The sequence below is a fragment of the Bufo gargarizans genome, chromosome 5 (assembly GCF_014858855.1).
Source record: "Bufo gargarizans isolate SCDJY-AF-19 chromosome 5, ASM1485885v1, whole genome shotgun sequence".
In the NCBI taxonomy this organism is placed as follows: domain Eukaryota; kingdom Metazoa; phylum Chordata; class Amphibia; order Anura; family Bufonidae; genus Bufo; species Bufo gargarizans.
The window spans coordinates 70,941,685-71,013,773 of NC_058084.1; positions in this window are offsets into that span (position 1 = coordinate 70,941,685).

A 72,089-nucleotide genomic window follows, 5' to 3' on the forward strand; every position below is an offset into this window, starting at 1 on the left:
GTCTGCCCCCTTCAACTTCTGGGTCTCCAAATTGGGCACATGGCTCGAGCTTGCCCTTTACGCCTTGGAGGTGCTGGCCTGCCCCGCAGCCAGTGTATTGTCTGAACGTTTGTTTAGCACGGCTGGAGGGGGTTATCACAGGTTATATTTCCCAATGTTTTGGGGTGTACCTTAATTAAAATTAAAAATTAAAAAATTAAAACCAAAAGCCAGTGTTGGCTACCTCCTCTTCTTCCACCGCCGCTTCAACCTATACTGCCACATCCACCGCCTCCTCAACCTCCTACTCCATATGGACCTAGATCAAGATTATAATTTTTTATTTTTGCATATTTTATGTTATTTTAAGTCATATCCCTATCCACATTTGTTTGCAAAGCACTTGCCATGCTCTTAACCACATTCTGATGCCATTTGCAGCCCTCTAGCCCTTTCCATTACTTTTTTAGAGCCATTTTAGTGCTCCAAAGTTCGGGTCCCCATTGACTTCAATAGGGTTCGGGGTCAAGTTCGGGTCCCAAACTCAAACTTTTTTGTGAAGTTCGGCCGAAACCGTCAAACCTGAACATCCAGGTGTCCGCTCAACTCTAGTTAGGAGGCCTCCCATTTCTCTTGACCATCTTTAAATTTATTCTGTCACCAGTTTTCTGCTGCCCTCACTTTTAAATCTCCAGCACCTACCAATGTGTTCAGATATTCATGAGCTCATGGCTCTCCCCGCCCCCTGCCTCTAAATGACAGATGCTTCGATTCTTTCAACACGAGTCACCTCTTTTATCACGGCCCTTTTCCCTGATTACTTGGTTTGGTGGGGTAGCCAGCTCTAGGAAAATTTCTGTTTTCTCCAAGCTTCTTCCATTTAAGAATTATAAATCCCACTGTACTCTTGGGAACTTTCAGTGCAGTAGAAATGTTTTATACCCTTCTCCAGATCTGTGCCACCTCACAATCCTGCCTCTGAGCTCTACAGGCAGTTCTTTCTTTTCTCCTCAATGTTTAGCAAAATCTCAATTTGTCACAAATCTCGAATTTCCTTAAACTTTGTGGTAAATAATTGTTAAAATGGCTGCTGCATGTGTTACACAGTGAAAGTAAGAAGCCCAAGAATGTGATATGACCCATAATGCGGTGCAGCCACCAATCAGCAGATAGTTATCCCTTGTGATGTCAAAGCCCTATAAAAAAATTCTGATCCTGCATGGTCTCTGACATTTCACTATTAGCTGAGCTTAGTGAAAGACGTGACGAGAGCTTATGTGCTAGGGACAGTGTTTCAGAAAGATTTTTATTGTAGAATATTGGATAGGAAGAGTGTAGTGACAGTGCAGGTAGATGGTAGGGAGAGTTTTTAGATACTGTAGGGAGATCATAGGGAGACTGCAGGGACAGTGTAGGTTGAGTGTAATCACTATGTGCATCTTGTTGAACTGCTGCAACAATCCCAGTTAAATTGTTAACTTTATATATATAGAAATACTATGCCTCAGTATTAAAGGGTGGCCTAATATATCACCGCGTTTATCTTGTTCAACTGCTGCGACATTCATAGTTATTTTGTTACATTACTGATATAGTTACTGTACACTTTGGCCAACAGACTGTTGCATGGGTCCTCAAAAGGAATTGGAAGTGGCAAAAATGTTGCTGTAGCTGGCACAAGTAGCAGCAAATGAAAGGGTGTTGGTAGCAGCAACAGGCCAGAGCTGCCACTGTCATCCAGCGGTCATGTTTTGAACAAAAACGACAGAGAAAAATAAGGCTAAAAAACATTCTGCATGATATGATAAATGAATATGTGGATGTGCATGGCTACATTTATGGAAAGAAAAAAATCACAGAAAATAATGCACTAACACTATAGATGCAAACATTATATATTGACTTATCCCTCAATCTGAGACTCTCAGCCAGGGGCGTAACTACCATAGTGGCAGACCATGTGACTGCTATGGGGCCCAGGGCAAGAGGGGGCCTAGTTGGGATCATCCCCTCTTCTACTGGGAGTAAAAACTTGGTCAGGACTCTACCATCTAAAGAACCAACTTTTAGCAAATGAAGCAGTGGAAAAAATAGCCCAAGGGTCATTGAAAGGTGTTTAGGTGGAAACCCTTCTGTCCTGTGTGGGGTGCCTGGTTTGATGCTTGCTATGGGGCCCTTACATTTATATGTACACCTTTTTTTTTTTTATCAAAATACATCTGTTCCCGCCTATCAGCGCCAAGGTGGTCTCAGTCAGGCGGGTCCCACTCTAAACCTATCTATTGAGCATCTACATTCAGGAGAGCAAACCCTGCACATATAATGTGCTGCTTCTTGTTACCTCTGTGTGCAATAAAGCGGTTGTGTTTTGACCAACAATACAGCTATACTGGAAAGGTTGGCTCTCTCTTCAACATATCGATTTCTTTATTTGATGACGCTGAGCAGTTCCTGCCTAGTGTGGCTCTGTTCACTAAGGCAGAACAGGTGCAGAACTGCTTGACATCGCCTAGCTTTACATAGGTGATATGCAGCAGAACCTCATCGAGCAGGTGGTGGCATACTTGGACTGCACCCTGTTGCCCATGATCCAAGATCCCCTGGACTACTGGGCATGCAAACTTTAATTGTGTCCGCAACTGGCCGAGTTGGCATGCTTTCCTACCCAGCCAGTAGTGTAGCATCAGAGCAGCAGGGGTCATAGACACTCCTAAGAGAAATCACCTTTCCTCTTAAAATGTTGAAAAACTAACCTTCATAAAGATGAATCAGGAGTGAATCAACCCAGATTTCTAGATACCAGTGCATGGTGTAACAAAATAAATTATTTTGACACTAATGAGCATACTGTAGTGTGCTGCCACACCAGAATATTCAGCAAAGTGGGCTGTTACTTCTGGCCAGGTGCTGTTGCAATGGGCGGCCATCCCCCAGGGCCCTCTATATATCGCGTCCCAGGTGCAGGAAATGCTGAGTGGTATGTTGCGGCCTAAAATGTATCTTATTGAGTGTCACAGTGCTCCTACCTAGATACCGCTGGACCCCAGGCTGAGGGATAAAAGAATAACCGGAGTCCAGACCTTGAGATGAGGTTCAATGGCAGCTTTACTTTGCATAAACGTTCTCCAAAACGGTTTAAAGATTTTGTCTTGGTTCCAGCAGGCTTTAGCATCAAATTGGCAGGCAAACTCCACTCTGCTATATCTGCTTCTCTATGACTCTGCTGTACTGACAGGCTGGCTGCATAACTCAGCTTCTTCTGTATGCTGCACTTCACTTTGTAGTCTGACTCTAGGTTATGCCTGGGAACTTTCCTTCTGTCTCCTGAGGCTTTAAACTTTGGCCTCCATGGCCTGCAGAGCTATAGGTGCTCTGGCTGGTGTGGGCACGTCCAGCAGAGACAAGCCCCTGCACACCCTTCCCCTAGCTGGGGGTAAACTAGACTAACTAGAAACTGGTCCTCACCCTTCCTGCAGGAAGTGGGACTCGCCCAACTCTCTCCAGAGGTGGGTTAGAATGGAATGGAAAGCTATGCCATGTTTGCTGCCACCTGCTTGCGAACCAGGCACATTACATGTGAACATAACAGTTGCAAACAGATTAGGAATGCACAGTATGGAGGACCTGGAAATAAATGCATCAGATGACATTCAGGTTAGACCAATAAAGACAGTAGCAAGGTGCAGAAGTGGTAACACCACTCTGGAGTCTTACACTGTTGCCACTATTCTGATGCTGCTACCCGCCTGCTGTCTCTACTGCCATTCCTACAATGGGGCTTCTTGGCCTACTGATATATGCATGTTAAATTTTTAAAAGGATATGCATGCCACTGGGCCTTGCTATCACACTGCTGTTTTTAGGTTCTGCTACTACTGTAATCTGCCACCATCTTATGCTGTATGCCACTGCTGCAGCCCCCCCATCCCACTCTGTTATGGGGCCACTATTAGATAGGAGCGAATTTATGAAAAGTTCGATTTGGCTGATTCGCCAAATAAAAATAAATTGCTTTGTGACGAATTACTACGTCATTAAGCGCATTTTCTTGTAAGCAGCGGTTGCAATGAATAGGAGCTGCAATAGCGCCGCCCCATGTTATTGTACCCCTCAGATGCTGCGTTCATGCATGATCGTGGCATCTGAGTGTAAAAATTGTGTGAAATTAACATTTACATTTTTTTATCCCTCTTTATGTAGTATAGTTTATGTTTGGCGACAAATAGGCAATTACATATGCGAGTGAATCGGCTCGCATAAGGGCTGTATGCTATTGGGTTGGCTTGGTTGAATAGACGAAGATAGAGAATATAGCGCTATATAGTAGTCTATAAAGTTGCCGATTTATCGCATAACATAAACTATCTTACATAAAGAGGAAAATTATAAATCAGTAATGAGAATCGTTACTGTTTTATAATTCTCCTCATTATTTAAGATAGTTTATGTTATGCGATAAATCGGCAATTAAATATGCGAGTGAATCGCGTCGCAGAAGGGCTGTATGCTATTGGGTTGGCTTGGTCGAATAGACAAAGATAGAGAATATAGCGCTATATTTGCTATATTCGACATTCAACAATTCTACCAAGCCAACAGATACTTACGGTTGGCTTGGTAGAATTGTCGAATATAGCGAATATAGCGCTATATTCTCTATCTTCGTCTATTCGATTAAGCTAACCCAATAGCATACAGCCCTTATGCGAAGCGATTCACTCGCATATTTAATTGCCGGTTTATCGCATAACATAAACTATCTTAAATAAAGAGGAAAATTATAAAACAGTAACGCTCATCCCTAGTCCCCATCCCCACTCTGTTATGGGACCACTATTGTCCCTGTTTGTCCATGTTGATATCACTGTTTATTTTTCTGTTCTTGTGATCCATCAGAAGAACAGGAGAAAAAAAAAAAAAAAAAAGAAGGATATTGTATTTTGAGCATCCGTAAGGCCTCTCACAGCCAGTATTTGGTCAGTATTTGTAAGCCAAAAGCAGGAATGGGTCCAAAACACAGAAGTCTCTGTTTTGGACCCACTCCTGGTTTTGGCTTAAAATTACTGATCAAATACTGACTGTCTGAAAGAGGACTTATGGATGCTCAAAATACAATATCCTTTTTTTTTCTGTTCTTCTGATGGCTCAGAAGAACGGAAAAATAAACAGTGATGTGAACACAGCCTTACTGTCACTGATGCTGCCACCCTTCCTACTCTGTCATGGGGCCACTTCTTGAATATTGGGGCATTGCACAGTTAAGTCCATGGCAATAAATTAGACCTCATGGTAACAGTGATCTGTAATACTGACGCACAGTAAATCTACAGCTAACAGAAGGGAATAAAAAGCATGTGTTTGGACTGCCACAACATGCATTAAAAGTTGTTTTTTTCTCCACTACTTTATTGGCGCTGCCTATATTTCTTTATTTGGTTCCACTAAGGAGCCATTGCACTGAAGGGGCGTTCAGTTTTTTTGCCTTACTGAAGGGTGCTGTGTGCTTTTCTTTTTGTTTATTAGAAGGGATTAGCCATGACTCTTGGTGCACTGCACAGTAATGTAGACAGTGATAAATTACACCTGTAATATTGACAGCACTGTACCTACAGAACAGATTAACTATGAATGTGGGTACACTAGAATGTGGGTTCACACTGAAATTGTGCCACTAAGTGGAATGAATGCAATTAGACAGTGTGGCCTGGGTATACCTGATTTATCACAATTTGTGAGGTGACCGAGAAACCAATGGTCACTAGTGATGAGCGGCAGGGGCAATATTCAAATTTGCAATATTTCGTAAATATTTTGTAGAATATTCGTCATATATTCGGAAATTCGAGATTATATTCTTGATTGCGAAAATCAGCAATGTAATATTTGCTTAATGCGCGTGAAATACAGGCGTAGGTCACTTATGCTACATTTTTCAAGCTGGTATAAGCTTCCTGAGACTGGAGAAAATGGTTGGCACGGCAGAACATTAAAATAGCTTTATATGCAGATAGAGTGCTCCAATATTTTTGGCAATAGTAAGGGGTAGGCAACTTTTCTATTGGTTGCTAGAGATGTTGCTAAGCCTTCTCATTGTCCCACAAGCTAGAAGAAGGGAGGGATGATCACCTGATGTGTACTGTGTTAAAAAAATATATACATTTGATTTTGCGAATAGATAGCACTATATTCTAAATATTTGCGAATTCTCAGTGCGCGATATTCACAAATAAAATTTGCTATTCGAATATTCGTGCTTAACACTAATGGTCACATTAGCTGAAACCAAAAAATCCTGTGTGAAGATGGGACAAACTTCCAGAAGGTCAACCATCAATGCAGCAATCCACCAATCTGGACTCTATGGCAGTAGCCAGAAAAAAGGGTCTCCTCATTAAAATGCACATGAAAGTTAGCAAAAAAAGCACATAAAGGAAACAATATTTTCTGGTCTGATTAAACCAGGATAAAACTCTTTGTCTGCAATTCTAAGCATCATATTTGGAGGAAAATAGGCCCTCCCCAATACCATCCCTACAGTGAAGCATGGTGGTGGTGTAGAGTGGGCACTACCATTCCTACACCCTGCTACTGTCTCTAATGGCTAACCATTAATGTCATCTGTGTATTTATTCCAGGTCCTTTGATATTGTGCCTTAATAGTATTGCTATGTAGCTGTTATTTATTGTGTTACATGCACTGTGCCTGGTTATTGAGCAGATGGCTGTGTCTCTTGGGCAGAAGTGGGCTAGTCCTGTTCCCTACCAAAGGAGGGGTTGCAGAAAGCTATAGTAGTCTAGTGTTGGAAGCAGACAAGTCCAGTCATGGTGCAGTGAGGGGAATGTCCCCCCCCCCCCCCCCCCTACAGCAGGAGTCTCCCAAGGTAAGCATCTCATAGAGTACCATGACTCCTTACAGTTTACAGAGTATTATGAGGGGGTCAACAGTCAAAGGCACCCCGCTCAAAGGTACCAGAGCTGCTACAAAGTCCAGTTACCAGACCGCAGCCAGAGATTAGCACAGCAGATAAGGATAAAGCAAGGTATCCAAGTTTGCCTGCCAATTTACCCCACAAACTGCTGGAGTCAAGAGAAAGACGAAATATTGTCTGAATGCAAGTTTATTCAAGTAAAGCTGTCAAACTTTTAACAAGTCTGGAATCTTACTCCATCAACTATAACTCTCCCCTTTATTGCTATGGAGGCTAACCCTAGGGAGCGACGGTATCCAGGTAGGAGTACAATGGCACACAAAACTAATAAGGCCGAATCACCACTCAGCATTCCTTAAAATGTGTGTCCCTGCTCCCTACAGCCCACTGTGATGCAGGCCACACTGCACTTCCAGCCTGCAGCTCAAGTTGCTAGCTTAATGTCTTAGGAAGTCACAATAAAGTCAATGCACCACCTGCTGCTTGTCCCTGATTTTCAACCGCCTGTGCTGTTCTACTGCATGATAGGCCTCATGGCCTTAAACAGCGGGACAGCTTCATTACATACCTCCCAACTTTTAATAAAAGGAAATCTGGAGAGATTGGTCTAATTCTTGGCTTTGGAAGACATGTAAGCAGAGCTGAACGCTATTATCACTCTTTTTTCTTACTGACTGGCTCATCCCAGCAACACTTATGCGGGCAGTTCACGAACTGCTGTGCACTCTGCAGCACTGGAGCTTTTTTTATCAGTACGTAAAATATTGGTATAGTCGGTGGCCATTACATCCGGGATCCAAATCTCAGATCTTTAGACCTAGCAACTCCCCTGGATTTGCCCATATCTATGCACCAGTAATAGTGCAACCACAGAGAAAATAACATAATGGGAGGCAAAAGTCCCTGCAGATTTAAGAAGTTAATTAAAACAACTCCCGGCTAATTGGGTATGTTTTCTGTAGTCAGGGAGGATTCTCATACAAAGTAACCCTCACAATTTTGGGGCAGGAGAGCATGGTCCTACATTACTCTTTTCATGACCCATGTAGGACAATGTGATGGCTTGACTCTCTGGTTATTTTCCAGACCTTTTTGGTATTTATTGGTGTGGTTTATTTTGGATGGGATGAGCACATTGTAGAGAGTAATAGAGTAGTACAAGACAAGCAATGCCATGTGTCTGCAAAACTAATATTTTTTACTTGATTACAATGATGGTGCAAACTGTAACTTTAAAGGTCTTATCCCACAAAGGACATGTATCCCCTATCCACAGGAGTTGTGGGCATACCTTAGATGTGTTCTTCTGTCAGAGAGTCCATGAATCCTGACACCAATGGACAGTCCACTTTTTGCTTGAGTATTTAGTCCACCGCCTTCTACAACCACACTTCAGCAATGTAATAAAAAAGTTTTTTCATCAATATTAATGTACTAGCAGAAGGACCCGGCTTTGCACGGGTATATTTCATCTATTTCATTTAATTTTTGTGTATGTCATTAAACGATAATGACAGTATCCACTATAACAGTGACATCTACAGCACCCCGCCCCTTTAAAGCTGACCTACAGCAGTGAAGAAAAATACCTGTGTTTTTATGGAAACCTGGTGTAAATCTGTGTGTATGTGGAGACTAAGGGCCTGCAAGCTTCTATTGGCTGATAAGGGATATGTGACCAGGCTTCTATTGGGTAATGCATTTTTTGGGAATATCTCATGCAGGGATGTCGTTTTGAACAGCTCATTCTCAGACACCAGCACTGTGCTGTATGAGAGTGAGCTGCATGGAGAAAGTCACCCTCCCTCCCATTACTGCAGCTGCAGTTGATTTTTACCTTCATTTTTTCACTCCCTGTTGGCTGCAGAGTGGGAGGGGGCATGGGCTAACAGGATTAGGGTGTTACCTAGCGGGTTCTGTGGGTGGGGTTTTAATTCCGTCTTTTGAGGGTGGCCTGAATTGCTACCCTACCTGCCCCCTGAACTGTCACCTCCACAACTCTGCTCCCTCAACAGTGTCATCCACAGCACCCTGCTCTTTTAGGCTGGGTTCAGACCTGAGTGTTTTACAGCGCGTTCCTACGCGCTGTAAAACGCTCAACAGGCAAGAACCAATGATTCCCTATGGGAATGGTTCTCACCTGAGCGTTTTACAGCGCGTACAATCGTGCTGTAAAACGCCTGACGCCCCAAGAAGTACATGAGCTTCTTTGGGGCGTCTTTTCGCGCGTTCCCGTACATAGACTTCAGCGCGTTCCCGCTGAAGTCTTTGTACGGGAACGCGCGACAATGGGCGTTCGCTTGTCTCTGTATGCGCGATTGCAAACGTCCGTATAATCGCGCATACAGAGCGTACGTTCAAGTACGCTCAGGTCTGAACCCAGCGTTAAAGCTGACCTGCAGCATTGAAGAAAAATGGCTGGGTTGTTATAAACATTGTGTAAAACTGTGTGTATGTGGAGACTAAGGGACATGTGACCGTGTGTATGGCAGTTGGGACATGAAGAGAAAGACCTGCAGGCTTTTATTGGCGAATGCAGATTGTGTGATATGCCATATTTGTATTGTTTTTGGGAATATATCAGGAACGGTACGTCCTAGAGAGCTGTGACCCCCACAAGATTTCTTTCCAGTTAGCAAGGGATGTGTATACCAAGTTTTGTTGAAATCGATGGTTGCATTTTTGAGTGATCGTAGAACATACATTCATACATTCATATACAGTGCCTTGCAAAAGTATTCACCACCTTGACTTTTTTCGTATTTTGGTGCCTCACAACCTGGAATTAACATGGATTGTTTAAAGCGAACCTTTCACCTGCATTTTACTTAATAAACTATCAAAAGTACCTTATAGATCATCCTCATTGTGTTATCATACAGTCTTGTCCCGCTTTTCTGCCATGTATATGCATGAAAAAAATCGCCTTATAAAGTACTCTTCTCCAGCTCCACAAGTCGCAATAGAAGTCAAGGGGGTAGCCCTTCCCTCACTCCAGGCTGTAACTCCCCTGCCCTAAACCCACCTCTATGCAGTCTAATTGACACCCGGCTCAGTCGCCTGTACAAGCGCGGTCCCGGCGACTGAGCCGGGTGTCAATTAGACTGCATAGAGGCGGGGTTAGGGCAGGGGAGTTACAGCCTGGAGTGAGGGAAGGGCTACCCCCTTGACTTCTATCGTGACTTGTGGAGCTGGAGAAGAGTACTTTATAAGGTGATTTTTTTCATGCATATACATGGCAGAAAAGCGGGACAAGACTGTATGATAACACAATGAGGATGATCTATAAGGTACTTTTGATAGTTTATTAAGTAAAATGCAGGTGAAAGGTTCGCTTTAAGGATTTGCATAATTTAATTTACAGAACATGTCCACAACTTTGAAGATTTTGTTTTTATTTTTTATTGTGAAACAAACAAAACAACAAATAGGACAAAATAACAGAAAAAGTCAATGTGCATAACTATTCACCCCCCTAAAGTCAATACTCTGTAGAGCCATCTTTTGCGGCAATCACAGCTCCAAGTCGCTTTGGATAAGTCTCTATGAGCTTGCCGCATATTACCACTGGGATTTTTTCCCATTCCTCCTTTCAAAACTGCTCCAGCTCCTTCAAGTTGGACGCTTGCGCTTGTGAACAGCAATCTAAGTCTGACCACAGATTTTCTATTGGATTGAGATCTGGGCTTTGACTCAAGTGTTGCTTTAGCAGTGTGTTTGGGGTCATTGTCCTGCTGGAAGGTGAATATCCATCCTAGCCTCAAATCACACACAGAGTGGGACAGGTTTTGCTCAAGAATATCTCTGTATTTAGCACCTTCCATCTTTGCCTCAACTCTGACCAGTGTCCCAGTCCCGGATGATGAAAAACATCCCCACAGCATGATGCTGCCACCACCATGTTTCATTGTTGGGATGGTGTTCTTTGGGTGATGTGATAAGTTGGGTTTGTGCCAGACATAGTGTTTTCTTTGATGGCCGAAAAGGTAAATTTTAGTCTCATCAGACCAGAGCAACTTCATACATTTTGGGAGTCTCCCACGTGCCTTTTTTGTTTTTAGATGAAAGTAATGGCTTTCTTCTGGCCACTCTGCCATAAAGCCTAGCTCTATGGAGCATATTGTCGTCCTATGTAGAGATACTCCAGTCTCTGCTGTGGCACTCTGCAGCTCCTCCAGGGTTACCTTAGGTCTCTGTGCTGCCTCTCTGATTAATGCCCTCCTTGCCCGGTCCGTGAGTTTTGGTGGGCAGCCGTCTCTTGGCAGGTTTGCTTTTGTGCCATGTTCTTTCCATTTAGTTATGATAGATTTGATGGTGCTCCTGGGGATCATTAAAGATTTGGATATTTTTTTATAACCTAACGCTGACTTGTACTTCTCAACAACATTGTCCCTTACTTGTTTGGAGAGTTACTTGGTTTTCATGGTAGTGTTTGGTTAGTGATGCCTCTGGCTTAGGTGTTGCAGCCTCTGGGGCCTTTCAAAAAAGGTGTGTATATGTAATGACAGATCATGTGACACTTAGATTGCAAACAGGCGGACATCATTTCACTCTGTGTCTTCTGAAGGTAATTGATTGCACCAGAGCTTTTTATGGGCTTCCTAACAAAGGGGGTGAATACACATGCACATGCCAGTTTTCTATTTCTAAACAATATTTTTAGGCCTCATGCACACGACCGTTTTTCGGGTCCGCATCCGAGGCGCAGTTTTTGCAGCTCGGGTGTGGACCCATTCACTTCAATGGGGCCGCAACCGGCGCGGACAGCACTTTGCATCCTTTGCTTCGTTCCGTGTCCCCCCAAAGAAATATAGCATGTCCTATTCTTGTCCGTTTGGCGGACAAGAATAGGCATTTCTACAATGGGCCGCCCGTTCCGCAAATTATGGAAGGCACACGGGCTGCTTCCGTTTTTTGCGGATCTGCGGTTTGCGGACTGCAAAAAACGGAACAGTCGTGTGCATGAGGCCTTCTATATATTTTTTTCTCATTTCACTTCACCAACTTAGACTACTGTATTCTGATCCATCACATAAAATTCCGATTAACAAAACATTTACTTTAAGGCTGTAATGTAACAAAATACGAAAAAAGTCAAGGGGGGTGAATACTTTTGCAAGGCACTGTATACGGCTATATATATATATATATATATATATATATATAGATTAAAAACGTCCAACAATAAAGTATCAAGAGACAAACTATTCTCATATCACAAGAGACATCCATTCGCTATAATAATGCATTATACATATACCAAAACCTACTACGAAACAAAACGACTAAATTAAAATTCCATATTTCATGTTCTCTTTAATCACTGACAGCTCTGTTTGCCCTTTGCATGGACTATGCAGTGTTCTCCACTACTTAAGAAATTATGACATGCAGCAATTTTCGCTGCCTGTATTAAGCCCAAAGTCTTATGGAGAAAATATATGGTTTTTATTACCAAATTGTTCTTGTTTACAATTCTAATATTGCCTTCATTATCTCTTTTGCTAGACATTTTAGGCAGTGCTGAAGACCCGGGGCAGCTCTAGTCCTGTCATAAAAAGAAATTAATGTTGTTAAAGATGGCCTTGCTGCCCTGTGGGATCACTGAAGATGTAAAAATATAGGGCTCTGTCTTTAAGGAGGAAATGATTAAAGGTGCAGGCACCTTACTGTCCATGCTGCACTAAAACTTTTAATAACATACTTCAGCACAAAAAAAGGCTTATTTGTTCCCGCTATACTTTCATTCCTTTTTTTTTATATTTAAAGAGAACTTTGTTCTAGAAGAAAAGCTTTCTGTAAAGATTAATAGGCGTAAAAAAGATCTCATCATTATAAAGAAGATATTCGCCTCAGGAACAGCTCACTTAATAAAGACTGGATAATAGGAAAGCCAGTAGTACTGTCTTCTATTAGCTGGTTAGCTAATTAGTGGCATTGTTAGAAGAGGCCTTACAAAAACTGACAAGCGCAAGCTATTTTGCCACACATACAGTAAATGAGAGCACTGTAACAGATGTAAAGTAGTTTTCTTCTACAAGGTGTCTTTGACTTGGAATATTACAATAAAAAAGAATTGCATACCCCTATCTTTAGATATTGTTAGAACAGGTCTTTCGACCCAGGCCCAAAAGCCTTGCTTAAGTGGTTATGGACTATGTACCTCTTCGTGATACGATTGTTTAGATCATTAGTGGAAAATGGAAGGAGACGGAACACAAACTGAGAGCATAACCTTTGTCTTCTAAGGGATGGACCACTGCTGCTAAGAGCTTCACCCTTGCAATTTCGCACACCTCAGTAATTTCTGCCTGTGGTGAAGTATACATCAACCGTTAAGAACAAGGCTGTAAATTCATCTGTTGGACATACTGAACACAGTTTTATATTTAGAATCGTCCTCAGATACAGATTAATAATATTAATATTTTGGGAACTAAGTACATATGGGCAGCACGGTGGCTAAGTGGTTGGCACTGATGCCTTGCAGTGCTGGGGTCCTGGGGTCAAATCTGACCAAGGCCAACATCTGCATGGAGTTTGTATGTTCTTCCCATGTTTGCCTGGGTTTTCTCCAGGCACTCCGATTTCCTCCCACACTCCAAAGACATACAGTACTGATTGGGAACTTAGATTGTGAGCCCCATTGGGGACAGCTTGATGCTAATGTCTGTAAAGCGTCTCTGAATACAGTAGACCTATATAAGTGCATAATCAACAAATGTGACGTTTGAGGGACCATTGTTTTCTGTACATATAAACTTACCATATCCTCAGTACAAAATGATGTACAGTACATGTCAACATTGGTGGGATGTAATTTTCGCAGAATGCCATAGCTGTACTTCATCCATGATCAGAAGCAGGAATTTAGCTGTTATTGACAATCATACTCCTGTACTAATGCCTGGGATTCTCAGAAAACTCCTATATCTGGCTTTTTTCACCCCTGAAGTACCACTGTCCTACCTATTCCTGTACACTCCAGCAACGTGATTGCGTGGGCTGGGCCTAATAAAGGTCCATAGGGATTTTGTCAGTGTCTATTAGGGCATTGTTTAGAGCATGTTCAGAATGCAAGTCCACTTCCATGTGCTGCCCGAGCGTACACCGAAAAGCACAAGGACTGAACATTGATACAATGTAGCCAACGGGCCAATTCACATGTCTGATTTTCTTTACAGTCCATTGTTCCCCTCAAAGCAAATCACAGCTTGGGTCCTTCTCTTGGAGCATAGACTCGCTCATTGAAGTGAAAGGGAGAAATGGACAGCACCTGGATGCACATATGCAATTTTTTTGCATCCAGGCATGTTTTATATTACTTGTCTGAATCTGGCCCTAAAAGAAACATGTCACCGGAACTTTGATCTGCCAGTTATAACCAGACAGTGACACATATGGTTTTTTCATTTTTTTTTTTTCTGATTACAGATTTTTTGGGGCAGCCATCTTGCCTAAGCTGTTCTTAACAGCATTTAGGCTACTTTCACACTTGCGTTTAGAGCGGATCCGTTTGAGACGGATCCGCTCATATAATGCAGACGGTGGATCCGTTCAGAACGGATCCGTCTGCATTATATTGTAAAAAAAAAAAAGTGTCAAAGTAGCCTCAGACGGATCCGTCCAGACTTTACATTGAAAGTCAATGGGGGACGGATCCGTTTGAAAATTGAGCCATAGTGTGTCATATTCAAACGGATCCGTCCCCATTGACTTACATTGTAAGTCTGGACGGATCCGTTTGCCTCCGCACGGCCAGGTGGACACTCGAATGCTGCAAGCAGCGTTCGGGTGTCCGCCTGCTGAGCGAAGCGGATGCTGAACGCTGCTAGACGGATCCGCATCCACTCAGAATGCATTTTTGCCGTACGGATTTGTTCGGGGCCGCTTGTGAGAGCCTTTGAACGGAACTCACAAGCGGAGCCCCAAACGCTAGTGTGAAAGTAGCCTTAGAAAGCATTAAGAAAATTGCTTTATTGCAGCCCCATGGTCCATAGACACAATGGCCAGGAGGGGACCTCATTAACTTCTATGGGAGAGTTTTCTAAGCATGCTCTGTGACCTGTGCAGAGGTCATTGTACAGGGAAAGTATAGATAAGCTTTGACAATCACCTATTGTGAATGGTGGATCCTACCTTATCTATATACAGAAGTGATATCATTACAGACAGGATTAGAATTAGTGTTGAGCATGAATATTCGAATAGCAAATTTTTATCTCAAATACCGCCACTTCGAGAATTTGCGAATAATTAGAATATAGCGCTATATATTCGTTATATCGAATATTCAGCATTTTTTTCCATCTGAACACATGATTACTCTCTGCTTCTTGCTTGTGGGCCAATAAAAGGAACCAATGTCAAGTTCACAATACTTAGTGCACCAATCAGTAATCTGTAGTCAGACCTGATAAAATGTGAAGTTGCACCGAGTGAGAAAATATATTCTTATCACTACCAATTAGCACAATTGCGAATTGACTATATGCATATAAAGCTATTCTAATGTTCTGCCGTGCCAACCATTTTCTCCAGTTTCGGGGAATTATGCCTGTATTTCGCGTTACGAATTCGCATTACGCGATTTTTACATTGCCGATTTTTCGCATGCAATTAAATGATCTCGAATTCTCGAAATTCGCGAATATATGACGAATATACTACAAAATATTTGTGAAATATCGTAAATTCGAATATAGCCCCTGCCACTCATCACTAATTATAATGACAGATCATAAGGTAACTGCAGTAAGGACATCTGGACAGATCAAGAAGTGGTGCGTATTAGGCTAGGTGTCCAGTTAAAAAACTACAGGGTTTTATGGTTTTTGTGAAAATATAAATATTGATGTGAAAATTTGGAGATTTTCCTTGCTGCTTGGCCAAAATACCAGGTACCCGGCCAAAATTTCTTTTCACAAAAGGCAATCCCCAACCGGTACTCTATTGTGCAAAAGGAAGTCATGGCATGCCTGGCACACAGTGTTGGGGCAAGGGTCCATCTGACCACTGATACCTGGTCTGCAAAGCACGGTCAGGGCAGGTATATCACCTACACTGCGCATTGGGTAAACCTGCTGACAGCTGCCAAGCATGGAATGCGTGGCTCTGCAGAGGAGTTGGTGACACTGCCATGACTTGCACGCAGGCCTGCTGCCCCCTCCTTTACTCCTCCTACTCCATCCTCTTCGCTAACCTCCTCGGCTGAGTCCTCTTCTGCTGCTGCGTCTTGCTCCACATCAACTGCACACCCCCAGCTCCCCAGGGGCTATTCCACATCCCGGATATGACAGTGTCACACCATCTTGGGGTTGACTTGCCTGAAAGTAGAGAGTCACACCGGACCAGCACTCCTGTCTGCCCTGAACGCACAGGTGGATCAGTGGCTGACTCCGCACCAACTGGAGATCGGCAAAGTGGTGTGTGACAACGGAAGCAATTTGTTGGCGGCATTGAATTTGGGCAAGTTGACACATGTGCCGTGCATGGCACATGTGTGTAATCAAATTGTACAACGCTTTGTGCATAAGTACCCAGGCTTATAGGACGTCCTCAAGCAGGCCAGGGAGGTGTGTGGCCATTTCAGGCGTTCCTACACGGCCATGGTGCACTTTTCAGATATTCAGCGGTGAAACAACATACCAGTGAGGCGCTTGATTTGCAACAGCCCAACACATTGGAATTCAACACTCCTAATGTTCGACCACCTGCTTGAACAAGAAAACGTTGTCAACGAGTATTTGTATGACCGGGGTGCTAGGACAGCCTCTGCGGAGCTGGGAAATTTTTTTGCCACGTTACTGGATGCTTATGCGCAATGCCTGTAGGCTTATGCGTCCTTTTGAGGAGGTGACAAACCTAGTCAGTCGCACCGAAGGAACTATCAGCAACATCATCCCATTTGTTTTCTTCCTGGAGCGTGCCCTGCGAAGAGTGCTGGATCAGGCCGTAGATGAGCGTGAAGAGGAAGAGTTGTGGTCACCATCACCACCAGAAACAGCCTTATCAGCATCGCTTGCTGGACCTGCGGCAACGCTGCAAGAGGAGTATGAGGAAGAGGAGTCAGAGGAGGAATGTGGCTTTGAGGAGGAGGAAGACCAGCCACAGCAGGCATCCCAGGGTGCTCGTTGTCACCTATCTGGTACCCGTGGTGTTGTACATGGCTGGGGGGAAGAACAGACCTTCAGTGAGATCAGTGAGGATGAGGAACGCGACATGAGTAGCTCGGCATCCAACCTTGTGCAAATGGGGTTTTTCATGCTGTTGTGCCTGTTGAGGGACCCTCGTATAAAAAGGCTGAAGGAGAACGACCTGTACTGGGTGGCCACGCTACTCGACCCCCGGTATAAGCAGAAAGTGACTAAAATGTTACCGGATTACCGGAAGTCGGAAATGATGCAGCAGTTCCAAAAAAAAATTAAAAGTATGCTTTACACAGCGTATAAGGGTGATGTCACAGCACAACGGGAATCTAACAGGGGAAGAGGTGAAATAAAGCCTCCTCCTACCACGACCATGCCGGCAAGGACAGGACGCTTTACAGACGTGTTGTTGATGGAGGACATGCAGAGCTTTTTAAGTCCTATGCATCGCCACAGCCCTTCGGGTTCCACCCTCAGAGAACGACTCGACCAATAGGTAGCAGACTACCTCGCCTTAACTGCAGATATCGACACTCTGAGGAGCGATGAACCCCTTGACTACTGGGTGTGCAGGCTTGACCTGTGGCCTGAGCTATGCCAATTTGCGATAGAACTTCTGGCCTGCCCCGCTTCAAGTGTCCTGTCAGAAAGGACCTTCAGTTCAGCAGGAGGTATTGTCACTGAGAAGAGAAGTCTCCTAAGTCAAAAAAGTCTAGATTACCTCAACTTTATTAAGATGAATGAGGCATGGATCCCGAAGGGACTGACAGTGGGTGATACATTCGACTAAAAAAGGCCCGATGACTGGGATGAGCTGCCTTGGGCTAAAAAGGGTTACACGCTGTTGTATTTTATCTCTGCATGCCGGATGACTTGCGTGACTTATCCGCCACCAACCTAGGGTTCAAGCCACAATGTTTTAGGGCACTTTCTGCCTGGAAAACATAAATTTTTCTGGCCGCTGCTACAGTAGCTGCAACAATACCTAGTTTTTCAGGCATGTGTACATGCCTAATTTTTATGGCCTCTGGTGCTGCACTGTGGCTGCAAAAACAAAACAAAAACAAGGCACATACATGTGTCAATTCCCCTTCATAATCGTTACCTTGTTGTGTTGAAGGGGCTTGCGTATCACAATGAAGCGACCACCTCTATGAGTGTGTTGGCAATGGCAATTTTGGCACACCCCAGATAATAAGGTCATTGCTTCATTGTGAACAGACCAAAAGCGATCGGCTGGATAATTTTGCATAGCAAAAACATTAATTTTCTTTGTGATCATCTAAGGTGATCATTAAAGACTACTAGACCAACAATGGGCCCACACTGCAGAATCATTGTTTTCTGGGTCACTTAACTGTCACTGAACTACCTCATCATGACCATAGGCTTTAAAAAAAAAACATTGCCTGCAATCTCCCAAACGTGCGCACGGGCACAGTCATCACTACACCAAGATTGACGCATACAGGAATAAAATTTATGTTATGAGTGTATCGACTATTGACAACTCTTGGTCGTTGTCTAAAATCTATTCCATACACGTCGGGGACGTAACAGGGATAAAACTGATAGGAGTAGTACTACTTAACACACCACTCATATCTGGTGGCACAGTACATTGCACGCGCAGTGCCCCAAATTGGAAAGTAGGAGGACCAACCAAGCATCTTTTTCCATCTACCAGTTCCTAAAATCTATTTCATAGACCAGCCCCTGATAGGAATAGTACTACTTAAACACACCACTCATATCTGGTGGCACAGTACATTGCAAGCCGTACGCGCAGTGCCCCAAATTGGAAGTAAGAGGACCGACCAAGCATCTTTTTCCATCTCCCGGTTCCTAAAATCTATTCCATACACCGGCCCCTGATAGGGGACAAAACAGAGATTAAACTGTTAAGAACAGGTTTTTTTTATTTAAAAAAAGAGGACAGCCTCTGCGGAGCTGGGTATTTTTTGGCCGCGTTACTGAACGCCCATGCACAATGGCTGTAGGCTCATGCGTCCTTTTGCGGAGGTGACAAACCTGGTCAGTCAAACCCAAGGCAACATCATCGACCTCATCCCATATGTGTTTTTTCTGGAGCATGCCCTGCGAAGAGTGCTGGATCAGGCTGTAGATAAGCATGAAGAGGAAAAGTTGTGGTCACCATCACCACCAGAAGCAGCCTTGTTGTAGTCGATTGCTGGACCTGCGGCAACGCATGGAGAGAGGAGTCTGAAGAAGAGGAGTCAGAGGAGGAAGGTGGTTTTGAGGTGGTGGAAGACCAACCACAGCAGGCATCCCAGGGGGCTTGTTGTCACCTTTCGGGGAACCTTGGTGTTGTACGTGGCTGGGTGGAGGAAGAGACCTTCAATGACGTCAGTGAGGACAAGAAACTGGACATGGCTAGCTTGGTATCCAACCTTGTGCAAATGGGGAGTTTGCGGTTGTGCAAATGGACTGTTTGTGGTTGTTTGCGGTGCGTTAAACAGGGAGTTTGGTCTGTCAGAGTTTGTTCTGTCACTGTGCAGCGGGCATAACCCTTACACTACCTGATCGATACAACATCATACCTGATGTTTTAAAGCACGTTATTCCAAACTATTTAGGAATGTTAGGTGATTTATGCCCTTTATGAATTAAAACCCGACTCTGCGTCAACTACGTAATTTTCCATGGGAGTTTTGCCATGGATCCCCCTCCGGCATGCCACAGTCCAGATGTTAGTCCCCTTAAAACAACTTTACCATCACTTTTGTGGCTAGAAAGAGTCCCTGTGGGTTTTAAAATTTGCCTGCCTATTGAAGTCAATGGCTGTTCGCCCGGTTCGCCTGTTCGAGAACAGTCGCGAAAAATCGCGTTCGCGAACAGAAAATTTTATGTTTGCGGCATCACTACTCCTGGCTACTGAGACTGGACTTGGTGGAAGACAGGGTGGTGCTTAACTGCAGCTTATCTGCTGCAATCCAACCAACCACCTGCTCGCACTAGGCTGACGTCAAGAGTGGTGCCCTGCGCCGCCCTGCAAACTGGGACATGAAGCTAGGTATCTTGGATGATTGTTTTTCTTGTGCTCTGGCAGAAGGCAGTTTTACCATGCCCATGGCCACCACCTCTGCGTGCACCATCAGCATCACGGCCACTTCAACCGCCCCTTAATGCTCGCCTTCTTCATATTAAATGTTATATGTTATAAGGGACCGTTTATAGGAAAAATGTGGATTAATTATAGAAAAAATATAATTGTTTTCGCTAATATTTTTCCCAATATCTGGCCTTGGCACACACACACGCAATTGCAGCGCAGATGTGACAATTCACTGCAGACACAGTTTATAGGCAAAGTATGGATAAATTGTGGAAAATATATATTTGTTGTCGCTAATATTTTGCTAATACTGTTGGGTCTTTTAAAAGTTTTTCTATTAAATATATTGCGATCACACTCCCTACACTATATGTCCCTTATTAAGAGCAGCTCTCCCTGACTCACAATGAGCTGAACCCGCATCATCGGGTGCTATATAGCACCCGATGACGCGTTCCGGCCAGCCAATCACTGTAATGCCAGTAGCCAACATGGCTACTGGCATTACAGTGATGGCAGTACTTATCTGCACGTTTATTGGCTGCTTAGCAGCTGCGAATTGTGCGGAGAGGAGACCGAGCATGGCGCTCAAGCACATGCGGTACTCAGCCGAGTAGCGCCATGTGCCGAGCATAGCGATGCTCGAGCGAATAGATATTCGGCTGAGCATACTCGCTCAACAATACTGAGAGCCGTATGCTGGAAAACAGGCCCCTAAAGCCTGCTGGGGACCGCTGATGAAAAACTGCTATCAAGGTGAATGTTTGTGTTCTGTGGACTTTCCATAGTGTGAACAAACACCAAGACTGCAAACTGTTATTTGGATTTGCCTTCTGTGTGAATAAACACTGAACTATTTAAGTTAAAGACTTTGTGATTGCCTCTATAATGCATCCGCTAACCTGCCTACCAGAGCGAATCCTCACAATTGGTGTCGGATGCGGGCAAACGCAGTGAGGAAGGCCTGAAGGCCAAAAAGTTTGTGTTCTTCCCTGGCACGAGTGTATGTCCTATATTAGGCTGGCAAGTTTACGACCCGTGTCCCCTGACAAAATGGAGGCGGTCGTGAAATGGAGGCTAACAAGCAGCAGCAGGAAACTAACCAGTTGCTATTACAACATGCGATGTCATTGCAAGCGGCAGGAGCGTCCCAGAATGTCCACGATGCCCGGAAAGCTGTCCGTGCGGCAATCCCTAAGATTACCCCCTCGGATGATGTCGAGACCTATCTGGCAGTGTTTGAAAAGGTGGCCGTGAGGGAGAGGTTACCCCGAGACCAGTGGGCTGAGGTCGTCACTCTATTCCTGGCGTCTGGACCCCAGCAAGTGTTGTTAGATCTACCCGATGATCAAGCGGCCCACTACCTGACCGTAAAAGGTGAGATCCTGGCAAGACTGGGGGTGAATGTATTGGTCCGGGTTTAGCGGGAGCATCAGTGCGAATTTAACCCGGCTGAACCCTCCAGACCACAATATTATGACCTGCTACACCGTTTGCAAAAATGGCTGCAGCCTGACGTATTGACTCCAAATGCTATGCTGGACCGTTTGTTGGCGGATGTGTTCTGGAGGGCTTTGCCGTACCCTCTTCAGCATGGGATCGGCCAGGTGTCTACTGGTAATGCCTTGGAGATGGTCGACCTGGTGGAGCGCTACAAGGCCACTAGAAAACTACAGGGGGGTTATTTTGGGAGGGGGCCCGTCAAAACCCGGAAATATCCATCCCAGACCCGGCGGCTGGTGCTAATAAAACCTGCCCAGGATGTACCCCCTGCAGACCCAGCCCCAGTGGTCTGCTGGCGGTGTCAGGAGCCTGGACACATAAGGTCCGACTGTCCCCATTGGGGTGAACCTATGGATACCAACTATGGCTACCGTCACTCATTGTATGCCAGGAAGCTGTGTGCCACAGGTACCTCTGAAACTATAGACAATAGCCAGGTGGAAGTGGGGGAAACTCTGGCAGTGACATTGCTGGATTCAGGGAGCCTGGTGTCCCTGATAAGAGCTGCCCTGGTGTGGCCCACTGAGTATACTGCGTGGTGTGCATTCATGGAGACTTAAAGGACAATCCCACCACCCTGGTCTCTGTCAACGGTGGCCGGCAGGTGGCTGGCGCCACAAAATTACAGTATGAACTAATAATTGGGAGAGACTTCCCCGGTTTCCCGTCACTGTGGACTGAGGCGAGAGTCACCAATACACCTTAGACAGGGATAATGTGGGGAGAGACCAGAACCCTGGGAAGCTGAGACCGAAGGGCCAGTGGTAGGGGTGACCGCCACTTCGGTGGAAGAGGGGGAGAAAACCTCGCTAAGTGTGAAGGTGGGAGACGTGGAGGACTTGGGTGGGTCCGGACTTGGCAGACCGGAGATAATTTTGGTACAGCACCAGGACCAGACTCTATATCGAGCCTGGGAAAATGTGGTAGTAGTTGAGGGTGAGCCGCAAAAACCGGAGGCCGAGTCTATGTTCCCCTGCTTTGTGGTTCAACAGGAGATGCTGTATTGGGTAAATCAACTACGAGTAGAGCATATTGAACAGTTGGTGGTGCCCAAGGCATATCACAAGCTTGTGTTGGAGTTAGCCCTCCAACATGTTCTTGGGGGACTTCTGGGCCAGCAGAAAACGCAGGACCAGATTCTACAGCGGTTCTACTGGCCCAGTGTGTTCAGAGAGGTGGAAGAGTATTGCAAGTCTTGCCCAACCTGCCATATAACCAGCACCCATCCACATTTTTGTAGTCCCCTGGTCCCTCTCCAAATTATTGAGGTTCCATTCAAGCGGGTCATTATGGATCTTATAGGCCCAACACCTTTTGGTAGTCCTGGACTATGCCACTCGATACCAGAAGGTGGTGCCACTGCGACATACCTCGGCCAAACTCAGCCAAAGAGTTAGTGGAGATGTTTTCCCAAGTGCGCCTACCTAAAGAAATGTTGACCGACAAGGGGGCTCTTTTTATGTAAAAAGTCATGAGGGAACTCAGTAAACTACTACAGATCAAACAGTTCCAGACGTCCATATATCACCTGCAAACGGACCTGGTAGAAAGGTTTAATCAAACTTTGAAAAACATGTTAAAGCGGGTGGTGTCTAAAGATGGACGGGATTGGGATCTGCTGCTGCCCTATCTCATGTTCGCAGTGCGAGAGGTGCCCCAGGCCTCTACGGGGTTCTCGTCCTTCAAGCTGCTGTAAGGCCGACATCCGCGTGGGTTGTTGGACATAGCCAAAGAGGTGTGGGAACAACAACCCTCACCATATACAAACCGGATTCCCAAAAAGTTGGGACACTAAACAAATTGTGAATAAAAACTGAATGCAATGATGTGGAGATGGCAAATGTCAATATTTTATTTGTAATAGAACGTAGATGACAGATCAAACGTTTAATCCGAGTAAATGTATCATTTTAAAGGAAAAATAAGTTGATTAAAATTTTCACGGTGTCAACAAATCCCCAAAAAGTTGGGACTAGTAGCAATAAGAGGCTGGAAAAAGTAAATTTGAGCATAACGATGAGCTGGAAGACCAATTAACACTAATTAGGTCAATTGGCAACATGATTGGGTATAAAAAGAGCTTCTCAGAGTGGCAGTGTCTCAAAAGCCAAGATGGGTAGAGGATCACCAATTCCCACAATGTTGCACAGAAATATAGTAGAGCAATATCAGAAAGGTGTTACCCAGCGAAAAATTGCAAAGACTTTGCATCTATCATCATCAACTGTGCATAACATCATCCGAAGATTCTGAGAATCTGGAACAATCTCTGTGCGTAAGGGTCAAGGCCGTAAAACCATACTGGATGCCCGTGATCTCCGGGCCCTTAAACGACACTGCACCACAAACAGGAATGCTACTGTAAAGGAAATCACAGAATGGGCTCAGGAATACTTCCAGAAACCATTGTCAGTGAACACAATCCACCGTGCCATCCGCCGTTGCCAGCTGAAACTCTACAGTGCAAAGAAGAAGCCATTTCTAAGCAAGATCCACAAGCTCAGGCGTTTTCACTGGGCCAGGGATCATTTAAAATGGAGTGTGGCAAAATGGAAGACTGTTCTGTGGTCAGACGAGTCACGATTCGAGGTTCTTTTTGGAAATCTGGGACGCCATGTCATCCGGACCAAAGAGGACAAGGACAACCCAAGTTGTTATCAATGCTCAGTTCAGAAGCCTACATCTCTGATTGTATGGGGTTGCATGAGTGCGTGTGGCATGGGCAGCTTGCATGTCTGGAAAGGCACCATCAATGCAGAAAAATATATTCAGGTTCTAGAACAACATATGCTCCCATCCAGATGTCATCTCTTTCAGGGAAGACCCTGCATTTTTCAACAAGATAATGCCAGACCACATTCTGCATCAATCACAACATCATGGCTGCGTAGGAGAAGGATCCGGGTACTGAAATGGCCAGTCTGCAGTCCAGATCTTTCACCTATAGAGAACATTTAGCGCATCATAAAGAGGAAGGTGCAACAAAGAAGGCCCAAGACGATTGAACAGTTAGAGGCCTGTATTAGACAAGAATGGGAGAGCATTCCTATTTCTAAACTTGAGAAACTGGTCTCCTCGGTCCTCAGACGTCTGTTGAGTGTTGTAAGAAGAAGGGGAGATGCCACACAGTGGTGAAAATGGCCTTGTCCCAACTTTTTGGGGATTTGTTGACACCATGAAATTCTTATTCAACATATTTTTCCCTTAAAATTGTACATTTTCTCAGTTTAAACTTTTGTTCCGTGATTTATGTTCTATTCTGAACAAAATATTAGAAGTTGGCACCTCCACATCATTGCATTCAGTTTTTATTCACGATTTGTATAGTGTCCCAACTTTTTTGGAATCCGGTTTGTAAAAGTGTGATTGAGTATGTCACTCAAATGCAAGAGCAGATGGAGACAGTGTTATTGCTGGTTAGGGAACATATGGAGGCAGCCCAGCGAGCCCAGAGTAGGGTCTATAATCGCCAGGCTCGGGTTCGGAATTTTAACCCGGGAGATCGTGTTTTGGTTCTGGTGCCGACGGTGGACAGTAAGTTCCTAGCTAGGTTGCAGAGTCCCTACAAAGTGCTCGAAAAAGTTAGGGAGGTAAACAACAAGGTACACCAGCCGGAGCAGGTGTACCGTGTAAACTTGTTAAAACCGTGGAAAGATAGGGAGACCAGTATGGACAACAGCACGGGTCGGGTTTTCTTGGGGTAGAGTTTACAGTCCCACGGTCTGATATGAAGGAAGCAGTTGCCACATTAAAGATTGTTGACAACCTTTCCTCTAAACAGACTCAGGATGCCAGGGAGTTCATCAGCAAAAACATGGATATGTTTTCGGCCCTTCCTGGATGCACTTCGATCATACCGGGCCAGAATACGGTTGAAACCATATCGGGTACCTGAGTCTCGGCGACAAGCCATCTCGGAAGAAGTGCAGCTGATGCTACAGCTATGTGTCATTGAGGAGTCAAAAAGTGAATGGGGAAGTCCGATAGTCTTAATACCAAAGCCGGACGGAACATTACGATTCTGTAACGACTTCCGCAAACTTAATGAGGTTTCCAAGTTTGACGCATATCCCATGCCCAGAGTGGATGAGCTTATTGAGAAGTTAAACAAAGCCCAGTATTTTTCTATGTTGGACCTCACCAAAGGGTACTGGCAGGTACCCTTGACGGAGATTACCAAGGAAACAATGGCTTTCATCACACCAGAGGGGCTGTATCCGTACAAGATATTACCCTTTGGTCTACAGGGCGCTCCCGCCACGTTTCAAAGGTACTAGGGTTGAGCGAACCCAAACTGTAAAGTTCGGGTTCGTACCGAGCTTTAGGCTTTTTGGACGCCAGACCCGAACCTGAACATTTCAGTAAAAGTTTGCGTTCGGTGTTCGGCGATTTTTGAAAGGCTGCATAGCAGCCAATTAACAAGCGTTTAACTCTGTGCCCTTAGAAGCCATCAAAGCCATGCCTACTAATGGCATGGCTGTGATTGGCCAGTGCAGCATGTGACCCAGCCTCTATATAAGCTGGAGTCACGTAGCACTGCACATCACTCTGCTGTGCTTAGTGTAGGGATAGGATGCTGCTGCTTTGAGGGAGAAAATAGGAATGATTTTTAATCAAAAGTGCTTGTTAACTCAGCGATCTACATAGATTTTGTTTTGTGGGTGCAGTGCACAATCTTTTTACCCTGTCCTGAGCCCAGTGACACAGAAAAATAACTTTTATCTGTCAGTTAGGTGGACGGCGGCAGCCATTTTATGCAAGTTCAGTGCAGCAGCACAGCATATCTGCATTTGTGACAGTCAAATACAAGCTTGAAATACTGCAATTTTATTCTGGGTTTTAAAAAAATCACCCATTTTTTGCAAGACCCTTCAGCTGGGGCCTTTGCAGCATTTGTCAGTATGAAATACAAGCTTGAAATACTGCAATAATATTCTGGGTTTAAAAAAAACACAAATTTTTGGGAATACCCTACATCTGGGGGCCTATGCTGCATTTGTCAGTGTGAAATACAAACTTGAAATACTGCAATAATTTTCTGGTTTAAAAAAACACCCATTTTTGGCAATACCTGTAAGGTACCTGTAAAAGGTAGTGTCCGAAGTGGAAATAGTGTGCTTGAGATCCAGGCAAAGCGTCGTCAGGCGAATAGTTCAGAATCAAAATCCGGAGAAGAGTCAGGCAGGCTAAGGTCATTCACGATCTGGCGGCAAGGTACAAAATCAGCAGGCTGTAGAATAGTCGGGATATCAGGCAGGAGTTCAATACAAGGAAGATCACTGAAGTCAAAACACCCAGGGAAGAAATCCAAATAAACGGGCACTGAGTGATGACCTCGCTTCCTATTTAAAGGCTGTCCAGATTGAGAATTGTCCACAGCTGGCAGCAGGTGGAGCTAGAGAGTATGATGTAGTGTTGAACACAGTAAGGACATTCCCAAAGTCTAGATCTCTTCTGTAGCACAACAGGTAAGGCTATGGTTTAAGAGACCAGGAAGATCCCGGTTCGAATACAACCCGGGTCATGACAATACCCTACATCTGGGGCCTATGCTGCATTTGTTAGTGTGAACTACAAGCTTGAAATACTGCAATAATATTCTGTTATTAAAAAAACACCCATTTTTGGCAAAATACTAAATTTGCGGCCTTTTCTGTATCTGTAAGTGTGAAATACAAACGTTAGATACTGCTGTTATAAAAAAAAATACAAAAAACATTTTGGGCATAATACTAAATTTGCGGTATTTGCTGCATCTGTAAGTGTGAAATACAAGCTTGAAATACTGCAATAAATTTTTGGGTTTAAAAAAAAGAACATCCATTTTTGGCAATATCCTACATCTGGTGCCTTTGCAGCATTTGTCAGTGTGAAATACAAGCTTGAAATACTGCATACATATTTGGGGTTTAAAAAACACAGATTTTGGTCAATACCCTACATCTGGGTCCTTTGCTGCATTTTTCAGTGTTAAATACAAGCTTGAAATACTGCAATAATATTCTGTTATTAAAAAAAACACCAATTTTTGGCAAAATACTAAATTTGCTGCCTTGTCTGCATCTGTCAGTGTGAAATACAAGTGTTAGATACCGCTGTTATATTCTGTTATTTAAAAAAACACCCATTTTGGGCAAAATACTACATTTGCTGCCTTTACTGCATCTGTCAGTGTGAAATACAAGCTTGAAATATTGCAATCAATTTTGGGTTTAAAAAAACAACCATTTTTGGTAATGCCCTACATCTGGGGCTTATGCTGCATTTGTTAGTGTTAAATACAAGCTTGAAATACTGCAATAATATTCTTGGTTTAAAAAAACACCCATTTTGGGCAAAATATTAAATATGCGTCCTTTGCTGCATCTGTCAGTGTGAAATACACACGTTAGATACTGCTGTTATATTTTGTTATTAAAAGAACACCCATTTTGGGCAAGATCCTAAATTTGCGCACAATGAGGACAGCGTCAAATAAAAGAACATAGCCTCGGTCGTGGTGCTGGTGGTGGAGCTCCTGTAGCAGGGACAGGACGTGGTCAATCTGTGCCAGCTACACGCACAAGTGAAACACCTTCCACAGGTGCGAGTAGGCGACAGAACCTTCAGCGTTATTTGGTCGGGCCAAATGTGGCTCTACGAATTGTGAGGCCAGAACAAGTACAGGCGATAGTAGATTGGGTTGCTGACAGTGCCTATAGTTCCTTTACATTGTCTCCCACCCAGTCTCCTGCTGAAAGATCAGAGTTGGCACCTGCAGCCAATGTCCATCAGTCTTTCACCTCACCCCCTTGCAAATAACCCAAGCAGTCTGAGCCCCAAGTCATGCATCAGTCTCTTCTGCTTTTTGATGACTTTGCTAGCAGGGTTTACCAGGGCCATCCACATAGCACTGCCCCAGAAGTGGAAGAGATTGAGTGCACCGATGCCCAACCACTTATGTTTCAAGATGAGTACATGGGAGGACCACTGTAGCACGTCTCGGATGATGACGAAACACAGGTGCCAACAGCGGTGGCTTTCTGCAGTGTGCAGGCCGACATGGAGGGCAGGGGTGAAGACTGGGTGGAAGATGATGTGGAGGACGATGAGGTCCTCGACCCCACATGGAATCAAGGTCATGTGAGTGACCTGTGTATTTTGGAGGAAGAGGCGGTGTTCACACAGATCCACCAGCACAGCAGAAGAGGGAGCAGGGTGCAAAAGCGAAGGGGCCGTCCCCTAGACAGTGCACCTGCTACTGCTCCACGCAGCAAGGTGCCGAGCACACCAAAGCCAGCTCAAAAGAGTTCCCTGTCGTGGCATTTCTTCAGACAATGTGCTGACAACAAGACACGAGTGGTTTGCACGCTGTGCAAAGCCTGAAGCGAGGCATAAACATTCTCAACCTAAGCACAACCTGCATGACCAGGCATCTAAGTGCAAACCAAGAAAGGTCTCTGGCTCCTCCTACTTCCTCTTCTGTTGCAGTCTCGGCCTCTTTATCCACCTCTGGAGTGACAGTTCCACCTGCCACCCCGCAAACAGAGGATCTGACAGCAAAACCACCAACTGGGTCACCAAGCATCTCTACAATGTCCCATGAAAGCGTTCAGCTCTCCATCTCCCAAACACTGGAGAAGAAGAGTAATTTCCCCCCTACCCATCCATGATCCCTGGCCCTTAATGCCAGCATTTCAAAACTACTGGCCTTTGAAATGCTGTCATTCCGTCTGGTGAAAACTGAGAGTTTTAAAAGCCTTATGGCAGTGGCTGTCCCACAGTCAGTCGTGCCCAGCCGCCACTAGTTTTCCAGGCGAGCCATTTTAGATTTAGTATTCACAAATGGGAATTTGGTATCTGATATTACTGTAGGGGAGAGCTTGGAATCTAGTGATCACCAGTCAGTGTGGTTTACTATAAGTACAGTGACTGAATCAAACCACACTAAAACTAAAGTTTTAGATTTTATAAAAACTGACTTTTCTAAAATTAGATTAGTGGTATACGAGTCCCTATCAGATTGGAACAGTTTCATTGGAGTCCAGGAGAAATGGGACTACTTAAAATTGGCACTATTGAAGGCAACAGAAAATTGCATTAGGCTTGTCAGTAAAATCAAAAAAAGGAATCATTAAAAACAAAAAGATAGCATTTAGGAATTATAAAAAAAAATAAAAGAGGATGACAGGCAAATTTATAAGATTAGGCAGAGAGAGGCCAAACAAGTTATAAGAGCTTCTAAAGCACAGGCAGAAGAAAAATTAGCTCAGTCAGGGAAAAAAGGCGATAAGGCATTCTTCAGATACATAATAGAAAAAAGGAAACTAAAACAAAGAATTACAAAGAGTTTTCTTTATTTTCACGACTATGAAAATTGTAGATTCACACTGAAGGCATCAAAACTATGAATTAACACATATGGAATTATATACCTAACAACAAAAAAGTGTGAAACAACTGAAAATATGTCATATTCTAGGTTCTTCAAAGTAGCCACCTTTTGCTTTGATTACTGCTTTGCACACTCTTGGCATTCTCTTGATGAGCTTCAAGAGGTTGTCACCTGAAATGGTTTTCACTTCACAGGTGTGCCCTGTCAGGTTTAATAAGTGGGATTTCTTGCCTTATAAATGTGGTTGGGACCATCAGTTGCGTTGTGGAGAAGTCAGGTGGCTATACAGCTGATAGTCCTACTAAATAGACTGTTAGAATTTGTATTATGGCAAGAAAAAAACAGCTAAGTAAAGAAAAATGAGTGTCCATCATTACTTTAAGAAATAGGTCAGTCAGTCCAGAAAATTGGGAAAACTTTGAACGTGTCCCCAAGTGCAGTCACAAAAACCATCAAGCGCTACAAAGAAACTGGCTCACATGCGGACCGCCCCAGGAAAGGAATACCAAGAGTCACCTCTGCTGCGGAGGATAAGTTTATCCGAGTGACCAGCCTCAGAAATCGCAGGTTAACAGCAGCTCAGATTAGAGACCAGGTCAATGCCACACAGAGTTCTAGCAGCAAACATATCTCTAGAACAACTGTTGAGAGGAGACTGTGTGAATCAGGCCTTCATGGTAGAATATCTGCTAGGAAACCACTGCTAAGGACAGGCAACAAGCAGAAGAGACTTGTTTGGGCTAAAGAACACAAGGAATGGACATTAGACTAGTGGAAATCTGTGCTTTGGTCTGATGAGTCCAAATTTGAGATCTTTGGTTCCAAACACCGTGTCTTTGTGAGACGCAGAAAAGGTGAACAGATGGACTCTACATGCCGGGTTCCCACCGTGAAGCATGGAGGAGGAGGTGTGATGGTGTGGGGGTGCTTTGCTGGTGACACTGTTGGGGATTTATTCAAAATTAAAGACAAACTGAACCAGCATGGCTACCACAGCATCTTGCAGCAGCATGCTATTCCATCCGGTTTGCGTTTAGTTGGACTATCATTTATTTTTCAACAGGACAATGACCCCAAACACACCTCCAGGCTGTGTAAGGGCTATTTGACCATGAAGGAGAGTGATGGGATGCTGCGCCAGATGACCTGGCCTCCACAGTCACCGGACCTGAACCCAATCAAGATGGTTTGGGGTGAGCTGGAACGCAGAGTGAAGGCAAAAGGGCCAACAAGTGCTAAGCATCTCTGGGAACTCCTTCAAGACTGTTGGAAGACCATTTTAGGTGACTACCTCTTGAAGCTCATCAAGAGAATGCCAAGAGTGTGCAAAGCAGTAATCAAAGCAAAAGGTGGCTACTTTGAAGAACCTAGAATATGACATTTTCAGTTGTTTTACACTTTTTTTATGTATATAATTCCACATGTGTTAATTCATAGTTTTGATGCCTTCAGTGTGAATCTACAATTTTCATAGTCATGAAAATAAAGAAAACTCTTTGAATGAGAAGGAGTGTCCAAACTTTTGGTCTGTACTGTATATGGAAGAAGATAAAGAACTAGCTGACTGCCTCAATAAATACTTCTGTTCAGTTTTTACAAAGGAAAATAAAGGAAAAAGACCTCAGTTAGGAAATAAGACTAATTAATCTTTTGATGCATGTGTCTTTACAGAGGAAGAGGTTCTAAGTCAGCTGTCTAAAATAATACAAATAAATCACAGGGGCCTGATGGGATACACCCAAAGCTATTAAAAGAGCTCAGCGGTGAACTAGCAAAACTATTAACAGATTTATTTAACCAATCACTGGCAACAGGCGTCATCCCAGAAGATTGGAATTTAGCAAATGTTGTGCCCATTCACAAGAAAGGTAGTAGGGAGGAACGGGCAACTATAGGCCAGTAAGCCTGACGTCAATAGTGGGGAAATGAATGGAAACCATACTTAAGGAGAGGATTGTGGAACATCTAAAATCCTATGGATTGAAAGATGAAAAACAGCATGGGTTTACTTCAGGGAGGTCAAACTAATCTTATTGATGTTTTTGATTGGGTAACTAAAATAATAGATGGCGGAGGTGCAGTAGACATTGCTTATCTAGACTTTAGTAAGGCTTTTGATACTGTCCTACATAGAAGGCTTATCAATAAATTGCAGTCTTTGGGCTTGGACTCCCATATTGTTGAATGGATTAGGCAGTGGCTGAGGGACAGACAACAGAGGGTTGTAGTCAATGGAGTATATTCAGACCATGGTCTTGTTACCAGTGGGGTACCTCAGGGATCTGTTCTGGGACCCATATTGTTTAATAGCTTTATCAGCAAAATTGCAGAAGGCCTCGATGGTAAGGTGTGTTTTTTTGCTGATGACACAAATATTTTTAACAGGGTTGATGTTCCTGGAGGGATACACCAAATGGAAAAGGATTTAGGAAAACTAGAGGAATAGTCAAAAATCTGGCAACTAAAATTTAATGTTGATAAGTACAAGATAATGCAGCTGGGGCGTAAAAACCCAAGTGCAGAATATAAAATCAGTGATACAGTCCTAACCTCAGTATCTGAGGAAAGGGATTTAGGGGTCATTATTTCCGAAGACTTAAAGGTAGGCAGACCATGTCATAGAGCAGCAGGAAATGCTAGCAGAATGCTTGGGTGTATAGGGAGAGGAATTACCAGTAGAAAGAAGGAGGTGCTCATGCCGCACTACACTCTACAGAGCACTAGTGAGACCTTATTTGGAGTATTGTGCTCAGCACTGGAGAACATATCTCCAGAAGACTATTGATACTTTGGAGAGAGTTCAGAAGAGAGCTACTAAACTGGTACATGGATTGCAGGATAAAACTTACCAGGAAAGATTTAAGGACCTTAACATGTATAGCTTGGAAGAAAGACTAGACAGAGGGGATATGATAGAAACTTTTAAATACATAAAGGGAATCAACAAGGTAAAAGAGGAGAGAATATTTAAAAGAAGAAAAACTGCTACAAGAGGACCTAGTTTTAAATTAGAGAGGCAAAGGTTTAAAAGTAATATAAGGAAGTATAACTTTACTGAGAGAGTAGTGGATGCATGGAATAGCCTTCCTTCAGAAGTGGTAGCTGCAAATACAGTGAAGGAGTTTAAGCATGCATGGGATAGGCATAATGCCATCCTTCATATAAGATAGGGCCAGGGGCTATTGATAGTATTCAGTATATTGGGCAGACTAGATGGGCCAAATGGTTCTTATCTGCCGACACATTCTATGTTTCTATCCCTTCCCTGCACAACCAATTGGGGGACAAAATCAGGTGTGCACTGTGCAACGCCATCTGTGGCAAGGTCCACCTAACTACGGATACGTGGACCAGTAAGCACGGTCAGGGACGTTATATATCACTAACAGCACACTGGGTAAATGCAGTAGCGGCTGGGCCTGAGGCGGATAGCAGTTTGCCGCATGTCCTTCTACCACCGAGAATTGCAGGGTGCTTCAGTTTGCATCCTGTTTCTTCTTCCTCCTTCGCTTCCTCATCCTCTACCGGCTCCTCATCCATTTAGCATAACACCTTCACCACCAGCTTCAGCACAGCCAGGGGTAAACAACAGCAGGCAGTTTTAAAACGTATCTGTTTGGGGGACAAACCACACACCGCGCAGGAGCTGTGGATGGGCATGGACCAACAGACCGATGAGTGGTCGGTGCCAGTGAGCCTCAAGCCTGGCCTGGTGGTGTGCGATAATGGGCAAAATCTCGTAGCAGCTCTGGGACTAGCCGGTTTGACGCACATTCCTTGCCTGGCGCATGTGCTGAATTTGGTGGTGCAGAGGTTCCTTAAAAATTACCCCGATATGTCAGAGCTGCTGCATAGAGCGCATGCTGTCTGTGCACGCTTTCGGCGTTCTCACGCTGCTGCTGCTGCTCGTCTGTCTCGCTGCAACGTAAATTTGGTCTGTGCGGGGGCACAGTGGAAGCACAAGGCGAAGGCTGAGGAGGAGCAAGAGGTAGCGAACGCAGCTGGGGCACCGGCAGCACCTCAGTAGGCAGGGTTAGCATGGCCGAAATGTGGAAAATCTTTGTCAGCACACCACAACAACCAGCACCACAAGCTGATATGGAACGTCTTAGCAGGAGGCAGCATTTCAGCAACATGGTGGAGCAGTATGTGTGCACATGCCTACACGCACTGAATTACGGGTTTGCCCCCTTTAGCTTCTGGGTCTTCAAATTGGACACATTGCCTGAGCTTGCCCTTTACGCCCTGGAGATGCTGGCCTGCCCTGCATCTAGTGTATTGTCTGAATGTGTGTTTATCATGGCAGGGGGCGTTATCACACACATGCGCAGCCGTCTGTCCACAGCCAATGTGGACAAGCTCACGTTCATTAAAATGAACCAGGCATGGATCCCACAGGACTTGTCCTTACCTTGTGCAGAATAGACATGTATATGCTACAGTGCAAATGCTCATTGTTGTATTTTGTATATTTCCCACTCTTTTGGGGTGTGCCGTAATTTAAGAAAAAAATAATAATAAAAAAATGAAAACCAGAAACCAATGTTGGCTACCTCGCCCTCCTCCACCGCCGCTTCCACCTACAACGCTACGTCCACCGACTCCTCAACCTCCTACTCCATATGGATCTCCACCTCATACATCTAGATAATTTTTTAAAAAATTTGTACGCATTTTGTTTTATGTCATTTCAATAATTTGTCTGTTACATTTTCGGGTGAAATTCACAAATTTTTGGCTGTCATATACCCCTGCTCTACCTAGTAGACAGGTAAACAAACTTCACTAATTTGTCAGTTACATTTTTGGGTGAAATTCACCAATTTTTGACTGTGATATACCCCTGCTCTACCTATTAGACAGGTAAACAAATTTCACTAATTTGTCTGTTGCATTTTTGGGTGAAATTCACCAATTTTTGCCTGTAATATACCCGTGCTCTACCTAGTAGACAGGTTAATACATTTCACAAATTTTTCTGTTACATAGTTGGGTGACATTTACCAATTTTGGGTTGTGATATAGTCCTGCTCTACATAGTAGACAGGTTAATACATTTCACAAATTTTTCTGTTACATAGTTGGGTGACATTTACCAATTTTGGGTTGTGATATAGTCCTGGTCTACCTAGTAGACAGGTTAATACATTTCACTAATTTGTCTGTTACATTTTCTAAGAGATGCTATCTTAGAGGATCTTAGTGAAAACAAGCAAATAACATCATATCAGCATTGTTTCTTGAGGGATCGGTCATGTCAAACTTATTTAATCAGTTTCTATGAGGAGGTAAGTTCTAGACTTGACAGCGGCGAATCAATGGATGTCGTATATCTGGACTTCTCCAAAGCATTTGACACTGTACCGCATTAAAGGTTAGTATATAAAATGAGAATGATCGGACTGGGAGAAAACATCTGTATGTGGGTAAGTAACTGTCTCAATGATAGAAAACAGAGGGTGGTTATTAATGGTACACACACAGATTGGGTCACTGTCACTAGTGGAGTACCTCAGGGGTCAGTATTGGGCCCTATTCGCTTCAATATATTTATTAATGATCTTGCAGAAGGCTTGCACAGTAAAATATCAATTTTTGCAGATGACACTAAACTGTGTAAAGTAATTAACACTGAAGAGGACACTGTACAGCTACAGATGGATCTGGTTAGATTAGAGGCTTGGGCAGAGAAGTGGCAGATGAGGTTTAACACTGAAAAATGTAAGGATTTGCACATGGGAAGGATTAATGCAAATCACTTGTACATACTAAATGGTAAAACACTGGGTAACACTGACATAGAAAAAGCAAATTAAGTAGTACAAACCAGTGTCATCTATTTATCCCCAGGACTGTTACAAGGGGACACTCTCTGCGTCTGGGGGAAAGAAGGTTTGTATACAAACATAGAAGAGGATTCTTTACGGTAAGGGCAGCTAGACTATGGAACTCTCTGCCTGAGAAGGTGGTGATGGCGACTACAATAAAAGAATTCAAGAGGGGCTTGGATGAATTTCTGGAGTGTAATAATATTACAGGCTATAGCTACTAGAGAGGGGTTGTTGATTCAGGGAGTTATTCTGATTGCCTTATTGGAGTCTGGAAGGAATTTCTCCCCCCTTAAGGGGGAAAATTGGCTTGTACCTCACAGGGGTTTTTCGCCTTCCTCTAGATCAACATGCAGGATAACAGGCCGAACTGGATGGTCAGATTTCTTTTTTCGGCCTTATATACTATGTTACTATGTCACTATGCAACATTGTCGGGTGACATTTACCAATTTTTTGCTGTGATATACCCCTGCTCTATCTAGTTGACAGGTTAATACATTTTACTAATTTTACTGTTACATAGTTGGGTGACATTCACCAATTTTTGGCTGGGATATACCCCTGCTCTACCTAGTAGACAGGTTCATAAATTTCAAATAAATTTCTGTTACATTCTTCGTTGACATTTTACCATTTTTGTTGTGAATAAACCCCTGCTCTGCATAGGTGACAGGGACCGAATTTTTTTTAAATCATCTGTTCCATTGGTGGGTGACATTAACCCATTTCTGGTGATGAAAAACCCCTGCTCTGCATAGGTGACAGGGACTTACATTTCTAAAATTCGTCTTTAATTGGCCCTTTCATTCGATCCTTCTGCTTTAATAATTTGTCCCACATTTCAGCTTGATCATATTGCAGCCATTGACCTCACTTGGATATGGTCTCCCTTTCTCACTGTCCCTCTCTGGCGTCGAACCCTTATTCGCCGCTAACCGTGATCAACATGGTAGGCACAGAAAAGAACATCGAAAGTTGATAGAGCAGATATCCAATTGGATCGTGGACATCACGGGGAGGTGCAACATGGTGGAGCAGTATGTGTGCACACCCCTACACGTACTGACTGATGGGTCTGCCCCCTTCAACTTCTGGGTCTATAAATTGGGCATATGGCCTGAGCTTGCCCTTTACGCCTTGGAGGAGCTGGGCTGCCCTGCAGTCAGTGTATTGTCTGAAAGTTTGTTTAGCATGGCTGGAGGGGGTTATATTTCCCAATGTTTGCGGGTGTACCCTAATTTAAACAATTTTTTTAAAAATAAAACCAAAAAGCCGTGTAGGCTACCTCCTCCTACTCCTCCACCGCCGCTTCCACGTACACCGCCACATCCACCACCTCCTCAACCTCCTACTCCATATGGACCTTGTCCTCCAAGATCATTTTTTATTTTTACGTATTTTATGTTATTTGAAGTAATTTCCCTATCCACATTTATTTGCAGAGCACTTGTCATGCTCTTAACCACATTTTGCTGCCATTTTCAGCCCTCTAGCCCATTCAATGACTTTTTTACAGCCATTTTAGTGCTCAAAAGTTCAGGTCCCAATTGACTTCAATGGGGTCCGGGGTCAAGTTCGAGTCAAGTTCGGGTCCCGAACTCAAACTTTTTTGTGAAGTTCAGGTGAACCTGTCGAACGCGAGAGACTCCTGAATTTATGCCTGGTGACTAGCCCATGCAGCTAGGGGGAGCTACCCCTGGCCCTTCTTGCAAGAGTTCTAGTCTTAAGAAGGGAGTATGTTTTTTCTGTGGAAAAAAGAGACATTTTGTTAATGTTTGTCCTTACGTTTTGGGTCAAGGTGAAAACAAGTAGAAAATGTTTTCCCATCTCACTCTTGGTGGTGTGGGTGGGGAGTCAGAGAACTCACTTTTGCCATTTACTACAGTGGGATGCAAAAGTTTGGGCAACCTTGTTAATCTTCATGATTTTCCTGTATAAATCGTTGGTTGTTACGATAACAAATGTCAGTTAAATATATCATATAGGAGACACACACAGTGATATTTGAGAAGTGAAATGAAGTTTATTGGATTTACAGAAATTGTGCTATAATTGTTTGAACAAAATTAGGCAGGTGCATAAATTTGGGCACTGTTGTCATTTTATTGATTCCAAAACCTTTAGAACTAATTATTGGAACTCAAATTGGCTTGGTAAGCTCAGTGACCCCTGACCTACATACACAGGTGAATCCAATTATGAGAAAGAATATTTAAGGGTGTCAATTGTAAGTTTCCCTCCTCTTTTAATTTTCTCTGAAGAGTAGCAACATGGGGGTCTCAAAACAACTCTCAAATTACCTGAAGACAAAGATTGTTCACCATCATGGTTTAGGAGAAGGATACAGAAAGCTGTCTCAGAGACTTCAGCTGTCTGTTTCCACAGTTAGAAACATATTGAGGAAATGGAAGACCACAGGCTCAGTTCAAGTTAAGGCTCGAAGTGGCAGACCAAGAAAAATCTCGGATAGACATAAGTGACGAATGGTGAGAACAGTCAGAGTCAACCCACAGACCAGCACCAAAGACCTACAACATCATCTTGCTGCAGATGGAGTCACTGTGCATCGTTCAACCATTCGGCACACTTTACACAAGGAGATGCTGTATGCGAGAGTGATGCAGAGGAAGCCTTTTCTCCTCCCACAGCAAAAAAAGTGCCGCTTGAGGTGGGCTAAAGCACATTTGGACAAGCCAGCTTCATTTTGAAATAAGGTGCTGGGGACTGATGAAACTAATATTGAGTTATTTGGCCATATTGAGTAAAGAGTAAAAAGTAAAAAAAAACACAGCATTCCAAGAAAAACACCTGCTACCTACAGTAAAATATAGTGGTGGTTCCATCATGCTGTGGGGCTGTGTGGCCAGTGCAGGGACTGGGAATCTTGTCAAAGTTGAGGGACGCATGGATTTCACTCAGTATCAGCAGATTCTGGAGACCAATGTCCAGGAATCGGTGACAAAGCTGAAGCTGTGCCGGGGCTGGATCTTTCAACAAGACAACAACCCTAAACCCTGCTCAAAATCCACTAAGGCATTTATGCAGAGGAACAAGTACAACGTTCTGGAATAGCCATCTCAGTCCCCAGACCTGAAAATAATTAAAAATCTGTGGTGTAACTTAAAGAGAGCTGTCCATGCTCGGAAGCCATCCAACCTGAATGAACTAAAGATGTTTTGTAAAGAGAAATGGTCCAAAATACCTTCAACCAGAATCCAGACTCTCATTGGAACCTACAGGAAGCGTTTAGAGGCTATCATTTCTGCAAAAGGAGGATCTACTAAATATTGATTTCATTTCTTTTTTGTGGTGCCCAAATTTATGCACCTGCCTAATTTTGTTTAAACAATTATAGCACACTTTCTGTAAATCCAATAAACTTAATTTCACTTCTCAAATATCACTGTGTGTGTCTCCTATATGATATATTTAACTGACATTTTTTATCGTAACAACCAACGATTTATACAGGAAAATCATGACGATTAACAAGGTTGCCCAAACTTTCGCATCCCACTGTAGTAGTACCCAATTTTTTCTGTCTGCCAAGGTGGTTCTAGAGTCCAAAACTATGGGATTAGAGGTGTTTATTGACATTGGGGCAGAGGTTAACCTAGTTGATGGTCAGTTCATCCGTATGCATGGATTGACAACAGGTGCATTAGAGAAAACTATTTTGGTGTTCGCAATAGACTCCTCACCACTTACTCAGAAATGTTTGTCACAGATGGTATAGGACATTCTTTAAGAGTAGGTGATTTTTATCAGGAATCCATTTCGTGTTTTGTACTGGAGGGTCTGCCTACTCCAATGGTTCTGGGTTTACTATGGTTGAGTAAACATAATCCTACCATTGACTGGCAAGCGAGACAGATTCTCTATTCTAGTGATTATTGCATGGACAACTGTCTTAATACATCTCTTTCTGTCTTGACCACTAACGCTGTTCCCTCTTTTATTTCAGATTTTTCTGATGTATTTTCTAAGAGTGGTTGCCAGGGGTACCCCCACATCGGGAATATCATTGTCCTATCAATCTTAATCCCGGAGCGAAGTTGCCCAAATCAAGAGTATATTGCTGAGAGTTTGGCTAAGGGACATATTAGACCTTGTAAATAAGAAAGACAGAACCCTTAGGCCATGCCTGGACTTCCGTGAGCTCAATCGTATTGCGGTCCTTGATCTGTACCCCCTTCCTTTGATTCCTGACTTGTTTAATCAGATTGTGGCTGCCAAAGTGTTCTCCAAGTTGGACCTTAGGGGGGAATATAATCTGGTCAGGATAAAGGAAGGGGGTGAATGGAAGATGGCGTTTCATACCCCAGAGGGTCATTTTGAGAGTCTAGTCATGTCGTTTTGATTAACTAATGCTTCAGCAGCTTTTAAGCATGTTGTTAATGATATCTTTCATCATCTGGTGGTGAGGTTTGTTGTTGTATATCTGGATGACATATTAATTAATTCTCTAGATACGGAGACTATCTAGAGGATCACGTGAGACAGGTGTAACAGATCCTAAGAGAGAATAAATTGTATGCTAAGATGGAGAAGTGCGTATTTACAATTCCTGGGTTACCTACTCTCATCTTCAGGTTTTCGTATGGATCCTGAGAAGGTTCGTGCTGTGTTGGACTGGGATCGACCCAAAAATCTGAAAGCGCTTATGTGGTTTTTGGGATTCAACAACTACTAACGTAAATTTATTTTGAACTACTCGACCGTGGTCAAAACTTTGACGGACATGACTAAGAAATGTTTGAATGTCTCAGTCTGGTCTTATGTGGCATTACAAGCCTTTTCTGCTGTAAAGGAGTGTTTTGCTTCTGCTCCTATACTGGTACAACCTGATGTGTCACAACCATTCATTGTGGAAGTTGAAGCATCCTAAGTGAGGGTAGGAGCAGTTTTGCTGCAGGGTCCTTCACCTAGTAAATGGTGCCCATGTGCTTTCCTCTCTAAGAAACTCTCAGCTGCAGAAAGGAATTATGACATGGGTAATAGAGAATTGCTGGCCATTAAGTTGGCTTTTGGGGAATCACATCATTGGTTGGAAGGAGCTATTCATCCTATTACTGCGCTTATTGACCACAAAAATCTGGCTTATCTGGAGTCGGCTAAATGACTGAACCAAAGGCAGGCCAGATGGTTGTTGTTTTTCACCAGATTTAATTTCATTATCACCTATCGCCCTGGGGTTAAGAACGTCAAGGCTGATACTTTGTCGCATAGCTTCCCTAGGGACGGTGATTCGGAAGATCCTGGTCCGATATTGTCTGAAGGGGTAGTCATATCCCCCCTATATCCCAACCTTGAGGCAGAGGTGTTGGAGGCTCAGGGAGATGCACCCGATTCTTGTCCTTCAGGGAAGTTGTTTGTTCCTTCTGAATTAAGTCATAAGGTGTTCGAGGAACATCACTGTACGGTTCTCACAGGACACCCTGGGAGCAGATACACTGTCGATCTCATCTCTCGTAGATTCTGGAGGCCCGGGTTGCGTAAGAGTGTTGAGGACTATGTGTCTGCTTGTAGTACTTGTGCACGTGCTAAGACCTATTTGAGATGTTTTATCTCGGAAAACCAAGAGAAGTGGTCTTAACTTTTGTCCTTAGCCGAATTTTCCATAAATAACTGGACTGGAGTCCACTGATAAGTCTCCATTTTTTGAGGCATATGGGATCCACCCACAATTTGGCACATTTTCTGGTAAGGAAACTTCTGGTATACTGGAAGAGGAAAGATTTTCCTCTTCTTTGTCATCTATTTGGCTGAAGATTTATGGCTATAAACATATGGCTGACAAGAGACTTATGAATGGTCCGGACCTGAGAGTGGGTAATTGTGTGGCTGTCCACAAGAAACATTAACCCTTAGGATGTACGGCGCAGAAATGCAGGACAGAAATTTCAGTGCAGCACAGGTACGGTAAGCTGATCGGGCAGGTGCTGTGCCCGTCCAATCAAAGGCAAGGGTCTGGCTGTCATTGATAGCCGGACCCCTGCAGTATGCTCCGGCATTGGTGAAAACACCAATGCCGGCGCATTAACCCTTGCACGGCCGTGGTCAGCGCTAACCGTGGCACATGCGGTATCCTCACGGGTGCCGGTGTCCATGGGATCCCTGCGCTGCTGTGATGGGGACCCCATGGTAGGGAAGGCAGCCCGATGCCTTCCTTAGGCATCGTGGCTGTGCAGTACGCAGCCCTGCAGGGTGAGGCGAATGGTGAGGTCACAGGGGTAATTACTAACCGAGGGTGTTTTTGGTACTCACAGTTTTTTATTTACCCTGGGCAGACGTACAGCAGTGATGGAGAGGCTGGCACATGGATCCTCTGGGGCACTCTCTGTATATAGGGACCAGGCCGGGTGGTAGGTGAGGTGCCCTGGATGTTACAGGTTTTTAATGTGCCGGTGGCAAGATCCCTTTAAGTTTGTGATGCCAATGCCGGTAACGGTGGCACACCAATTTGTTGTAGGAATAATTGAGGAACGCAAGTTGCAGTAAACCAGAACTTCCTTTTACAGAAACAGTTCAACTATTTACAGTCTTTAGTTGGTTCCATATGTAAAAAGGTTGAATACAGGCAGGTTTTACAATAATGGCAGGCAAAGTCTTTGAAAGATACTCAGAGGGCATAAACACTTACAGATCAGGCTGCACTTTTCCTCAGATCCTGTCTGGCTTACTCCAAGGCCCGTATGCCCTATTGCTGGCTATATCCTTGGGTAGCGAAACCTTCCTCTGGTATATGTCTTCTTGCTGTAGGAATATCCTTCGGCCCTTCAGCTCTCTGTTTGGCTGGGAAATAAACCTTGGCTCTGCACTGCACCTTTAAGGGCTTATTACGCTTTGGCCAAAATGTACACCAATGCCTTATTCAACATCCAGCATAAAGGCAGGGCAGAGTGTTGGTTGCAGAGTGCGATTGCACTTGTGTTTTTGTGTTTGTATCTGTATTTCGCCATAGCAATCTGCACTTGCATAGGGTTGTGCGGGCTGAATCCCCCAAAAACATGATTCCTCCCTGCTTCTTGCTTGTAGGCCAATGAGTCATTGGCCCACAAGCAACTTAAGCAGGGAGGAATCATGATTTTAGAATCGAAAAATGACGAATATTCTAAAAAACTAATATATAGCACTATATTGAATATATTTGTTTTTTTGAATATTCGTAATATTCTAAACCGAGAATATATAGCAATATAGCGAATATTCGGAAAAAAAAACGAATATAGAGCAATTTAGCTAATATAGTGCTATAATTTTCTTTGTCTAATAGTTGTAATCTTTTTCTCATCTGAAGTTCAGATTGGAAAAAAATGATAACTATTTAAAAAAAAGATTATAGCATTATATTAGCTAAATTGCGCTACATTAGTTTTTTTTGAATATTCGCTATATTGCTATATATTCTTGTTTTAAAATATATGTGTCATTTTTTCCATCTATAGTCATGATTCTTCCCTGCTTATGTTGCTTGTGGGCCAATGATTCATTGGTCCACAAGCAAGAAGCAAGGAGGAATCATGTTTTTACTCGGCAATTTAAAAATTTGCGTTGAAAATTCCCATTACGAAAATTTGAAATCAACGCTACTTCTAAAGTCAAAGCTACTGCAGCCTTCTCATTGGCCCACAAGCTAGAAGCAAGGAGGGATCATGTGTACTGATTTTAAAAAAAATCTCGAATATTCAAAATTACGAATATATATCACTATATTCTAAATATTCACGAATTCTCGAAGTGCCTATATTCATAAAAATTTGTAGGGACTCACTAGGTGTGACCATTTCCATTTCCTTAGGTTCCAGGCCTTATTCCTTTTCCCTTCCCTTCTGTGTTCAGCATAGAGTGTATTAACCACACTGCGCAGTGAAACCAAAACTGCCTTCCCTCACTTTACATACACACTTGGTTTAGCCAGCAGCTTTCTGCCAACCAATCAGATTGGATTACTGAGAGACACTCTGAAGCCTAATATAGGAATGCATGGTGAAGGGACGCCCCTCTATCTTCTGTTTACACTAAAGAGAAGACAGACAAGCCCTAGCAATGGCCTTTTAAGGGACCAGTGGAAAGGGACAGGGGACGTTAATGAAAGTTGTTATTATAAGGGAATTGCCCATCTTTTGGCGATCATTGACAAACTAATTCAGGTATACATGCCTAGCTCTAATAAACTAGCAAATAAAAAATATATATGACAGTTACACATTAAAGGATCAAGAGACGAGTAATGCATGTGTCACCTGCAAGATTCCAGAAAGAATGGCTGTGTTCAGAGTATGCTGAAAAGCCTGCAGACTGCCGAGTTATACCGTATCACTAAGGCTAGTTTTAGACTAGCGGTAAATTCTTCCTCTGCTGGGACACCCTGTCAGAAGACATCATGTTCAGCATAGCCGGAAAGGCCAGGTCAATGGCAGGCCCCATTGACTATACAGGGAGTGCAGAATTATTAGGCAAGTTGTATTTTTGAGGATTAATTTTATTATTGAACAACAACCATGTTCTCAATGAACCCAAAAAACTCATTAATATCAAAGCTGAATATTTTTGGAAGTAGTTTTTAGTTTGTTTTTAGTTTTAGCTATTTTAGGGGGATATCTGTGTGTGCAGGTGACTATTACTGTGCATAATTATTAGGCAACTTAACAAAAAACAAATATATACCCATTTCAATTATTGATTTTTACCAGTGAAACCAATATAACATCTCAACATTCACAAATATACATTTCTGACATTCAAAAACAAAACAAAAACAAATCAGTGACCAATATAGCCACCTTTCTTTGCAAGGACACTCAAAAGCCTGCCATCCATGGATTCTGTCAGTGTTTTGATCTGTTCACCATCAACATTGCGTGCAGCAGCAACCACAGCCTCCCAGACACTGTTCAGAGAGGTGTACTGTTTTCCCTCCTTGTAAATCTCACATTTGATGATGGACCACAGGTTCTCAATGGGGTTCAGATCAGGTGAACAAGGAGGCCATGTCATTAGATTTTCTTCTTTTATACCCTTTCTTGCCAGCCACGCTGTGGAGTACTTGGACGCATGTGATGGAGCATTGTCCTGCATGAAAATCATGTTTTTTCTTGAAGGATGCAGACTTCTTCCTGTACCACTGCTTGAAGAAGGTGTCTTCCAGAAACTGGCAGTAGGACTGGGAGTTGAGCTTGACTCCATCCTCAACCCGAAAAGGCCCCACAAGCTCATCTTTGATGATACCAGCCCAAACCAGTACTCCACCTCCACCTTGCTGGCGTCTGAGTCAGACTGGAGCTCTCTGCCCTTTACCAATCCAGCCACGGGCCCATCCATCTGGCCCATCAAGACTCACTCTCATTTTATCAGTCCATAAAACCTTTGAAAAATCAGTCTTGAGATATTTCTTGGCCCAGTCTTGACGTTTCAGCTTGTGTGTCTTGTTTAGTGGTGGTCGTCTTTCAGCCTTTCTTACCTTGGCCATGTCTCTGAGTATTGCACACCTTGTGCTTTTGGGCACTCCAGTGATGTTGCAGCTCTGAAATATGGCCAAACTGGTGGCAAGTGGCATCTTGGCAGCTGCACGCTTGACTTTTCTCAGTTCATGGGCAGTTATTTTGCGCCTTGGTTTTTCCAAACGCTTCTTGCGACCCTGTTGACTATTTTGAATGAAACACTTGATTGTTCGATGATCACGCTTCAGAAGCTTTGCAATTTTAAGAGTGCTGCATCCCTCTGCAAGATATCTCACTATTTTTGACTTTTCTGAGCCTGTCAAGTCCTTCTTTTGACCCATTTTGCCAAAGGAAAGGAAGTTGCCTAATAATTATGCACACCTGATATAGGGTGTTGATGTCATTAGACCACACCCCTTCTCATTACAGAGATGCACATCACCTAATATGCTTAATTGGTAGTAGGCTTTTGAGCCTATACAGCTTGGAGTAAGACAACATGCATAAAGAGGATGATGTGGTCAAAATACTCATTTGCCTAATAATTCTGCACTCCCTGTAATGGGACTCAGCGGATCCGGCCTGTTTCCTTCATTAGTGCTAGGATTTGGCCAGACAAATATCTCTGCCAGAACCGCCTACCAGAAGAATTTCCTGCTAGTGTGAAACAAGCTTAATTTATAGGTTTACTGTTCCTTTGGATATTCAGCAGGTAAAATTATATGTACTTATCAATATGCAGTTAATATAACATATCAACCTGCATTTCCATAGAAACAGTAACATGTGAGTGCACATTACTAATTTAAAGTGTACTGGCGTGAAACAGGCTTATTTATTTGCTCAATGGATTTACCCAGTGTTTGCGATCTGAGCCAATGATGCAACTTTTTGCCATACACCGGATTACCTAGTACAGTTACTTGTGAAACAATAACTACAGAAGATACAACTATCTGAAGAGAAAGCTTCTGTGATTGTCTGCAAGCTATCGGAGCATTAAATGTAAAGAAAATGAGTCTCAGCAACGGATTGAAGATGGGGACAAAACATTTAAAGTTTTCTTTGCCAAATCTGGGGACTTAGTGTGATTCTGGATGATGGACAAAAGAAGGATTACAAGCTCAAACTGCAAAGGTAAAAATACATTGAAACAAAACTATTGGAAGAAAAAATATATATTTAGTTTGACCTAGCCATAGGGAGTAAAATAGGTTTACTAAGAGCTGAATGGGAAGTCAATCACATTGCTTCTCTCATTTACAGGGCACAGCACAACACAACCCTGGCATACTAAGCAGATGCCATTATCCATATGTTTGCATTTATGAATAACAGCTTGAGATGCTATAGTGGCCCATGTGGCAGGCTTACAAGGCTGATTGTTCTTCAAGAACATTGTCATTGTCTTGTCATGTATCATCATAACAGTATCTGCCATTAATAGATCCCAATTTAGTCATAAATGGACAATTTCATATCTAGGTAGTGCAACCAGTGGTTAAGAGGATATGATTTTTAAAGAACTGCTGATGATCATCCAGTCAGCAATTTTTAAATTTTTATGTGTGTCCATTTACAATATTGAACAAAACAAATTCATAGAAAAGGTAGAAGACAATTCTGACATTCGCTTTCGTTCCAGGCTCACATATGATGAAGGGTGAATATTTAATAACCATGTTACGGTCATTGGCTTTCCATTTTATATATTTACCCAATTCAATTTATAACATTCTTTTATTGATTTATGTCCAGATCCTGAATCTTCTTGTTCTGCTGCATTTACAGTATTTAGCTGAACAGGAAGACTAAGGAACACATCCGGTTGGGACCTGAGAGGAAGAGCCCATATCCAGTCCTGGAGATCAGGTGAACGCAGCGGAGATGGCAGAATCGGTGGTGTGATGGGAGAGTAAGTACTGAACACTAGAGATGAGCGAATCGAATCCCGCAAAGTGGAAATCGATCCGAATTTCATGATAAAATTTGTTTCACCACGAAGCAGGATTTCCTTGTGCTTCATGATAACGAATTGATTTCATCTGAAATAGTGTAAAAAACAAAACAATCATACTTACCTCCTCCATTTACTCATAATGGGCTGCCCGCCACCGTCTTGATTGAAGATTTCGGCCGAAAACCCATGTGTGGTGACGTATGCCGTCACCACACCAGTCGGTGTGATGACGTAATCTCAAGCCGCACGAGATTTCGCTCCAGATCTTCAATCAAGATGGTGATGGCCGGCCCGTTGTGAGCAAATGGAGTAGGTAAGTATGATTTTTTTTCTGTAAATTTCACACTGTTTTTACTCTCAGATGCCACGATCATGTAGGAATGTGGCATCTGAGGGGTACAATGATGGGGAGTAACTTTATCGCAGATTCCTGTCATTACACCTACTACTTACACAAAAATGCGCTTCGTGACAAAGTAATTAGTCACTAAGCAAATGTTTCTGTAAAATTCGTTGAAGCAGCTGAATCGAATATCCCAATACTTCGCTCATCTATACTGAACACATTATCTTCCCTCTATACATCAGCACACAGGAGAATTTTGATGAAAGTCCAGAGAACACCTTTGTTATACAGACAGTGATTTATTTAACTAAATCCCTAGTATAATGTGTATAGGCTGGTGCTGGGGTCTCTGTGTGCTTATTCATCCTTGTCTCTGGTGCTCTTGCATCAGGAATCAACGCCATGTATGACATTTAATGACATTAGCAGTCAATGCATGATGATGGATTCACTTTTGCTACCACCAGTGTCTGCTGTAAGTTGGAAGGCTATGCAGGAAAGACATGCGCTATATACACAAACAGTGGGTGTTTTAATTTGTAATTTATGGACACCAGTAATTATTTGTTCTTTCTAAACATGTTTGGAAATTGACGATATAAACTGCCTGGTGTGCCAGGTGTTATGAAATAGTACCCCCTCCAGATGAATTCTAGCGCACCGAAACATGTGTCGTGTTGGACACCAACCATCAGGGACCTATGCACCATAAGTTAGTACTTTGGTATTGTTTGCTGTATTTCCATGTCCTGCTCTGAGTCTTCCATTATAAGGTGAGGATTGACCTCTTCTATACACATTGTATTGATTATTCATGTACTATTAACTTTAATATATTCTTGTATTATGTAAAGATACACTCCATACAAGTCTAGGCATATGGAGTAGGCTATAGTAGTTTGTGCTAACACTTTAATCTATACAGATTGATCTTTTACAATTTATAACAGGATTGTGTTATGTTTATGTACATCCTGCAGATGGTGTCCTATATTATGTTGTGATGGACTTGTTTTATTTAATTTTATGAAATGTTTAAATAAAGATATTAGAGATGGCCTTGCGGTTTGCCTTTGCTCGTTCGCGATTCACCGAACATGCAAACATATGGCAGTATTCGCACGCACCATATTTTTCTGCATAGCGCCGACATTTGACCCATGATACATCCATCAGGTGGGATAGGAAAGCCAATTGAGACGTTTCAGCACATGGACACACCCCTTACCCTATAACAGAACCCGGCAGCCTTTTTACATTATGTGTTTTGCCAGTGTAGGGAGAGGTTGCATTGTGGAGCAGGGACATTTAGGGACACCCAACAGTAGGATTGGTATAGGTTGGCTATGGATAGGTGTGATATAGAGGGGTGTGATATACTTATAATGTACTTTCTAACATAGAAATTATATTATAGTGTATTTGTATTGTGCAGCAGTTGTATGAGGTTCTGCTGCGATACCACAGCTAGTTAGAGGGACAAACGCTATTGGAGTAACTAATTGCAATGGGTGTGATACACCTGTTGCCCCAAAATAAGGGCTTGAGGGCTGCGATATACTTTCTTCCGCAAAATCCCGATTAAGGGGTGGTATATGCCTGTTTCCGCCAAATACTGATTGAGGGGTGCTATATACTAGTTTCTGCCAAATACTGATTGAGGGGTGCTATAGACCTGTTTCCGCCAAATACTGATTGAGGGAAGCCATATACCTTCTTCCACCAAATTCTGATTGAGGGCTGCAATACACCTGCTTCCACAAAATACTGATTGAGGGGTGCCATATACCTGTTTCCGCCAAAAACGGATTGAGGGGTGCTATAACTGTTTCCACCAAATACTGATTGAGGGGTGCCATATACCTTCTTCCACTAAATACTGATTGAGGGGTGATATTGCTATATACCTTCTTCCACCAAATACTGATTGAGGGCTGCGATACACCTGCTTCCACAAAATACTGATTGAAGGGTGCCATATACCTGTTTCCGCCAAATACTGATTGAGGGGTGCTATATACCTGTTTCTGACAAATACTGATTGAGGGGTGCCATATACTTTCTTCCACAAAATACTGATTGAAGGGTGATATTGCTATATACCTTCTTCCACCAAAAACGGATTGAGGGCTGCAATACACCTGCTTCCACAAAATACTGATTGAGGGGTGCCATATACCTGTTTCTGCCAAATACTGATTAAAGGGTTCTATATACCTGTTTCCGACAAATACTAATTTAGGGGTGCTATATACTTTCTTCCACAAAATACGGATTGAGGGGTGCTATTGATATATACCTGCTTCCACCAAATACTGATTGAGGGGTGCCAAGTACCTGTTTTCACCAAATAATGATTGAGGGGTGCAATATACCTGTTTCCGCCAAATACTGATTAAGGGGTGCCATATACCTTCTTCCACAAATACTTCTCTTTTTTACGGACTTAGGCAGAGGGTAATTTAGAAAATGACAGACAGAGAAAGAGACAGACCGTTCCACAGGGATGGTAGGAGTCGGGCAGGTGCACCAGACAGGAGCCTAAGTGGAAAGTTGGAGAGGGTGCATGCGATAACTTCAAAGGGCGCACCAGAGTTGGTTGAGTTGCTCATTCAGCCTTCCACTTCTGCACCCTCCTCATCCTCTGTATCTGCACCCTCCTCACTCTCTGCTGTGTGAACCCAGAAAGACACCACCACCACTACCATAGCCCCTTCACTTGAGTCAGAGGAATTATTTTACCATCCATTCCCAGACCTTACCGATGCACAGCCATTCTTGGCATCGGATGAGAAAGAGGAGGTAGCAATGGTCGCTACCCAGCGGTCTGACGACAGTACCCAGATCAGCCCAAGGAGGCTGGTTCCCGCTGCTGCTGCCTACTCCGATATCTCTAATGTCAGTGGTGGTGAAGGTGACGAAGACGACGTTTAAATGAACATCACGTGGGTGCCCACAAGAGAGGAAGAGGAGAGGAGTTCAGAGGGAGAGATGGAGCAGCAGATAGGAAGGAGAAGCAGGCAGAACTCGCAGTGCACAGGAGGCAAAACGCATACTGCAAATGTATCTGGAGCAAGCCATCCACAATTCACGGTCGCATGGCTCCGCAGTGTGGGATTTTTTTAACGTGTTTGCTGCTGACAATAGTGTTGCCATCTGCAACCTATGGTGTATACGCATAAGTCGCGGTAAGCCCAACACCCACCTAGGGACGAATACCTCAAGAAGGCACCTGGCCTCCCATCACTGAGCACAGTGGGAGCAACATTGTCAGAGCCCACAAAGCCACACTCCCGGCACTCCACTTCCTGCCTCTTCTCTTTCTTCTCTCTCCTCCCATTTGTCCTCCACTCCACCTTCCACCGTGATGTTGTCGCGTTCATCTGGCACAAGGCAGGCTTCCGTGGCTCAAATGATTGAGCGTAAAAAAATGATAATGCTGGATAATCCTCTTGCCTAACGGCTGACCGATGGCTTGTCGAAACTGCTAGCCCGCCAACTACTGCCATATAAATTGGTGGATTCTGAGGACTTTAGAAAATTTGTGGCCATTGACACACCGCAATGGAAGCTCCCCGGAAGGAAATATTTCTCCCAGAAGGGCATCCCAGAGCTATATGGCCATGTTCAGTGGCAAGTTAATATATCTCTGGCACACAGTGTCGGTGCCAAGATACATCTCACCACAGACACGTGGTCTTGCAAACACGGGCAGGGAAGGTACATAATTTTACTGCCCACTGGGTGAACCTTCTGACGGCTGTCAAGCATGTAACCCGTGGCACCTGTGTGGATTTGGTGTTACTGCCATGGATTGAATGCAGGCCTGCCTCTTCTTCTCCTCCTCCTACTCCATCTTCTATCTCCTCCTCGGCTAACTCCTCCTTTTCCACTGCTAACTCCTCTTCCGCTGCACTCCCCCCCCCCCCCCCCAAGCTCCCCAGAACCTATTCGACGTGCCAGGTGAAACGTTGCCATGCTGTTCTGTGGATGTTGTGCCTGGAAGCCAAGAGCCACACCGGTCCTGAACTATTTTCAGCTCTGCAGTCACAGGCCGATCAGTGGCTAACCCTGCTCAATTTGACAGTTGGTAAAGTGGTGTGCGACAACGGTGCCAATCTGCTGAGCGCACTGAAACAGGGCAAAATGACACATGTGCCGTCCATGGCACATGTCACGAACTTATTCGTGCAGTTATTCGTTGCCCAATAACCCGGGGTCCACGACGTCTTGCAGCAGGCCAGGAAAATCTCTGGCCATTTTAGAAGATCTTACACGACCATTGCTCGCCTTGCGGATGTGGATCCGCAAATGTGGATGCGGACAGCACATTCCGGCCCCATTGAAAATGAATGGGTCTGCAACGGTTCTGCAAAATTGCGCAACGGATGCCGACCTATTTTGCGGACATGTGAATGGAAAAGATATCCCTCAAAATTAAAATAAATTAAATTATTAAAATTAAGTGAAAAGCATAGATGTGGTAGGCAATATCAAGTGCTCAGCGGCACTAAATCAGGTGCTCGGCGGCACCAAATCAGAAACCATATGTCCTACCACAATCCGGGGGGTTCCAGTGCACATCCATGAATCCCGGAGGAAAAGCAAAAACCATCTATCCCTTGGCTAGATGATGATGTGGTATTGAAGGACAGGGTGGGCAAAGAACTGTCCATGATATTGTCCTACGGGGGGTGCTATTCTGGCCCTAATAGACTAACCACAGACCACCCGCCCTGATAAGAGAGACCCCGTCTGGAACCTTACTCTATATAAAAATGGCCCTAGTAAGCCCCTAGCCCCTAGGCCCCTGACTTCCAGGTGATCACTATATAGATCCATGTGTTTTTGACTCATTATAAAAGTATATTATAAGTGTATTGCACCCCTCTGTGTATCACACCTATCGATAGCACACTTATACCAGTCCTTAAAAAGACTTTTGTGGCCCTATTAGCTAGCGTTTGGTGTCCCCAACAGCCTGTCCCTGCTCCACACAGCAACCTCTCCCTACACTGCCAAAAAACTGAATGTAAAATGGTGGCCAGGTTTATTTATAGGGTAGGGGGTATGTCCATGTGCTGAAACGTCTCAATTGGCTGTCCTGTACCACCTGATGGATGTGTCATGGGTCAAAGTTCTTCACAATGTAAAAGAATATGGCATGCGCAAATATCTCTATATGTTCGCATGTTTGGCGAATCACAAACACGCAAAGTTCGCCTCGACTGCTGGGCGAACCACAAGGCTATCTCTATTAGCGACTATCTGTACGAACTCTGCGGCAGGACAGGTTTTGGAAAGCTTGTTTTTTTTTCACCGTGCCAGTAGCTGCTCATGCGCGATGCAGCCAGGGCGCCATCAGTGACATTGTACCTTACTCCTTCTTTCTGGAGCGTGCATTGCGTCGTGTCATAGATCAAGATGAGGAAGTCGCAATGCTGAATGAATTCCCAGGGGGGGGCCTACTCGATCTGAGACTTGTCAGCAGGAGTCTGAAGAGGAGTCAGAGGAGGATGTTGACTGGGGGAAGGAGGAGGAGGAGGAGCAAGAAGAGCAGGCTTTTAACTTTTCTGGGATCCCTGGTGTTGTCCGTGGCTGGGGGGAGGAGACCGAGGACAACATTCTCCTGGGGGATGAGCAGGAGCCAGATCGCTCCACCACTTTCAATTTAGTGCAAATGGGGGCCTTCATGCTCCAGTGTTTAAAGAGGGACCCCCGTAAAAAGCATAAAGGGCATGGACCAGTACTGGGTGGCAACGTACTTAGACCCCCGATACAATCACAAAATGGCGTACATATTACCATATTCACAGAAGGCTGTCAGAATGCAGTATTTCCAGGCCTTGCTTCGAGAGGAGCTGCATTCTGCTTTTGCGGGTGCTGGCAGAGGAATTTCCACCTACAGAGAAACAGTTGCGGGTACCAATCCTACAGCGCATGCAAGCAGGTGGTTTGAAGAGGTGTTAGTCACTTTGGATATGAGATCAATCTCGCCGCCAACCCATCGACAGCCGCCCTTCAGATCCAGCCTCAGGGAACACCTAGACCGACAGGTGTACGACTACATCAGGTTAACGTGCGATGTAGACGCTCTGAGAAGCGAGGAACCCCTTGACTATTGGGTGTGCAGGCTTGGCCTGTGGCCAGAGCTGGCACAATTTGCCATGGAACTCTTGGCTTGCCCCTCGTCGAGTGTCCTGTCTGAAAAGACGTTCATTGCAGCAGGGGGGATCATGACCGATAAGCGCACTTGCCTATCTTACAACAGTGTGGACTATTTCAATTTTTTTTAAATGAATGAGGCATGGATCTCAGAGGAATTCAACACCTGTGATGACCACATGTAATTGAATTTCCTCATGCCAGACCACACATATCCGCTATCAGCCAGAACAAAGATGGTCCTTGCCTTATGTATATACAGCGGCATAAAATACCTTTTATGTCAGGTGAGTGCCTAATATTTGGGGCCTGTACTGACCAACAGTTACATATTTATCCTGTGACCGCCTAATGCACCTTCAGCCACAGAATCCAAAGTTCTTTGCTGTCAGGTGAATGCCTATTGGCTAATTTTGTGGCCTGTACTGGCCGACAGTTACATTTCTTTATCTTTAGTCACATAATCACACCACTGTCTCACTCCTCTTCCTCTCATTATAGTGGCTTATGAACCGCATTCACCATAAGGACCTTCTAATGTCATATGGTCATGTGACTTTGCCCCCCACCCTGTACTGTGCTCCTCACCCTGTATTGTGCTCCCTTATACCATGCATTGTGCCCTCTTACCACACCCTGTGCAGTGGCCCTAGTCATTCCCTGTACTGTGCCCTTTAATATACTTTTATCCGGTCACGGTATGGCGGTGTTATCTGGTCACTGTACAGAGGTGTTATCCGGTCAATGCATGGCGGTGGTATCCAATAACTGGATGGTCATAGCTGTATTGCTTTCCCTGCCCACACCATCCTTTTTTTAGACCTGGCACGATCGGGAAAAATATGCATATTGCGGTGCTAAGCAGTAGGAACTCTGTGCCACAATCTGTGCCAGAATACGCCTAAGGCCTCATGCACACGACCGTTGTTGTGTTCCGTTCCGCAAAATGGGGTTCCGTTGTTCCGTGATCCGTTTCCGTTTTTGTTCCCATGTGTATTCCATTATGCAAATGATAGGAAAAAAACTGACAATCTTGTGTGCCTCCGCGTTTTTTCACTGTCCCATTGACTTGAATGGGTCCGCAAACCGTTTTCCGTGAAAAAAATAGGACAGGTTGTTTTTTTTTGACGGACAGAAAACCACGGATCATGGACGCGGATGAAAAACGGTGTATTAGCCGAGTTTTCAACAGACCCATTGAAAGTCAATGGGTCCGCAGAAAATCACGAAAAACGGAACAACGTACACAGAATGAAACAACGTGCATGAGGCCTAACATAGACATATTTCTATATAATAAATGACAACCTAATTTTATTATTATTCGGGGGTATGGCTAACATCTTTATATTATATAGACTCTAGTGTATTAACCTGTGCCCTGTATTTCCCAGTAGAAAATGATCCTTGGGAAACACAGTCCTCATCCCTGACCACCAGGATCAGGTAGCGCTTTGTCAGTACATGGCGGCCTCCCCTCTCCGCCACGCTGCTCTGCTGTGTACTGGTGCTTATTCTGAAACTAGGGCTGGGTTCACATCCTATTTTTGCCATCTATTTAATGCATACCAAAAATGTATGCGTTAACAGATGCCTCAGTTCCATGGTAGAAAAAAAAAAATTGTTAACGTATGCATTTTTTTAGGAACTCTGCAGGATACAAAAACTTTGGAGTGCTGCACATTTGTATACATCAAACGGATAGGAAATAAAAATTTTCTAGGCTCCAGCAGGGCACATTTTTGAGAGTTTCCCTTTAAGACGCATAAAAATGGCCCCTGATTAAAATACATATTTTTTGTGGGAATTTTATGTTGTGGGACTATTTGTGTGCTTCTAGTAAGTGTTTGCTGGCTGCAAATATGACCTGAAGGTTTTTCAGGTTCACCTGCCATTAAATTGAATGGGGCTCGCCGCGAGCGCGCAGTTCGCGAGCATTTGATTGCAAATTTGCCTTTCGCGAATTGTCCTGGCCGATGTTCGTCCATCGCTGAAAGATATATTTTTAAATAATATTTAATGTTGTATGCACTAGTTTTTGTAGGTTACAGTGAGAAACAGAAGTATTTGAACACCCTGAGATTTTGCAAGTTCTCCCACTTAGAAGTCATGGAGGGGTCTGAAATTCACATTGTAGGTGCATTCCCAGAATAAATAAATAAAATTCAGGAGATCACATTGCATGATTTTTAACTTCTGAACATAAATATTTGAACACCCGAGAAAATCAGTCTTTAAATTTGGTACAGAAGCCTTTGTTTGCAAATGCAAAGGTCAAACGTTTCCTGTAGTTCTTTACCAGGTTTGCACACACTGCAACAGGGATTTTGGCCCACTCCTCCACACAGATCTCCTCTACTGTAGATCTGTCAGGTTTCGGGGCTGTAGCTGAGCAACACAGAGTTTCAGCTCCCTCCAAAGATGTTCTATTGGATTTAGGTCTGGAGATTGGCTAGGCCACTCTAGAACCTTGATATGCTTCTTACGGAGCCACTCCTTGGTTATCCTGACTGTGTGCTTCGGGTCGTTGTCATGTTGGCAAACCCAGCCACGACCCATCTTCAATGCTCTGACTGAGGGAAGGAGGTTGTTGCACCCCCAAAGCATGATTCACAGTAGGGATAGTCTTCTTGTTCTTGGGATGCAACTCATCCTTCTTTTTCCTCCAAACACGACCAGTGAAGTTTAGACCAAAGAGTTCTACTTTGGTCTCATCTTAACACAAGACTTTCTCCCATGCCTCCTCTGGATCATCGAGATGGTCATTGGCAAACTTCAGACGGCCTGGACATGTGATGACTTGAGCAGGGGAACCTTCTGTGCAATGCATGATTTGAAACTATGACGGCGTAGTGTTCTACCGACAGTGACCTTTGAAACTGCGGTCCCAGCTCTCTTCATGTGATTGACCAGCTCCTCCCTTGTAGTTCTGGGCTGATTCCTCACCTTTCTTATCATCAGTGATAACCCACGAGGTGAGATCTTGCATGGAGCCCAAGTCCGAAGGAGACTGACAGTCGTCTTTAGCCTCTTCCATTTTCAAACAATCACTCCAACAGTTGATCTATTTTCACCAAGCTGCTTGGAAATTGCCCCATAGCCCTTTCCAGCCTTGTGGGGGTCCACAATTTTGTCTCTGGTGTCTTTTGACAGCTATTTGGTCTTGGCCATGGTAGTAGTTGACGTCTGACTGACTGTGGGGTGGACAGGTGTCTTTAAAGAGCTCAGACAGGTGCTACTAAGTTAGATTAATGGGTGAAGTAGAGGTGGACGTAGAGAGCCAGAATTCTTGCTGTTTCTCAGGTGTTCAAATACTTATGTTTAGCAGTGCTAGACAAATACATTCTTAAAAAATCATACAATGTGATTTCCTGCATTCCATGATTTCTAAGTGGGAGAACTTGCAAAATCGCAGGGTGTTCAAATACTTCTGTTCATCACTGTATATATGCACTAGTTTTTGAAGATAAAAGGATCTCCATTTTTTATTTATTTTTTATGTTCATCTTTAACATTTTCATAATCACAAAAAAGAAAAAGGGTCCAAAGCAAAACGTTGGACACCCAGTATGGTTAAAAACTAGTAGCACCCCCTTTGGCAAGTATCACAGCTTGTAAACACTTGTTGTAGCTAGCCAAGAGTCTTAAATTCTTGTTTTATCCATTCTTCCTTGCAAAAGTCTTTCAGTTCTGTGAGATTCATTGGCCATCTTTTATGCACTGCTCTTCTGAGATCTAACCAGAGATTTTAAATGATGTTCAGATCAGAGGAAAAGCACACAGCAGCCTTCAGTAAAGCAAAAAAAATAAAAATTCACGCCCCTAAAGGTGTTCCAATGACTCTATAGTGGTACAAAATAAGGACATGGAGGCAGCACCAATAAAGTAATGGAGAAAAAAAAAAGGTTATTTTAATCCATGTGGTTGTAGTAGTAAATACATGCTTTTAAATCCCTTCTGTTAGCTGTAGAACGATGGTGCATCACTAATAGGCTTCATACTTAACTTATTTGGTAAGTTATTCTCATCAGTTATTGTCAGCCCAAAGCAGGTGCAGGTCAAAACCACAGAACAGGTTTAGATCTATTCATGATACCTAATCCGAGAGTAGGCTTGGCTCGTGAATTTGGCTCACAATAAGTAATGGAAATAACTGAACAAATAACAGGTCAATGTTAGTGTCAGGTCAAATTTATCAGCATGGACTTAACCATGCAGTGGCCCAAAATTCGGAGTGGCCCCATGACAATGGGGAGGGTGTCATCAGTAAGGCAGTGTTCACATCGCTGTTTATTTTTGCGCTCTTCTGATCTGTCAGAAAAACAGACCAAAAAAGCAGATGCTATATTCTGAGCATCCAGCTTCATGCTGCCAGCATTTGGTCAGTATTTTTAAGGCAAAAACAGAAGTGGGTCTAAAACAGAGATACATGTAATGGAAATATTTGCATCTGTTCTGTGTTTTGGACCCACTCCTGCTTTTGGATTAAAATCCTGATGCAAAATTCTGTCTATGTGATACAGGCCTCATGCTCAATTTGCATGAGTTTTGGCCATTTGCATCTGAAATCTGTTTTATTCAGATTGAAAAGAAGTCCTGCATGCAGGACTATAATGGCCTCTATCACATGGTCTGTATTTGGTAATTTTTTTGCATCAGATTTTGATCAGTATAGGTAAGGCAAAAACAGGAGTGGGTCCAAAACATAGATAACATGTGATGGAAATATTTGCATGTCTTTTGTGTTTTGGACCCACTCCTGCTTTTGGTTTCCAAATCATAATCAAATCCTGATACAAAATTCTGACCTTGTGATAGAGCTCTCGTGCTCAATTTGCATGAGTTTTGCCCATTTGCATCTGAAATCGGTTCTATTCAAATGCAAAAGAAGTCCTGCTTGCAGGACTTTAATAGCCTCTATCACACTATCATTATTTGTTCAGTTATTTGCACCAGTATTTGATTAGTATTGGTAAGGCAAAAACAGGAGTGGGTCCAAAACAGAGATAACATGTGATGGAAATATTTGCATGTCTTTTGTGTTTTGGACCCACTCCTGATGCAAAATACTGACTGTGTGATAGAGGCCTTATGGACGCTCAAATAACAGAACCCTTTTTTTTGTTTTTTATCTGTACTTTTGATGGATCATAAAAACTGAAAATTAAATGGTGTTGTCAACATGGCAAAACAGGGACACTAGAGTCACAATAGTGGCCCTATAACAAAGTGGTGAAGATGGCAACAGCATGAAGAGTGGCCCAGGAACAGAGTGGGAAGGGGCAACAGCAGTGACAGTACTAGCACAAGATGGTGGCAGATCACAGTAAGAGTAGATGGCAGTAGAGGCAGCAGGCATGTGGCATAAGGCAGGTGGGAAAATCTGAATAGTGGCAGCATCAAGTAGACAGAAGTAACTGGCCATTTGTCACAATGTTCCGTTGTGAAAGCACTCTAAAGTCAAATCATTACTGTCAGAATGATCCAGTCTGTTGCATCAGGCAAATTCGCTTGATTCATCCTTATAAAGGTTAGTCTCTCAACATTATGTGTTGAAATGCAAGTTCTGTTTGGGGTAACTATGCCACCTGCAGCACTAAACACTTGCTCTGATTACACAATACTGGCCAGGCAGGAAAGCTTGCCCAGGGTAAACTCGGCCAGTTGCATCCACAATTCAAGTTTGGCTGTCCATTAGTACAGAGGATCTTGGATCTGGGGTTACAAGGTGCATACCAAGTATGCCATCATCTGATGGTTCAGGTTCTGCTTCATGTCTTGCTGCTGGCTGGCTGATTTCTTTAGTAGGCAGCTGAATAAAACTGATCATCAGAGACTTAAGAGCTAAGTTGCTGCTAATTGAGCTGGTTCTGCTCCTGCCCATCGTTCTCCAGCAGTTGTGGCAGTGGAGCGTGAGCTCAGAGTTTGTAGCTCTTCATGCTCCTTCTTCTCCTCTCCTGTCTCTTGAGCAGATAAACCACCTAGATGTGTATAGAATTCCTGCACATTTATGTACTCTTCCTAGTCTTCACCCTCCTCCTGTGCCAGTTTAGCATACACAGGGCTCAGGTGGCCATGAGATGTAGGCACCATGTTTTCGTCCCCTCGCCCATCAGATTTATCAGCATCCCCTCCAGGACGTAAAGTAGTGGAATGACATCATTCATGCCGTAGTCCTGGCGACTGACAAATAAAGTGGCCTCCTCTAAGGGCCTAAGCAAACGGCAGGTGTTATGCATGAGCTGCGTATTTTCGGCTGGGCATGCGCAGGGCGCCCTCCTCCATTTTCGGGGCTCAATTCTCAATATAGCTGTGGGTTCCAGCGGTGGCACCAACACCTATGGGACAATGGGGGCATATCCTAGCAATATGCCCCCATTATCTAAGATGAGAAAAACCCTTTAAGCCACATTCTTATCAGTAAGATAAGGATTGAGCTTTATTTAGTGTTTATAATGTCAGAGAGCACAGATAAGAAGTCTGTCTGCTCCCCAGATGACGGAAAAGACAGAAAATACAGAAGCTGCTTCTAGTGCGTGTCAGCCCTGTACAGAAAAAAAATTCCAAATTTTTAATAAAGACCAATTGAAAAAGAAAAAAAAAGATTTTTAGCTCAAAATAAGTACAATGCAATAAATGTTTTTAATAAAATGACCCCAATGGTGTACATTGCCTTTAACTTAATGCTTTTTGGAGATAATTTAGTCTTCAAATTTCAAGTTTATTTGTCACACACAGCACAATGCATAGTTTAATGAACAGTGATATGCTTAAAAAAAAATAAAAGAAAGAAAGAGTTGCATAGCATTACATTCAAAACATGGATAGTACAATAAAATGTCTCACGATTGTTTAGCTACAGGATGCACATTAATTTATTTATCTGTCCCTCTATGATGTTCTGATTCAGCATCCAAATCGATTGCATAAAGAAGCTCTTGCTCTTTCTCTCAGTGTTGCTTTCAAAATGCGGTAACGTTTCACAGACCGTAGGAGACGATACAGATTGTTATTTGGGTGTCTGTGGTCTTTCACCACCTTAATGGCCATGGTCAAGCACCTCTCATTATAAATAAGCTTCAAATCAGGAAGGTCAGTGCGGATTATTCGCTCAGCCGAGCACACCACGCTATGGCCCTCCTGTCCTGTTTCTTGCTAATACCGAACCAGGCTGTAATGCTTCCTGTCAAGATACTCTCAATGACATAGGTGTAGAAGTTCTTTAGTATCCTGAGGGCTAATTTGAAAAATCCATCAGGCATCTGAGATTATAAAAAAACGCTGACGAGCCCCCTCAACCAAGAAGTTGATATGACTAGCCCATGATCATTCTTGTGTAATGTGTACACCCCAGTAATTAAAAATAGCCAAATACTCCACTATATCCCCATTAATCTTGATGGGGTGATACATCCTCTTCCGCTTCTTGCTTAAATCCACCACTACCTCCTTTGTTTTGCTGACTTGCTTAACTGATCACAGTCACATTAATTTTGACCTGGGGTCAAAATTTTGACCAGGTTTGACCCAAACCTTTGCATGCCACTGCATCTGTCTTATACTCACAGGGTAGTGTTTTACTTAAAAATTACAACATGATAGTCACTTGTTGGGTGTGGATGTCTTGAAAGGTGTTTTGGTCATTGGTACAGCTGACAGCCCAGTTATATATAGACTATTTTCACAGAAACCAGAACTACAAGAATGCTTAAAAATAAAACATAGACCTATAATAAAGACCCTCTTTCATCTGCGGTAATGTCAAAGGATGACATTGTAGTTGCCAGTTTTCATTTGGTTCCAAAAGATTCAGCTCAACCTCGCCAAATCAACAGTATTTAACGTGTCCTTAGCTAAGAGGGAAGCAACGATAGTACAAAGGCTTACTTCTTTCCAATGGACCACCCATTCATTAACATTTCTAGGAGTAAAACTCACACTCGACTTTTCTAAATTGTTCAGAGAAAATTTTCTTCCCTTACCTAAACGACTAGAAGACTTAATACATTCATGGGACATCCCCTTTGTGTCATGGTTTGGGCAAAAAACTCTTCTCAAAACCATCTTGCTCCCCACAGCATTGTATTATTTACAAGCACTACCTATACCCATTCCCATATCTTACTTTACAAGAATAAGATCCATCTTTACCAGGTTTCTCTGTGGTGGAAAGAGGGCCCGATTACAATATAAACAAGTTATTTGTCCACCCACGGCTGGGGGTCTGGGAATACCAGATCTCTACACATATCATAAGGCAATACTGTGTTCCATATGTTTAGAATGGTTGAGACCGTTTGGGAACAGGCTGGATCTACAAGTAGAGGAGAGTTTGTCTCCAGCTCTACTTCATTCCCTGTTGCTCCGCGACAGTTCTAAAGGAAGACAAGTAATCTGCCTCCAGAACTCTATCACCTTATACACTTTGCGGAGGCCCATAGTCGCTGGCATAGGCTCCTTCACAGAGAGATTGTCCGCCTGGGTGGACAGTATCCTCCAGCCGCTGGTACAATCTATACCTGGCTATCTGCAGGATACTAGAGCAGTGTTGCAAGCATTTTATGATTTTAAATGGGAACAGCACTTCTCTTGGATCACAGCGGATGTTACATCCCTATATACGGCCATCCCTCACAATTTGGCTATGGTTTCCTTAGCTTTGTTTTTGAATGTCTATTCTGACTTTTCTCCTACCTTCTAGGATTTTGTTTGTCGGGTTGTGCTCTTTCTGCTAAAACATAATGTCTTTATGTTCTTGCAACATTATTTCTTGCAATTGACAGGAGTTTCCATGGGGCAAAATTTTCGCCCTCCATGGCAAACATCTATATGGCATGGTGGGAATGTCACTTTTTATTTTCAGCAGATAACCCTTGGAGCGGCTCCCTGAGATTGTACAGTCGCTATATCGATGACCTGCTGTTCGTGTGGTCAGGCGATTCTGCGGCCGTGCCATCTTTTGGGACCTTTCTCAATAATAACCATTGCTGTCTAAAATTTACCATTTCACATGACATCACCATCATTGCCTTTCTTGATCTCTCTTTGGAGGGTGACTCTGCGACTCATCAAGTCCACTCTAGTACCTATCGCAAGGACACGTCAGGTAATACAATACTCATGGCCACATCTTGCTATCCTCCACATGTGGTCCGTAATATCCCTAAAGGGGAATTTATTCAGGCCAAAAGAAATTGTTCTAAAGATGACAAATTAAAAATGGAGATAGTGGCCATGAGACTTGCGGAGCGCAGGTACCCTCCTTGGACTTTAGATCGAGCTAGGGCCCAGACATTAAATAGACCCAGAGACAGGCTTGTTTTTCTGGACAAAGCACAACCCGACCTACTTTCATGTATTAATAGACAAATCAATGCAGCCGCAAAAAATGTTCCCTGTTTCGTCACCAACTACAGTTTGGAATTTTCACAAATTTGCGCCATAGTTACTAAACACCTATCTGTTCTAAATTGTGACGAACAGTGGTCTGACATCAGCTTGGCAGGTGTCAGATGCATTGCACGTCGCGCACCGACTATTGCGCAAAAAATTAGCCCAAGTCTTTTCACTGATAGTGACACCAGTGAAAAAGAAAAAAGTGCTTGGTTGAGACACAAAGGCACATTTAAATGCGGCCATCACATTTGTACGTGCTGCAATTACATTAAAACAGGTTCAGCAGTTGTTTCAACAGCAACTCAAAATTCTTTTAATAACAAACAATATGTAAATTGCAACACAATCTATGTGGTGTATTGCATTACCTGCTATATATGCGGTCTGCAATATATTGGATGTACAACCAATAGTTTAAAAGTCAGAATTTGTAAACCCCTTTCAGACATCCCACATACCAGAGAAAGAAATGTTTCAGCGGCCAGTCTACATTTCGCGGTCTCTCATCAGGGAGATTCCGCAGGTTTTCAGATTCAGGCCCTAGAAAGGGTTAATCCTCCTGCTAGAGGTGGTGACTACAAGAGAAAGCTCCTTAACAGGGAATCCTACTGGATGTTTTGTATGGGATCCCGGGTCCCAGTAGGGTTAAATCGCAAACATGATTTAATCCTGCATTACTGATCTTTGCTCAGATATACTTTTAAACAGTTTGTGTTTTTTGACATATCCAACTTTTTATTTCTATATGTATCTTTGCCCTTATACTCACATGGCATTTGGATAGTAGGCGGAACCCAATTTGTGTGTCCACTCCTGCTAATCCAAATCATCTGCGAGTGCTAGGAAGTTCAGCTATTTAAGTATGTAGCCATTAAGCAACCAATGTGTCATGAATAAGGATCAGTATTAGAGCATCCGAAACATGTAGACCTGCTTGCCGTGTTGGATTGTTTTTTATCCTGTGTTATTTTAGAAGACATCCCGACAAATTTTTATACACTTTGCGGAAATGGGGTGAGGCTAAATGGAAACAAACACTAGTCCTAAACTATTTCACACTACAGGGAGTGCAGAATTATTAGGCAAGTTGTATTTTTGAGGATTAAATTTATTATTGAACAACAACCATGTTCTCAATGAACCCAAAAAACTCATTAATATCAAAGCTGAATATTTTTGGAAGTCGTTTTTAGTTTGTTTTTAGTTTTAGCTATTTTAGGGGGATATCTGTGTGTGCAGGTGACTATTACTGTGCATAATTATTAGGCAACTTAACAAAAAACAAATATATACCCATTTCAATTGTTTATTTTTACCAGTGAAACCAATATAACATCTCAACATTCACAAATATACATTTCTGACATTCAAAAAAAAACTAAAAACAAATCAGTGACCAATATAGCCACCTTTCTTTGCAAGGACACTCAAAAGCCTGCCATCCATGGATTCTGTCAGTGTTTTGATCTGTTCACCATCAACATTGCGTGCAGCAGCAACCACAGCCTCCCAGACACTGTTCAGAGAGGTGTACTGTTTTCCCTCCTTGTAAATCTCACATTTGATGATGGACCACAGGTTCTCAATGGGGTTCAGATCAGGTGAACAAGGAGGCCATGTCATTAGATTTTCTTCTTTTATACCCTTTCTTGCCAGCCACGCTGTGGAGTACTTGGACGCGTGTGATGGAGCATTGTCCTGCATGAAAATCATGTTTTTCTTGAAGGATGCAGACTTCTTCCTGTACCACTGCTTGAAGAAGGTGTCTTCCAGAAACTGGCAGTAGGACTGGGAGTTGAGCTTGACTCCATCCTCAACCCGAAAAGGCCCCACAAGCTCATCTTTGATGATACCAGCCCAAACCAGTACTCCACCTCCACCTTGCTGGCGTCTGAGTCGGACTGGAGCTCTCTGCCCTTTACCAATCCAGCCACGGGCCCATCCATCTGGCCCATCAAGACTCACTCTCATTTCATCAGTCCATAAAACCTTAGAAAAATCAGTCTTGAGATATTTCTTGGCCCAGTCTTGACGTTTCAGCTTGTGTGTCTTGTTCAGTGGTGGTCGGCTTTCAGCCTTTCTTACCTTGGCCATGTCTCTGGGTATTGCACACCTTGTGCTTTTGGGCACTCCAGTGATGTTGCAGCTCTGAAATATGGCCAAACTGGTGGCAAGTGGCATCTTGGCAGCTGCACGCTTGACTTTTCTCAGTTCATGGGCAGTTATTTTGCGCCTTGGTTTTTCCACACGCTTCTTGCGACCCTGTTGACTATTTTGAATGAAACGCTTGATTGTTCGATGATCACGCTTCAGAAGCTTTGCAATTTTAAGAGTGCTGCATCCCTCTGCAAGATATCTCACTATTTTTGACTTTTCTGAGCCTGTCAAGTCCTTCTTTTGACCCATTTTGCCAAAGGAAAGGAAGTTGCCTAATAATTATGCACACCTGATATAGGGTGTTGATGTCATTAGACCACACCCCTTCTCATTACAGAGATGCACATCACCTAATATGCTTAATTGGTAGTAGGCTTTAGAGGCTATACAGCTTGGAGTAAGACATGCATTTAGAGGATGATGTGGTCAAAATACTCATTTGCCTAATAATTCTGCACTCCCTGTATTACAAGTGAGAGATGGCCTTTTTGACTCCTCCTCCGCTTTTCGGGAGACATTGCTGGGCAGAACGAGGCAACTCTCACAATTGGTGTTGGAAATGTGTCCTAACGACGACGTCCCATCACTTGCAGATTTACGCTCACGCGCAGAGATGGCAAAGATTTCTGTATTTCATCTAACACATTTCATTCAATGTATGAGACTGCATCTAAAAAAGTGTCCCACTCATTCGGATCACTCCCTTTTTGAAAATCTAGCTCTACAAACTAAAGAACCCAGAGGCAAAGTCTCTAAATTTGACTCCCTTTTATTGGGGGCAAATAACCCTGACACGCATCCCTATATATCGAGTTGGGAAAGGGAACTAAACATCACCTTTACAGCTAGCGAGGTAAAATGCGCAGTGAGGAATACTAAGAGAGTGTCCAGATGTGTCAAATTGCAGGAGAATGGGTACAAAGTACCTCAATGGATACAAAAATGTGATCAACTTTATCGTTTTGAGCAGATAGCTCATTGGGAGTCCCGCTCCCCTAACCGTTTTGAGGAGATATGGGGATCTTGGAAAAAAATATCGGAACTTTACAAATGTCTTAATATGAATAGCATTGCCTATGTCGTCAGATCATGGCGTAGTACAAAGCCTCAAACTAAGACTCTTTCAAACCTCCATCAGGTATTATGATGTTGTCTTTTTTGGGTCATATATAAGCACCCTGGCCCCATGGACCTCACGGTCAGCTGGACTTTCCTGCTTCTGCGAGACCACAGACGGTAATTCTACATGCAGTATGCCTAAGATTTCCCCTCGTCCCTTCTTCCCCTCAGCCTCTCCTTCCTCCCTCCTTTACTCCCCACCTTCTAATTATACCTGGGCTTACTATATCTGACGAAGCGCCATTGGAGCTACAACTTGAACATGTGACAGATGTACAGTGACGTCACTGTCCTAGGAAGAGGCCGTAGTGCTTACAGTGCGCCCAGGCTCTTCTAACAGCTGAATGGCGGAAATGCTTGGAACTTAAACTGCATGGAGAGTGCAGGGAGACTGCAAGGAGAGTTCAGGAAGCGAGCAGGGGGAGTGTATCGTTGTGTGCATTACGTTCTAGTGCACCGACATTCATAGTTAATCCGTTCTGCAGGTACTGCACTCTCAGTATTACAGGCAGTTGTAATTTATCACCGTCAACATCACTGTGCAGGGCATCAAGATTCATAGCTAATCCCTTCTGTTTGCTGTTGAATTACTGTGCATCAGTACTACAGGTCAATAAAAGCGTCAGGTCTAATTTATCACCATGGACTTAACAGTACAATTCACCAAGATTCAAGTCATCAGCAGCAGTGGCAGTAACAACGTGCACCAAGATTTATAGTGGAGGGGAAAAAAAATCTTGCATGTAATGGCAGTCCAAACACATGCTTGGACTGCCTTTAGCTGTCGAATCACTGTGCCTTAATATTACAGGTCAATGTTAACATCATGTTTAAATTATCAGCATGGACTTAACTCACCATGGACTTAACCATGCAGTGCCACACATAGTGGCCCCATGACAAAGTGGGGACAGTGGTGGCAGCAGTAGTGGCCCCTGACAGAGTGAGGAAGGTGGCAGTGACAGTAGTGGCCCCATGACAGAGGGGGGCGGTGGCGGCAGATACAGTGGTTCATGACATAGTGGGGATGGTGGGAGCAGCAGCAGTAGCCTCATGATGGAGTGGAGACGGCGGCAGCTGTAGTAGCCCCATGACAGAGTGGGGATGTTAGAAGCAGCAGTAATGGCCCCTTGACAGAGTGTCCAGAGGGGCAGTGGCAGTAATGTTGTGTTAACATCACTGTTTATTTTTTCTGCTCTTCTGATCGGTCAAAAGAAAAGAAAACTAAAAACAAAAAAAAAAACAAATCTCTTCAAAGCATCCTTAATCTGTTTGGGACACATGAAATACCGGTACGGCCTGTTGTCCCGGTACTTAAGGACACATGATGTACTGATACGTCATGTGTATTTCCGATCACCGCTGCCCGGCAGGCGGTGATCGGAACAAGGTGCCTGCTCAAATCATTGAGCAGGCACCTTGGCTAAATGCGCTGTGTCAATTCAGACCTGTGCTTTGCGGCTTTTTATGGTGCGGCGGCGGGCGGCGGTGCCATCAGGTCCCCGTGGGGCTGTAGGGGGGACCTGATGGCATGGAAGGCAGTGCAATGCCTTCCTTAGGCATCTGCGCTGCCTTCCGGTGATGAGCCTGTGAGATCCAGCCCCCTAAAGCTCACAGGCCGGAAGCTGTATGAGTAATACACACAGTATTACTCATACAGCCAATGCATTCCAATACAGAAGTATTGGAATGCATTGTAAAGCAATAGATCCCCAAAAGTTGAAGTCCCAAAGTGGGACAAAAAAAAAGTTAAAAAAAAAGTTTTAAAAATAAAGTTTTCCCCAGAAAATTTAAAGTTTCAAGTAAAAATAAACAAAAACTTAATTTTCCCCATATAAAGTTAAAAAAATTGGTAAAAAATAGGGGACAAATTAGGTATCGCCGCGTCTGTATCGACCGGTTCTATAAACATATCACATGAACTTACCCCTCAGATGAACACCGTAAAAAGTAAAAAATAAAAACTGTGCTAATTAAACAATTTTTTGTCACCTTACATCACAAAAAGTAAAGCAAAAAACGATCAACAAGGAGTATGACCACCAAAATAGTATCAATCTAACCATCACCTCATCCCGCAAAATTAGCCCCTACCTGAGAAAATCGTCTAAAAAAAAAATAAAAAATTGGGCTCAGAATATGGAGACACTAAAACATCATTTTTTGTTTAAAAAAAGCTGTTATTGTGTAAAACTTAGATAAATAAAAAAAAGCATACACATTAAGTATCGCTGCATCTATATCGACCGGCTCTATAAAATATCACATGACCTAACCCCTGACATGAACACAGTAAATAATAAAAAATAAAAACTGCTAAATAAACAATTTTTTGTCAGCTTACATCACAAAAAGTGTAATAGTAAGCGATCAAAAAGTCAGACACACCCCAAAATAGTTCCAATCAAACCGTCATCTCATCCCTCAAAAATCATACCCTACCCAAGATAATTGCCCAAAAACTGAAAAAAACTATGGCTCTCAGACTATGGAAACACTAAAACATGATTTTTTTTGTTTCAAAAATAAAATCATTGTGTAAAACTTACATAAAAAAGTATACATATTAGGTATCGCCGCATCTGTAATAACTTGCTCTATAAAAATATCACATGACCTAACTCCTCAAGTGAATACTGTAAAAAAATAAAATAAAAACGGTGTAAAAAAAGCAAATTTTTGTCGCCTTACATCACAAAAAGTGTAATAGCAAGCGATCACGAAGTCATACGCACCCCAAAATAGTGCCAATCAAACCATCATCTCATCCCGCAAATATCATACCCTAACTAAGACAATCGCCCAAAAACTGAAAAAAAACTATTGCTCACAGACTATGGAGACAGTGAAACATGATTTTTTTGTTTCAAGAAACTAAATCATTGTGTAAAACTTACACAAATGAAAAAAAGTATACATATTAGGTATTGATGCGTCCGTGACAACCTGGTCTATAAAAATACCACATGATCTAACCTGTCAGATGAATGTTGTAAATAACAAAAAATATAAATATATATATAACAAAACAGCTATTTCTTATTATTTTGCCTCACAAAAAGTGTAATATAGAATAACCAAAAATCATGTGTACATTAAAATAGTACCAACAAAACTGCCACCCTATCCCGTAGTTTATAAAATGGGGTCACTTTTTTGGAGTTTATACTCTAGGGGTGCATCAGGGGGGCTTCAAATGGGAGAATGTGCCTTCTAAAAAACGTGTGGCATTCCTTTCCTTCTGCGCCCTGCCATGTGCCCGTACAGCGGTTTACGACCACATATGAGGTGTTTATATAAACTACAGAATTAGAGTCATAAATATTGAGTTTTTTGGGCTGTTAACCCTTGCTTTGTAACTGGAAAGAAAATATTAAAATGCAAAATCTGCCCAAAAAAGTGATTTTTTTTAATTGTATCTCTATTTTCCATTAATTCTTGTGGTACACCTAAAGGGTTAACAAAGTTTGTAAAATCAGTTTTGAATACCTTGAGGGGTGTAGTTTCTAGAATGCTGTCACTTTTTTGGAGTTTCTACTCTAGGAGTGCATCAGGGGGGCTTTAAATGGGACATGGTGTCAAAAAACCAGTCCAGCAAATTCTGCCTTCCAAAAACCGTATGGCATTCCTTTCCTTCTGCGCCCTGACGTGTGCCCCTACAGGGGTTTATGACCACATATGGGGTGTTTCTGTAAACTAAAGAATCAGAGCCATAAATATTGAGTTTTGGTTGGCTGTTAATCCTTGGTTTGTAACTGGAAAAAAAAATGGAAAATCTGACAAAAAAGTGAAATTTTGAAATTGTATCTCTATTTTCCATTAATTCTTGTGGAACACCTAAAGGGTTAACACAGTTTGTAAAATCAGTTTTGAATACCTTGAGAGGTGTAGTTTCTAGAATGTGGTCTTTTTTGGGTGGTTCTATTATGTAAGCCTCACAAAGTGACTTCAGACCTGAACTGGTCCTTGAAAGGTGGGTTTTTGAAAATTTCTGAAAAATTTCAAGATTTTAAAGCGTTTAAAAGTTATCACCACATAAAGTGACACTGGTCAGATTTTCAAAAAATGGCCTGGTCCTTAAGGGGAAAATGAGCCCGGTCCCTAAGGGGTTAAAACCTCTTTCAGATGGTCAGCATTTGGTCAGTGTTTTGTATCAGTATTTGATGAGTATTTGTAAGTAGGGATGAGCGAACTCGAACTGTATAGTTCGGGTTCGTACCGAATTTTGGGGTGTCCGTGACACGGACCCGAACCCGGACATTTTCGTAAAAGTCCGGGTTCGGGTTCGGTGTTCGTCGCTTTCTTCGCGCTTTTGTGACGCTTTCTTGGCGCTTTTTGAAAGGCTGCAAAGCAGCCAATCAACAAGCGTCATACTACTTGCCCCAAGAGGCCATCACAGCCATGCCTACTATTGGCATGGCTGTGATTGGCCAGAGCACCATGTGACCCAGCCTCTATTTAAGCTGGAGTCACATAGCGCCGCCCGTCACTCTGCTCTGATTAGCGTAGGGAGAGGTTGCGGCTGCGACAGTAGGGCGAGATTAGGCAGATTAACTCCTCCAAAGGACTTGATTAACTGATCGATCTGCAGCTGTGGATCATTGAGCTGCTGATCCTCAATTGCTCACTGTTTTTAGGCTGCACAGACCGTTTGTCAGTCTCATTTTTCTGGGGTGATCGGCGGCCATTTTGTGTCTTGTGGTGCGCCAGCACAAGCTGCGACCAAGTGCATTTAACCCTCAATGGTGTGGTTGTTTTTTGGCTAAAGCCTACATCAGGGTGAAGCTGTCACACCAAGTGCATTTAACCAGCAATAGTCTGTTCATTTTTTGGCCATATACAAAATCAGGGGCAAGCTGCGCCTGTCACCAAGTGCATTTAACCCTCAATGGTGTGGTTGTTTTTTGGCTAAAGCCTACATCAGGGTGAAGCTGTCACACCAAGTGCATTTAACCAGCAATAGTCTGTTCATTTTTTGGCCATATACAAAATCAGGGGCAAGCTGCGCCTGTCACCAAGTGCATTTAACCCTCAATGGTGTGGTTGTTTTTTGGCTAAAGCCTACATCAGGGTGAAGCTGTCACACCAAGTGCATTTAACCAGCAATAGTCTGTTCATTTTTTGGCCATATACAAAATCAGGGGCAAGCTGCGCCTGTCACCAAGTGCATTTAACCCTCAATGGTGTGGTTGTTTTTTGGCTAAAGCCTACATCAGGGTGAAGCTGTCACACCAAGTGCATTTAACCAGCAATAGTCTGTTCATTTTTTGGCCATATCCCAGTCTAATTCTGTCACTAAATCCATACCGGTCACCCAGCGCCTAAATACTAGGCCTCAAATTTATATCCAGCTAAATCTGTCCCTAGTGCTGTAGCTGGGCGAGTTATTTAGTGTCCGTTCAAGCACATTTCTTGTTCTGGGTTGAAATACAATTCCCAATTTAGCAATTTCATAATTTAGTGGTTCCTGCTATATCAGAGCTATTTGAAATCTATCCCAAAAAGGGTATATAATATTGAAGGTGCACATTGGGTCATTCAGAATAACTTCACACACACCCGCTACTGTGTATTTCCAAGTCTAATTCTGTCACTAAACCCATACCTGTCACCCAGCGCCTAAATACTAGGCCTCAAATTTAAATCCCTCTAAATCTCTCGTT